This window comes from Bufo gargarizans, chromosome 3 (genome assembly GCF_014858855.1).
Source record: "Bufo gargarizans isolate SCDJY-AF-19 chromosome 3, ASM1485885v1, whole genome shotgun sequence".
Classification (NCBI taxonomy): Eukaryota; Metazoa; Chordata; class Amphibia; order Anura; family Bufonidae; genus Bufo; species Bufo gargarizans.
The window spans coordinates 323525461-323597549 of NC_058082.1; the positions used below are offsets into that span (position 1 = coordinate 323525461).

At 43.2% G+C, this 72089-nt stretch overlaps 1 protein-coding gene across 4 annotated transcripts; it reads right to left on the reverse strand.

Moving 5' to 3' along the window:
* Positions 1-17022: 17022 nt before the first annotated feature.
* ZC3H12A (zinc finger CCCH-type containing 12A) lies at positions 17023-41739 on the reverse strand. 4 transcript variants are annotated; one of them, XM_044287125.1, is made up of 7 exons: positions 41686-41739; positions 35847-37578; positions 33745-34310; positions 23954-24093; positions 23167-23401; positions 22620-22726; positions 17023-21596 (listed from the first exon to the last, which is right to left on the reverse strand). In XM_044287125.1, the coding sequence occupies exons 3-7, from the start codon at positions 34263-34265 to the stop codon at positions 20668-20670; spliced, it is 1932 nt and encodes a 643-aa protein (XP_044143060.1). In that variant the 5' UTR covers positions 34266-34310; positions 35847-37578; positions 41686-41739; the 3' UTR covers positions 17023-20667. The 4 variants fall into 4 exon arrangements, with proteins under 4 accessions (XP_044143060.1, XP_044143061.1, XP_044143063.1 ...); XM_044287126.1 differs by having other exon boundaries at positions 37471-37578; positions 41686-41710; XM_044287128.1 differs by lacking the exon at positions 35847-37578 and having other exon boundaries at positions 41686-41712.
* Between the last annotated feature and the right edge of the window lie 30350 nt (positions 41740-72089).

Below are 72089 nucleotides of genomic sequence, written 5' to 3' on the forward strand. Positions count from 1 at the left end.
AAAACAAATGGAAAAATTAAAGGTACTTTCACACTTGTGGCAGAGGATTCCGGCAGGCAGTTCCATTGCCGGACGCAAATGGATGCATTTGTGAGATGGTTCCCGGATGTGGGTCTGTCTCGAAAATGCATTGCAATACCGGATTCGTCTTTCCGGTTGTCACCCGGAAAAATGCATCTGGTATTTATTTTTTATAATTTTTAAAGGTCTGCGCATACGCAGACCGCAAAAACTGTTCAGTTTTGCTGAAACACTTGGGGCCTGATCGGCATTAATGCATTTCAATGGAAATTAATGCCGGATCCGGCATTCCGGCAAGTGTTCAGGATTTTTGGCCGGAGAGAAAACTGCAGTATGCTGCGGTATTTTCTCCAGCCAAAAAGCGTAAGAGGGACTGAACTGATGCATCCTGAACGGAATGTTCTCCATTCAGAATGGCTTAGGATGAAACTGATAATTTTTTTTCTAGTATTGAGCTCCTGTGACGGAACTCAATACCAGAAAACAAAAACGCTAGTGTGAAAGTACAATTAAAAGGAAATTTACCAGAAAGGCAAAGAATAATATTCAATACCAAAGTGAAGCAGCTTTGTCGGTGGTGAAACAAAGAAAGAATAAATGCTTAAAAAAGTCAAACTATTCTATCAAAAGCTGTTTAATAAAAAACAAGTAGATAAAGCCTTTGTTAAAGATGCCTTAAACTCTTTAGAAAACAAGCTGGGGAGAGAGGAGCATGAAAGGCTCTGGAAGGACATCTACTGTAGCTAGCAGAATTGCATGCTGTCTTTAAAGGTTTCACAAAAAACAAAACGCCAGGGTCTGATGGACTTACAGTAGAATTTTACTTAAAATTCTGGAATGTATTGAAAGGAGACCTGATGGCTATCTTCAAGGAAGCTTTAAATACAGAAGTGTTGCCAAAATCTTGGAGGAAAGGTTTAGTGACATTAATATATAAAAAAGGAGACAAATCGCAATTAGAAAATTGTAGACCAATCACACTCCTAAATACGGATTACAAAGTTATGGCCAAGTTGCTTGTGAACCTGATTAAAAAAGTAATTGGCAAAGTGATACATAAATGCCAAGTTTGTGCAGTCCAAGGTAGAGGAGTATGGGAAAATGTCAACATAATAAGAGACTGTATCTGGTATCAGAATGAGAGAAAACAAGATCTAGCCATACTATCCTTGGGCTTTTTCAAAGCATATAACAGAGTGTCATGTGAGTTTCTGTGACTGGTGCTGAAGCAAATTAACTTTCCAGATGTAATAAAACAGATATCATTGCTCTACAAAGAATCCTTCAGCAAAATTCTTATTAATGGTTTTCTGTCTGGAAAAGTCACTTTGTTTTCCGGAGTCAAGCAAGGTTGCCCCTTGTCACCCATTCTGTTTATGTCAATGTAATCAAGGGTGTCTTTATACCTGGTGGTAATGGACTTGCTGTTAAAACAGGGGCCTGCATGGATGATGTCGCAATTTTGTGTCCAACAATACCTGCATTGAGAAGATCCGTACAAATTACGGAATTATTTTGCCAAGCTTCTGCCTTTGTCTTAATAGAACAAAGTGTGATTGCTTTGCCATAGGATACTGGAGAGAAGCAAATATCCCGGATCTAAAAACTATAAAAAGAGCAGATAAAAATACTTGGAGTAATTTTTGATGACAATAACAACGGTCAAAAGAGTTGGGAGGAAGTCAAAGCAAAAGTCCAAAAGAAAGTGGAGTTTTGGAAGCTGCACAAATTACCAATAGAATGGAAAAATTTGATCATTAAATCCATAATAATCCCAATTTTATTGTACTTGAATGTAGTCTTTCCTCCAAGTGATCAGTGTCTAAAATATCTTCAGAGAGTAATCTTTTAGTTTATGTTGAGCTCGAAAATGAAGAAAGTCAACAGGGAGACAATGTATAAACAAAAAAAGCTCGGAGGCAAAGGGATACCTAATATTAAGAAACTTCTGTACCTGAATTTCTTTTTCCTGTGCTTCAGGATGATTAAAATAACTGTGAAAGTATCTAGCAGGACATTTGTTCCGGAAACGCCAATGGATACCAATTCCTTTAACAGTACCAGTGTTGCTTGTCCCACCAAGGCAATATGTATTAATTGAGAAGATTATTTGACAGTACTCCCTAGAGAATTAAGAAGGACTGTTTGGATAATGCAAAAAAAATAATACATCTGAATAATAAGGAACAAGTTATATGTTATAGGTAATGAAATTGCATGCAATACATGCATATTACATTTTTCACAATCACGAATTTGCAAATTTATGTCAAATATTTAGCTAAAAAGTTGCGAAATATCGCAAATTCTAATATTGCCTATGCTGCTCATCACTAATCTCCATACTACTTTCACAGAAGGAGAAAAATATGGCCTGCTTAGATCTAGCCCAGCGATCTCTAACTGTGTAAGACTACAGGAGAACTTTTATAACGTTATAACTAGAGTTGAGCGAACACCTGGATGTTCGGGTTCGAGAAGTTCGGCCGAACATCCCGGAAATGTTCGGGTTCGGGATCCGAACCCGATCCGAACTTCGTCCCGAACCCGAACCCCATTGAAGTCAATGGGGACCCGAACTTTTCGGCACTAAAAAGGCTGTAAAACAGCCCAGGAAAGAGCTAGAGGGCTGCAAAAGGCAGCAACATGTAGGTAAATCCCCTGCAAACAAATGTGGATAGGGAAATGAATTAAAATAAAAATTAAATAAATAAAAATTAACCAAAATCAATTGGAGAGAGGTTCCATAGCAGAGAATCTGGCTTCCCGTCACCCACCACTGGAACAGTCCATTCTCAGATATTTAGGCCCCGGCACCCAGGCAGAGGAGAGAGGTCCCGTAACAGAGAATCTGTCTTCATGTCAGCAGAGAATTAGTCTGCATGTCATAGCAGAGAATGAGGCTTCACGTCAGCCACCACTGCAACAGTCCATTGGCATATATTTAGGCCCAGCACCCAGGCAGAGGAGGGAGGTCCCGTAACAGAGAATCTGTCTTCATGTCAGCAGAGAATTAGTCTGCATGTCATAGCAGAGAATGAGGCTTCACGTCAGCCACCACTGCAACAGTCCATTGGCATATATTTAGGCCCAGCACACACACAGGCAGAGGAGAGAGGTCCCGTAACAGAGAATCTGGCTTCATGTCAGCAGAGAATCAGTCTGCATGTCATAGCAGAGAATGAGGCTTCACGTCAGCCACCACTGCAACAGTCCATTGGCATATATTTAGGCCCAGCACACACACAGGCAGAGGAGAGAGGTCCCGTAACAGAGAATCTGGCTTCATGTCAGCAGAGAATCAGTCTGCATGTCATAGCAGAGAATGAGGCTTCACGTCAGCCACCACTGCAACAGTCCATTGGCATATATTTAGGCCCAGCACCCAGGCAGAGGAGGGAGGTCCCGTAACAGAGAATCTGTCTTCATGTCAGCAGAGAATTAGTCTGCATGTCATAGCAGAGAATGAGGCTTCACGTCAGCCACCACTGCAACAGTCCATTGGCATATATTTAGGCCCAGCACACACACAGGCAGAGGAGAGAGGTCCCGTAACAGAGAATCTGGCTTCATGTCAGCAGAGAATCAGTCTGCATGTCATAGCAGAGAATGAGGCTTCACGTCAGCCACCACTGCAACAGTCCATTGGCATATATTTAGGCCCAGCACACACACAGGCAGAGGAGAGAGGTCCCGTAACAGAGAATCTGGCTTCATGTCAGCAGAGAATCAGTCTGCATGTCATAGCAGAGAATGAGGCTTCACGTCAGCCACCACTGCAACAGTCCATTGGCATATATTTAGGCCCAGCACCCAGGCAGAGGAGGGAGGTCCCGTAACAGAGAATCTGTCTTCATGTCAGCAGAGAATTAGTCTGCATGTCATAGCAGAGAATGAGGCTTCACGTCAGCCACCACTGCAACAGTCCATTGGCATATATTTAGGCCCAGCACACACAGGCAGAGGAGAGAGGTCCCGTAACAGAGAATCTGGCTTCATGTCAGCAGAGAATCAGTCTGCATGTCATAGCAGAGAATGAGGCTTCACGTCAGCCACCACTGCAACAGTCCATTGGCATATATTTAGGCCCAGCACACACACAGGCAGAGGAGAGAGGTCCCGTAACAGAGAATCTGGCTTCATGTCAGCAGAGAATCAGTCTGCATGTCATAGCAGAGAATGAGGCTTCACGTCAGCCACCACTGCAACAGTCCATTGGCATATATTTAGGCCCAGCACCCAGGCAGAGGAGGGAGGTCCCGTAACAGAGAATCTGTCTTCATGTCAGCAGAGAATTAGTCTGCATGTCATAGCAGAGAATGAGGCTTCACGTCAGCCACCACTGCAACAGTCCATTGGCATATATTTAGGCCCAGCACCCAGGCAGAGGAGGGAGGTCCCGTAACAGAGAATCTGTCTTCATGTCAGCAGAGAATTAGTCTGCATGTCATAGCAGAGAATGAGGCTTCACGTCAGCCACCACTGGAACAGTCCATTCTCAGATATTTAGGCCCCGGCACCCAGGCAGAGGAGAGAGGTCCCGTAACAGAGAATCTGTCTTCATGTCAGCAGAGAATTAGTCTGCATGTCATAGCAGAGAATGAGGCTTCACGTCAGCCACCACTGCAACAGTCCATTGGCATATATTTAGGCCCAGCACCCAGGCAGAGGAGAGAGGTCCCGTAACAGACAATCTGGCTTCATGTCAGCAGAGAATCAGTCTTCATATCATAGCAGAGAATCAGGCTTCACGTCACCCACCACTGTAAGAGTCAATTTTCATAAATTTAGGCCCAGAACCCAGGCAGAGGAGAAAGGTCCCGTAACAGACAATCTGGCTTCATGTCAGCAGAGAATCAGTCTTCATATCATAGCAGAGAATCAGGCTTCACGTCACCCACCACTGTAAGAGTCAATTTTCATAAATTTAGGCCCAGAACCCAGGCAGAGGAGAAAGGTCCCGTAACAGACAATCTGGCTTCATGTCAGCAGAGAATCAGTCTTCATATCATAGCAGAGAATCAGGCTTCACGTCACCCACCACTGTAAGAGTCAATTTTCATAAATTTAGGCCCAGAACCCAGGCAGAGGAGAAAGGTCCCGTAACAGACAATCTGGCTTCATGTCAGCAGAGAATCAGTCTTCATATCATAGCAGAGAATCAGGCTTCACGTCACCCACCACTGTAAGAGTCAATTTTCATAAATTTAGGCCCAGAACCCAGGCAGAGGAGAAAGGTCCCGTAACAGACAATCTGGCTTCATGTCAGCAGAGAATCAGTCTTCATATCATAGCAGAGAATCAGGCTTCACGTCACCCACCACTGTAAGAGTCAATTTTCATAAATTTAGGCCCAGAACCCAGGCAGAGGAGAAAGGTCCCGTAACAGACAATCTGGCTTCATGTCAGCAGAGAATCAGTCTTCATATCATAGCAGAGAATCAGGCTTCACGTCACCCACCACTGTAAGAGTCAATTTTCATAAATTTAGGCCCAGAACCCAGGCAGAGGAGAAAGGTCCCGTAACAGACAATCTGGCTTCATGTCAGCAGAGAATCAGTCTTCATATCATAGCAGAGAATCAGGCTTCACGTCACCCACCACTGTAAGAGTCAATTTTCATAAATTTAGGCCCAGAACCCAGGTAGAGGAGAAAGGTCCCGTAACAGACAATCTGGCTTCATGACAGCAGAGAATCAGTCTGCATGTCATAGCAGAGAATCAGGCTTCACGTCAGCCACCACTGCAACAGTCCATTGTCATAAATTTAGGCCCAGCACCCAGGCAGAGGAGAGAGGTCCCGTAACAGACAATCTGGCTTCATGTCAGCAGAGAATTAGTCTGCATGTCATAGCAGAGAATCAGGCTTCATGTCAGCCACCACTGCAACAGTCCATTGGCATATATTTAGGCCTAGCACACAGGCAGAGGAGAGGTTCATTCAACTTTGGGTAGCATCGCAATATAATGGTAAAATGAAAATAAAAATAGGATTGAATGAGGAAGTGCCCTGGAGTCCAATAATATATGGTTATGGGGAGGTAGTTAATGTCTAATCTGGACAAGGGACGGACAGGTCCTGTGGGATCCATGCCTGGTTCATTTTTATGAACGTCAGCTTGTCCACATTGGCTGTAGACAGGCGGCTGCGTTTGTCTGTAATGACGCCCCCTGCCGTGCTGAATACACGTTCAGACAAAACGCTGGCTGCCGGGCAGGCCAGCACCTCCAAGGCATAAAAGGCTAGCTCTGGCCACGTGGACAATTTAGAGACCCAGAAGTTGAATGGGGCCGAACCATCAGTCAGTACGTGGAGGGGTGTGCACACGTACTGTTCCACCATGTTAGTAAAATGTTGCCTCCTGCTAACACGTTGCGTATCAGGTGGTGGTGCAGTTAGCTGTGGCGTGTTGACAAAAGTTTTCCACATCTCTGCCATGCTAACCCTGCCCTCAGAGGAGCTGGCCGTGACACAGCTGCCTTGGCGACCTCTTGCTCCTCCTCTGCCTTGGCCTTGGGCTTCCACTTGTTCCCCTGTGACATTTGGGAATGCTCTCAGTAGCGCGTCTACCAACGTGCGCTTGTACTCGCGCATCTTCCTATCACGCTCCAGTGCAGGAAGTAAGGTGGGCACATTGTCTTTGTAGCGTGGATCCAGCAGGGTGGCAACCCAGTAGTCCGCACAGGTTAAAATGTGGGCAACTCTGCTGTCGTTGCGCAGGCACTGCAGCATGTAGTCGCTCATGTGTGCCAGGCTGCCCAGGGGTAAGGACAAGCTGTCCTCTGTGGGAGGCGTATCGTCATCGTCCTGCCTTTCCCCCCAGCCACGCACCAGTGATGGACCCGAGCTGCGTTGGGTGCCACCCCGCTGTGACCATGCTTCATCCTCATCCTCCTCCACCTCCTCCTCATCCTCGTCCTCCTCGTCCTCCAGTAGTGGGCCCTGGCTGGCCACATTTGTACCTGGCCTCTGCTGTTGCAAAAAACCTCCCTCTGAGTCACTTCGAAGAGACTGGCCTGAAAGTGCTAAAAATGACCCCTCTTCCTCATCCTCCTCCTCCTCCTCCTGGGCCACCTCCTGTTCCATCATCGCCCTAAGTGTTTTCTCAAGGAGACATAGAAGTGGTATTGTAACGCTGATAACGGTGTCATCGCCACTGGCCATGTTGGTGGAGTACTCGAAACAGCGCAACAGGGCACACAGGTCTCGCATGGAGGCCCAGTCATTGGTGGTGAAGTGGTGCTGTTCTGTAGTGCGACTGACCCGTGCGTGCTGCAGCTGAAACTCCACTATGGCCTGCTGCTGCTCGCACAGTCTGTCCAGCATGTGCAAGGTGGAGTTCCACCTGGTGGGCACGTCGCATATGAGGCGGTGAGCGGGAAGGCCGAAGTTACGCTGTAGCGCAGACAGGCGAGCAGCAGCAGGATGTGAACGCCGGAAGCGCGAACAGACGGCCCGCACTTTATGCAGCAGCTCTGACATGTCGGGGTAGTTGTGAATGAACTTCTGCACCACCAAATTCAGCACATGCGCCAAGCAAGGGATGTGCGTCAAATTGGCTAGTCCCAGAGCTGCAACGAGATTTCGCCCATTATCACACACCACCAGGCCGGGCTTGAGGCTCACCGGCAGCAACCACTCGTCGGTCTGTTGTTCTATACCCCGCCACAACTCCTGTGCGGTGTGGGGCCTGTCCCCCAAACATATGAGTTTCAGAATGGCCTGCTGACGTTTACCCCGGGCTGTGCTGAAGTTGGTGGTGAAGGTGTGTGGCTGACTGGATGAGCAGGTGGAAGAAGAGGAGGAGGAAGCCGAGAAGGAGGAGGTGGCAACAGGAGGCAAAGAATGTTGCCCTGCGATCCTTGGCGGCGGAAGGACGTGCGCCAAACAGCTCTCCGCCTGGGGCCCAGCTGCCACTACATTTACCCAGTGTGCAGTTAGGGAGATATAGCGTCCCTGGCCGTGCTTACTGGTCCACGTATCTGTGGTTAGGTGGACCTTGCTACAGATGGCGTTGCGCAGTGCACACTTGATTTTATCGGATACTTGGTTGTGCAGGGAAGGCACGGCTCTCTTGGAGAAGTAGTGCCGGCTGGGAACAACATACTGTGGGACAGCAAGCGACATGAGCTGTTTGAAGCTGTCTGTGTCCACCAGCCTAAATGACAGCATTTCATAGGCCAGTAGTTTAGAAATGCTGGCATTCAGGGCCAGGGATCGAGGGTGGCTAGGTGGGAATTTACGCTTTCTATCAAATGTTTGTGAGATGGAGAGCTGAACGCTGGCGTGTGACATGGTTGAGACGCTTGGTGACGGAGGTGGTGGTGGTGGTGTTGGTGGTACATCCCCTGTTTGCTGGGCGGCAGGTGCCAACGTTCCTCCAGAGGCGGAGGAAGAGGCCGAGGCGGCAGCAGCAGAATAGGCCGAGGCGGCAGCAGCAGAAGAGGTAGCAGGGGGAGCCTGAGTGACTTCCTTGGTTTTAAGGTGTTTACTCCACTGCAGTTCATGCTTTGCATGCAGGTGCCTGGTCATGCAGGTTGTGCTCAGGTTCAGAACGTTAATGCCTCGCTTCAGGCTCTGATGGCACAGCGTGCAAACCACTCGGGTCTTGTCGTCAGCACATTGTTTGAAGAAGTGCCATGCCAGGGAACTCCTTGAAGCTGCCTTTGGGGTGCTCGGTCCCAGATGGCGGCGGTCAGTAGCAGGCGGAGTCTCTTGGCGGCGGGTGTTCTGCTTTTGCCCACTGCTCCCTCTTTTGCTACGCTGTTGGCTCGGTCTCACCACTGCCTCTTCCTCCGAACTGTGAAAGTCAGTGGCACGACCTTCATTCCATGTGGGGTCTAGGACCTCATCGTCCCCTGCATCGTCTTCCACCCAGTCTTGATCCCTGACCTCCTGTTCAGTCTGCACACTGCAGAAAGACGCAGCAGTTGGCACCTGTGTTTCGTCATCATCAGAGACATGCTGAGGTGGTATTCCCATGTCCTCATCATCAGGAAACATAAGTGGTTGTGCGTCAGTGCATTCTATGTCTTTCACCGCTGGGGAAGGGCTAGGTGGATGCCCTTGGGAAACCCTGCCAGCGGAGTCTTCAAACAGCATAAGAGACTGCTGCATAACTTGAGGCTGAGACAGTTTCCCTGGTATGCATGGGGGTGATGTGACAGACTGATGGGGTTGGTTTTCAGGCGCCATCTGTGCGCTTTCTGCAGAAGACTGGGTGGGAGATAATGTGAACGTGCTGGATCCACTGTCGGCCACCCAATTGACTAATGCCTGTACCTGCTCAGGCCTTACCATCCTTAGAACGGCATTGGGCCCCACCATATATCGCTGTAAATTCTGGCGGCTACTGGGACCTGAAGTAGTTGGTACACTAGGACGTGTGGATGTGGCAGAACGGCCACGTCCTCTCCCAGCACCAGAGGGTCCACTAACACCACCACGACCATGTCCACGTCCGCGTCCCTTACTAGATGTTTTTCTCATTGTTATGGTTCACCACAACAACAAATATATTATTTGGCCCAATGTATTGTATTCAAATTCAGCGGGATATAAATTTGAGGCCTAGTATTTAGGCGCTGGGTGACCGGTATGGATTTAGTGACAGAATTAGACTTGGAAATGCACAGAAGCGTGTGTGTGTGAAGTTATTCTGAATGACCCAATGTGCACCTTGAATATTATATACCCTTTTAGGGATAGATTTCAAATAGCTCTGATATAGCAGAAACCACTAAATTATGAAATTGCTAAATTGGGAATTGTACTTCAACCCAGAACAAAAAATGTGCTTTGACGGACACTAAATATCTTGCCCAGCAACAACAGTACAACGGTGGGTAACGAGAGATTTAGAGGGAATTAAATTTGAGGCCTAGTATTTAGGCGCTGGGTCACCGGTATGGATTTAGTGACAGAATTAGACTTGGAAATACACAGTAGCGGGTGTGTGTGAAGTTATTCTGAATGACCCTATGTGCACCTTCAATATTATATACCCTTTTAGGGATAGATTTCAAATAGCTCTGATATAGCAGAAACCACTAAATTATGAAATTGCTAAATTGGGAATTGTACTTCAACCCAGAACAAAAAATGTGCTTTGACGGACACTAAATATCTTGCCCAGCAACAACAGTACAGCGGTGGGTAACGAGAGATTTAGAGGGAATTAAATTTGAGGCCTAGTATTTAGGCGCTGGGTCACCGGTATGGATTTAGTGACAGAATTAGACTTGGAAATGCACAGAAGCGTGTGTGTGAAGTTATTCTGAATGACCCAATGTGCACCTTCAATATTATATACCCTTTTTGGGATAGATTTCAAATAGCTCTGATATAGCAGGAACCACTAAATTATGAAATTGCTAAATTGGGAATTGTACTTCAACCCAGAACAAAAAATGTGCTTTGACGGACACTAAATATCTTGCCCAGCAACAACAGTACAACGGTGGGTAACGAGAGATTTAGAGGGAATTAAATTTGAGGCCTAGTATTTAGGCGCTGGGTCACCGGTATGGATTTAGTGACAGAATTAGACTTGGAAATACACAGTAGCGGGTGTGTGTGAAGTTATTCTGAATGACCCTATGTGCACCTTCAATATTATATACCCTTTTAGGGATAGATTTCAAATAGCTCTGATATAGCAGAAACCACTAAATTATGAAATTGCTAAATTGGGAATTGTACTTCAACCCAGAACAAAAAATGTGCTTTGACGGACACTAAATATCTTGCCCAGCAACAACAGTACAGCGGTGGGTAACGAGAGATTTAGAGGGAATTAAATTTGAGGCCTAGTATTTAGGCGCTGGGTCACCGGTATGGATTTAGTGACAGAATTAGACTTGGAAATGCACAGAAGCGGTGTGTGTGAAGTTATTCTGAATGACCCTAATGTGCACCTTCAATATTATATACCCTTTTTGGGATAGATTTCAAATAGCTCTGATATAGCAGGAACCACTAAATTATGAAATTGCTAAATTGGGAATTGTACTTCAACCCAGAACAAAAAATGTGCTTTGACGGGCACTAAATAACTTTCCCAGCTACAACAGGACAACGGTAACGAGAGATTTAGAGGGATTTAAATTTGAGGCCTAGTATTTAGGCGCTGGGTGACAGGTATGGGTTTAGTGACAGAATTAGACTTGGAAATACACAGTAGCGGGTGTGTGTGAAGTTATTCTGAATGACCCTATGTGCACCTTCAATATTATATACCCTTTTAGGGATAGATTTCAAATAGCTCTGATATAGCAGAAACCACTAAATTATGAAATTGCTAAATTGGGAATTGTACTTCAACCCAGAACAAAAAATGTGCTTTGACGGACACTAAATATCTTGCCCAGCAACAACAGTACACCGGTGGGTAACGAGAGATTTAGAGGGAATTAAATTTGAGGCCTAGTATTTAGGCGCTGGGTCACCGGTATGGATTTAGTGACAGAATTAGACTTGGAAATACACAGTAGCGGGTGTGTGTGAAGTTATTCTGAATGACCCTATGTGCACCTTCAATATTATATACCCTTTTTGGGATAGATTTCAAATAGCTCTGATATAGCAGGAACCACTAAATTATGAAATTGCTAAATTGGGAATTGTACTTCAACCCAGAACAAAAAATGTGCTTTGACGGGCACTAAATAACTTTCCCAGCTACAACAGGACAACGGTAACGAGAGATTTAGAGGGATTTAAATTTGAGGCCTAGTATTTAGGCGCTGGGTGACAGGTATGGGTTTAGTGACAGAATTAGACTTGGAAATACACAGTAGCGGGTGTGTGTGAAGTTATTCTGAATGACCCTATGTGCACCTTCAATATTATATACCCTTTTAGGGATAGATTTCAAATAGCTCTGATATAGCAGAAACCACTAAATTATGAAATTGCTAAATTGGGAATTGTACTTCAACCCAGAACAAAAAATGTGCTTTGACGGACACTAAATATCTTGCCCAGCAACAACAGTACAGCGGTGGGTAACGAGAGATTTAGAGGGAATTAAATTTGAGGCCTAGTATTTAGGCGCTGGGTCACCGGTATGGATTTAGTGACAGAATTAGACTTGGAAATACACAGTAGCGGGTGTGTGTGAAGTTACTCTGAATGACCCTATGTGCACCTTCAATATTATATACCCTTTTTGGGATAGATTTCAAAGAGCTCTGATATAGCAGGAACCACTAAATTATGAAATTGCTAAATTGGGAATTGTACTTTCAACCCAGAACAAGAAATGTGCTTGAACGGACACTAAATAACTCGCCCAGCTACAGCACTAGGGACAGATTTAGCTGGATATAAATTTGAGGCCTAGTATTTAGGCGCTGGGTGACAGGTATGGGTTTAGTGACAGAATTAGACTTGGAAATACACAGTAGCGGGTGTGTGTGAAGTTATTCTGAATGACCCTATGTGCACCTTCAATATTATATACCCTTTTAGGGATAGATTTCAAATAGCTCTGATATAGCAGAAACCACTAAATTATGAAATTGCTAAATTGGGAATTGTACTTCAACCCAGAACAAAAAATGTGCTTTGACGGACACTAAATATCTTGCCCAGCAACAACAGTACAGCGGTGGGTAACGAGAGATTTAGAGGGAATTAAATTTGAGGCCTAGTATTTAGGCGCTGGGTCACCGGTATGGATTTAGTGACAGAATTAGACTTGGAAATACACAGTAGCGGGTGTGTGTGAAGTTATTCTGAATGACCCTATGTGCACCTTCAATATTATATACCCTTTTTGGGATAGATTTCAAATAGCTCTGATATAGCAGGAACCACTAAATTATGAAATTGCTAAATTGGGAATTGTACTTCAACCCAGAACAAAAAATGTGCTTTGACGGGCACTAAATAACTTTCCCAGCTACAACAGGACAACGGTAACGAGAGATTTAGAGGGATTTAAATTTGAGGCCTAGTATTTAGGCGCTGGGTGACAGGTATGGGTTTAGTGACAGAATTAGACTTGGAAATACACAGTAGCGGGTGTGTGTGAAGTTATTCTGAATGACCCTATGTGCACCTTCAATATTATATACCCTTTTTGGGATAGATTTCAAATAGCTCTGATATAGCAGAAACCACTAAATTATGAAATTGCTAAATTGGGAATTGTACTTCAACCCAGAACAAAAAATGTGCTTTGACGGACACTAAATATCTTGCCCAGCAACAACAGTACACCGGTGGGTAACGAGAGATTTAGAGGGAATTAAATTTGAGGCCTAGTATTTAGGCGCTGGGTCACCGGTATGGATTTAGTGACAGAATTAGACTTGGAAATACACAGTAGCGGGTGTGTGTGAAGTTATTCTGAATGACCCTATGTGCACCTTCAATATTATATACCCTTTTTGGGATAGATTTCAAATAGCTCTGATATAGCAGGAACCACTAAATTATGAAATTGCTAAATTGGGAATTGTACTTCAACCCAGAACAAAAAATGTGCTTTGACGGGCACTAAATAACTTTCCCAGCTACAACAGGACAACGGTAACGAGAGATTTAGAGGGATTTAAATTTGAGGCCTAGTATTTAGGCGCTGGGTGACAGGTATGGGTTTAGTGACAGAATTAGACTTGGAAATACACAGTAGCGGGTGTGTGTGAAGTTATTCTGAATGACCCTATGTGCACCTTCAATATTATATACCCTTTTTGGGATAGATTTCAAATAGCTCTGATATAGCAGAAACCACTAAATTATGAAATTGCTAAATTGGGAATTGTACTTCAACCCAGAACAAAAAATGTGCTTTGACGGACACTAAATATCTTGCCCAGCAACAACAGTACAGCGGTGGGTAACGAGAGATTTAGAGGGAATTAAATTTGAGGCCTAGTATTTAGGCGCTGGGTCACCGGTATGGATTTAGTGACAGAATTAGACTTGGAAATACACAGTAGCGGGTGTGTGTGAAGTTACTCTGAATGACCCTATGTGCACCTTCAATATTATATACCCTTTTTGGGATAGATTTCAAAGAGCTCTGATATAGCAGGAACCACTAAATTATGAAATTGCTAAATTGGGAATTGTATTTCAACCCAGAACAAGAAATGTGCTTGAACGGACACTAAATAACTCGCCCAGCTACAGCACTAGGGACAGATTTAGCTGGATATAAATTTGAGGCCTAGTATTTAGGCGCTGGGTGACCGGTATGGATTTAGTGACAGAATTAGACTGGGATATGGCCAAAAAATGAACAGACTATTGCTGGTTAAATGCACTTGGTGTGACAGCTTCACCCTGATGTAGGCTTTAGCCAAAAAACAACCACACCATTGAGGGTTAAATGCACTTGGTGACAGGCGCAGCTTGCCCCTGATTTTGTATATGGCCAAAAAATGAACAGACTATTGCTGGTTAAATGCACTTGGTGTGACAGCTTCACCCTGATGTAGGCTTTAGCCAAAAAACAACCACACCATTGAGGGTTAAATGCACTTGGTGACAGGCGCAGCTTGCCCCTGATTTTGTATATGGCCAAAAAATGAACAGACTATTGCTGGTTAAATGCACTTGGTGTGACAGCTTCACCCTGATGTAGGCTTTAGCCAAAAAACAACCACACCATTGAGGGTTAAATGCACTTGGTGACAGGCGCAGCTTGCCCCTGATTTTGTATATGGCCAAAAAATGAACAGACTATTGCTGGTTAAATGCACTTGGTGTCACAGCTTCACCCTGATGTAGGCTTTAGCCAAAAAACAACCACACCATTGAGGGTTAAATGCACTTGGTCGCAGCTTGTGCTGGCGCACCACAAGACACAAAATGGCCGCCGATCACCCCAGAAAAATGAGACTGACAAACGGTCTGTGCAGCCTAAAAACAGTGAGCAATTGAGGATCAGCAGCTCAATGATCCACAGCTGCAGATCGATCAGTTAATCAAGTCCTTTGGAGGAGTTAATCTGCCTAATCTCGCCCTACTGTCGCAGCCGCAACCTCTCCCTACGCTAATCAGAGCAGAGTGACGGGCGGCGCTATGTGACTCCAGCTTAAATAGAGGCTGGGTCACATGGTGCTCTGGCCAATCACAGCCATGCCAATAGTAGGCATGGCTGTGATGGCCTCTTGGGGCAAGTAGTATGACGCTTGTTGATTGGCTGCTTTGCAGCCTTTCAAAAAGCGCCAAGAAAGCGTCACAAAAGCGCGAAGAAAGCGACGAACACCGAACCCGAACCCGGACTTTTACGAAAATGTCCGGGTTCGGGTCCGTGTCACGGACACCCCAAAATTCGGTACGAACCCGAACTATACAGTTCGAGTTCGCTCATCCCTAGTTATAACCAGATTGTATTATACTCCACAGAGACTACAAATTATTTTTCCGACCTCTGATCCTCTTTGCTGGGGATGTAACTCCTCACTAGAAACATTCATACACATTTTAGTGGGAATGCACTTCCATAAATTACTTTTGGAAGGAGATATGTACCACAATCTCATGGATATGTGGACTACATGTTCCACATTCTCCACATCTGTGTCTTTTGAACATAATGAGCCACATGGTAGGTACAACACATATCAAAAGCCTGACAACACTTTTATTGGCATCTGCTACAATTTTTTAAATTTTAATAGCTACATACTGGAAAAACACAAGCCCGCCATCGATGGATTGTTGGATCCAGAAATGCAACAATATCTATCGCATGGAACAAATTGCCGCCTGGGAGACAGGGACGTCCCAGAGGTTCTCCAAGATATGGGAACCATGGGAGCAATTTAGGAATTTCTCCCTTCATTGATCGCCACAGACCTTTATGTTTCAAAACCATCATATGTACCTCAGTTATTTCAAGCTTAGACAGGATAACTCTTATTATTGGACACTATGTTACTGGTATTTATTATTGTTATTGTTCATAACAAACATCTATATTGTTTATACCCCTGTCCCTCCCTCCTAATACCATCCATCCCCCTCCTCCCTTCCCTTTATATTTATCCTTATGTTTATACTAATTATGATGACCAATGTGATCGGATATTATAATGTATGTCAACCAATATTTTATCTTTGACCGATGTAACTCAGAAAAGAAAACAAGGAGCAGAACTTGTTGGTATATGTGACTTTTGTACATTGGCTATTTGCTGTACCCTTGTCTAAATGTACGACTGTAATGCACTAAGTGCTATTACTGCTCTAATAAAATACTATTAAACATAAAATGGGGTCATTTAGTGGTGATTTCTAAAAAGTTGTTTTGGGGAATTTTCTTGAAAATAAGAAAAATTGCTTCTAAAATTCTAAGCCTCTCATGTCCTTAAAAAATAAAATGACATTTGCAAATAAATGCTGACATAAAGTATACATATTTTGAGTGTTAATTAATAACTATTTAGTGAGGCATCACAGTTAGTGATGAGCGGCAGGGACAATATTCGAATTCGCGATATTTCGCAAATATTTGAGCGAATATTCGCCATATTTTTGCGAATTCGCGAATTTATGATCTTCAGGCATTATTTTCTTCATTGCGAAAAGTCGCATAAAATTCGCATACAAATTTTCGCATGAACTGGTATTTTTACAAAAATCGAATATTCGCAATTATGAATATATTTTGCAATATTCGAAATATTCGCGAATTCTCGAAGTACCGATATTCGCGATTAAAATTCGCAATTCGAATATTCGTGATCAACACTAATCACAGTGTGTCTTAAAAGCAGAGAAATTCAAATTGGAAAATTGCTTAATTTTCAAAATTTTCTGTAAATTTGGGATTTTTTATACATAAAGGTAAAACATATAGATACAAATTTACCTTTAACATGAAGTACAATGTGTCACGAGAATGGCTTAGAAAATTCTTAGAATGGCTAAAACATTACAAAGTTATTACCACATAAAGTGACACATGTCAGATTTGCAGAAATAGGTCAGGGAGGAGAAAAATGGCAGGGTCCTGAAGGCGCTAAATAAGCAGGACAATATTTTGTGAAAATCAATACTTTTATTCATGCAATCAGCTGTACACAAACAACTGCAGTGCCATTTCCGGGTACACAGAATGAAAACCATCCATGGGATTTCACCTTATATTATTACACAGGTTATATTACAACTAAATAATTAAGAAAGCATTTTGCTTACAATTTTTAAACATTACAGCTCATGTAATGCTTATAATCAGATATTAAAATATTTGCATTCCTGAGTGGTGAAATGGCACATAGTGCCATTTACAGAGGTTATACATATTACCAAGTTCAAGGATCAACATGGTAACCAATTAAAAAGAAAAACTAAATACGTTCTATCTAGGACACATGTAAAGAAATAACATAGTGGGCTTCATTTATCAAAACTCTCGTGTTACCTGGAACAACCAACTCTAGAGCAGCTTTGGATTTTCAAGAACAGCTTAAGAAATGAAAGCTGAGCTCTGATTGGTTTCTGGGGTCACCAAAGCAACTTCTACTAAGAAAATTGTGATAAATGAAGCCGTATGTCCACTTGACCTCGTACATGTTAGTTACAAAGATTGAACAAAAAAATAAAATAAGTAGACACATTTAGGCTACATTCACATAGCAGTGAAAAACAGATATGTGACGTACAATTTTTAATAGCTGTCACATTTCTGTTTTAAAAACAATGGACTATAGAGTTATTTGCCATATTTTAGACTCCCAGTGAATAACGGACATAAAAAATTGAACATGTTCTACTTTGTCCACTTTCACAGACCGACAGCCCCCATACAATTGAAGGGGACCGATTTTAACATCTGTTTCTCAGAAAGGCATCAGCGAAAAAAAACATCTGCTATAAACTTACCATTTCGCAGTTTTTTGTTAGACTTTTTTCACTGTTATGTGACTGTAGCCTTGTCCATATAGAACATTCATTTCTCTACCAAAACCACTTGATAAGCTTGAAGCTTTAGGGTACTTTCACACTTGCGGCAGAGGATTCCGGCAGGCAGTTCTGTTGATCCGGCAATCTGGACGCAAAAGGATGCATTTGTGAGACGGATCCGTCTCACAAATGCATTGCAATACCTGATCCGGTATTTATTTTATTCCCAGATTTAATGGTCTTCGCATGCGCGGAACAGAAAGAACGGATCTGTTTTGCCGGAAGACTTGGGGCCGGATCCGGCATTAATGCATTTCAATGGAAATTAATGCTGAATCCGGCATTTCGACAAGTGTTCAGGATTTTTGGCCGGAGAGAAAACTGCAGCATGCTGCTGTATTTTCTCCGGCCAAAAAACTTAAGAGGGACTGAACTGATGCCTCCTGATGCATACTGAACGGATAGCTCTCCATTCAGAATGCATTAGAATAAAACAGAGTTGTTTTCCATTATTGAGCCCCTACGATGGAACTCAATACCGGAAAACAAAAAGGCTAGTGTGAAAGTACCCTTAGCGTTACTGCCATCGGCAGTGATATTTTGACAATGATATTAAAGGCAAGTAGAAGGTTTCTAGATAAAGTGTCAATCCCGTCACTGGATAATAACCAACCACTGGATTTGCACTCAGGTTCTGATACAATATGTATCAACTTGTCAATTGCTCTGTGGCAATTTTTTGGGTTGTTTTCCCATGACAGGTATGTCATTATGTTTGTTATAGCTCTATATAGCTAAGTACAGTATAGACTTACATTGTGATCCACTAAAAAGGCAAGTCAAATACAAACCCTAAGTAGCATATAAGAATTAAACAAAATAGTCCCGAATTGTAAAATATTTTCTAATAGTAGCTCCTGGAAGCCATAACTCCTTCTTGTGTAATTACATCACACAAAAATCTGAGTTCAGGAGGACTTTAGAAAGCATTCCAATCCTGAACTGAATCCTGGACAGTGCATATAAATAAAAGGCACTTCTGTGTCAGACATACATATGGTCAAAGAATGGCTCTATAGTTAGAGAAACACTATATTGTAAGATAATGCAGGGATTCTCTTTTTGGTGGCGCACCCCTTAGGCCCTGTTATAAACACTGTATTCCTTTAAGGCCTCTTGTACTCGACAGTGTGTCCTCTGTGGCCGTATGGCGGCCCGCATACGACGGGTCCGCAATAAACGGGACACCGGCCGTGTGCATTCCGCTTGAATGGGTCCCCAAATCCGGAGATGCGGTGCGGAACAAAACTAGGGAACGGAAGCACTATGGAGTGCTTTTGTGGGGTTCCGTTCCCTGCTTCCGTTCCGCAAAAAGATAGAACTTTCTTTTTGCGGAACGGACGGATCGCGGACCTCATTCGAGTGCGGCTGGTCCGCAGTCGGTGCCCATGCATTGCGCATCGCAATTTGCTGTGCACACAGGCAGCACACGTTCATGTGCAAGAGGCCTAAGAAAGACCTGATGATAACACAGCCCGGTTAACTTGCTTCTGAAACATATAATGTTTCTTTTTGGCTAAAATATTTCAGTATATAAACATTTAAAACTATACAAAAAAAAATATCAGATATACCTATATACAATTTAAAAAAAAAACTCTCAAGTCACAGTTTTTGAACATATATTCTAATCAGGAATTGAAGTATTGTGTAGCCTTTCTTTTAGTAAATGAACACTGCAAAATTTGTTTTTCAGTCATTTCTTAAAAATGAGAAAATGCATGACCACCGCCATGTCTGTTTTAGTATATACTTGCACTTCCCATGAAATAATGGCTCTGGAGCATTTTGTCTTAGAACTCTGTGTTGTGCAGTTCCTCCTTTACTCTAGTGGTACATCACAAAGCTCTAAAAAAGATGGTGTAGTATTGGAGAAATATTTATTAAAATAGTCAGGAGAGATGACTGGGCTTCTTTAAAGGGGTGGTAACCTCTCATGAAGTGATGGCATATCCTAATGAGAATGGAACACGACTTTAAAGTGGATCTTCCACAATGTAAACTGAGCCACAAAATCAGTCCTGAGGACAATAATGCGTCGTTTTTTGAACAGTTATTTCAAGTACTAATAATAAACAGTGTGGGGAAGACTTATCAAAACCAGTGTAAAGGAAAACGGGTTTAGTTGTCCGTAGCAAACATAATCAGATTCCACCTTTTATTTTCCAAATGAGCTCTGAAAAATTAAAGGTTGGATCTGATTGGTTGCTATGGGCAACTAAACCAATTTACACCAGTTTTGATAAATCTCCCTCAATGGCTCTACATCCCACATTAAGGGGTTTTCCAGTAAAACTTTTTTTTTTTTTAAGTTACTACAGCATACCCCCTGAAACAGAAGATTCATACTTAACTGCTCCATTGATCCATGCTGCCTCCGCCCTCTACATCTTCTGGTCTAAGCACTGTTTACATCCGGCTGGCTATGGGCAATGATTGACTTCAGCAGTAATGTGACCACAAGCAGCATTTCATGACTGAAGACAGTCATTGGCTGGAGAGGTGCATGTGACCATGTCCATAGCCATTCTGATGTAAACAGTTTTGGGCTTGTAAGATGGAGAGTGTGGAGGCAGTGTGGAGGACCGAAACAGCGTGGAGCTGGTATGTATGAGTCTTCTGTTTCAGGGGCCATGCTGTGTGAACTGCTGTGTGAAATCATTTTTAACAGAAAAGCCTTTTAATCATTAGGCTTCTTTTCAAATATCTGGTTACTTTCACAACCCATTTTGAGTCTTGTAATTCACTATTTCTGCTGCAAGACTTTGTGGATCCAGCAAATTTGGAAACATGCTCATCACAGAATCTACTAATGAGGGCTGGAAGATGGCACACAGTTTGTTGCGCATGCTCAATCTCTCTGCGTAATGATCTGAGTTTTGCCATTTTTGATAATCATTTCTAGAAGGTGGAGCCGGGCTGTATAATTGATAGTTAGGCTGATGTCTCCTGGAAGAATGAAGAATGGGTCCTGGATCTGACCAAAACTCTAGTGAGTGGGTAGGCCGGGGTGTATATTCATTTGGTACACTATGGGCTGTGGTAGACTTCTCAGCCATTTCTCTTTCATATGTTTGGTGTGATGCATTTTGGGAAGACCATGGAGAAGATGGACCATATGGGTAAAAGGAGGTTGCATGGCAACCATGTGGAACCAATTTCTGAGAACTATAGTGTTTAAGCGGATCACTGTCCAAATTCTTTGTATGCTGACAGCATGGCATCCGATGATTACTGTTGCAGTAATCATGAGAATGGTCACAGAAACTGTTTGAAACACTTGTCCATAGTTCCACACCAGAGTCATAAGAGATTTGATTATGGGAGTCCTTTGGGCAGACAGCATGAGGATACCATTCAGATGTTCCATTCCATTGATTTAATTTACTCTTGTCTGATGTCTTAGCTTTCTGAGAAGATCCGGTTCTCTCTAAAGGAGGTTTCTGCATAAAAGTAGAGTCTGTATCCACTGTAGATATCTCAGCAACTGACACTTTTCTCATCTTTTTGTCTTCTAAATAAGAATTGTTCTTAGTAGGTGACAACCTTGCATTTTCACGCAGTTCATCAGCAACCGAACGTTGTGTTTGGTTTATTCTCTCTGGATGATAAAACTTACATTTCATTCCATAGGTGCATTTTTTACCTGCAGTCAAAGTTTTAAACTTATGTTAGTTGATATATCAATAAATGAATTTCAACACAGACCTGTTAATATATTTGAACTTTAGACAACACATAAACAGAAATGTTCTGTTAATTTGATGCCTAGCAAATTACTAGTTCAGTATAGTTCATTATTAAAGGCATTATCCGGTCAGCAAAAAAATGATTCCCCAGAGCCTCCTGTGGCATGTTGACACAATCCACGTATCATGTGACGAAAAGATGGGCAAGTTACAGCTCAGCCCTGTTTGTGTCTGGGACATCATCAGGTACCTCAGCTAAAGTGGTCATTATGACCACCTCATGCAGTTACATGAACACTTTAATCCTCTGACATTAAGTAGGTGTTTGTTAGGGAGGTGATGGCAGTGGTGCAGGGAAGCCAGGAGGAGGATGCTAGGAAGATCATGCAGGTCCCACCTCCAAACCAGGAAGTTTGATATTGTATGGTACAGTTAATAATGATGAAATGAATGGTATCAGTGTGTCCCAAGTTAACCCATCATTAATTCCAAATGTATAGAAACTGTGCATTAAATAGATCTAAACTACTGTTTCATTGTAAATTACATGATAGCCCTGGCTCTCAAAATAATTATGGGATTAAAGAGCATTTTAAAGGGGCCTTTAGGAGTTCAGAATCAGATCCATGTGAGTCCTACTATTGGCACCCCAGACAATTTGCTGTTTGAAGGGGGCTGTGGGGCTCGTGCTTAATTGTTTACATAGGCCCATCTAACTATACACTGGTGCAGTGTATTGCAGCTTTGTTCAATTATGTAAGCATTGTAGCCCCTTCAAACAGCTGATCGGCAGGGTGCTGAAAGTTGGACCCCACCAATGTGATATTGATGACCTATCCTGACCTATTCAGTGACTGGTTACATGATTTATTTAGCTGTAGCAGTCCAGTAAATATGTAATCTGCTGGTACAGAGGTACTCGTTGGGTTTGAAAAGTCAAGATATTTGCTGGTAGAGAGAAAAAGAGAATTGTTCATTACCATAAGGACACTGTACTTTTTTGTTTTCTGGTCCAATAGGCCGTTTTCTCAGGAAATCGTCCAGATTTGGTCCTTTTCGACCCATAGGATCATCCGGAGGCATAAATCTGATTAAAAGACATAATCCATTAAAATGAGTAGGCAACGTGTTTTCAAAAATATGAGCAATTTAAACAATATGCACATAACTTAAACTATATTTAACTAGCATATAAAATACAAATGATGTGAAATCAAGATAGACCAAGCTTGAGTTATTGTTTGTGACTAAATCAAACTGGTATTACAAGTTATCATTCCTGCAGACATCCCTACTGAGGCTACTGACTGGTCTGCAGTGGTAACAGGCATGTAATTAGCACGTTACAGTATGTCATACCACTGGTCCGACGGCAACCAGAAGTGATTGGAGCCATACCATTAGAGCTGGGATATGCTGACAAGATGAGTGTTTTTATTTTAATTGTTAACATTAATTTCTAACTTTTTTGTCAGTCTCGGTAAACCCCTTTAGAATATTTGATAACTATCCAACAACTCCACTTACAGGTCGTTAACAAAGGAGTACATGAGAAGCCGCTCTTCTATGAACTTCTTCCATTCTGGCTTTTCACTCTGGAGATCTCTGTAGGTATCATTTGAAACGATAACTCCATCACTTTTGTAGGCCAACTTGACAATAAATCTATCATCATAGCACACCAGCCGCTTCCCACCAACTCTCCGAGAAGGAGTGAAAACCAAAATCTTCTTCTTCTCAAGATCAGTTAAAATGTGTTGATCTGAAGAAAACAATGATGGTTTGAGAGTTAGTAATTTCATTTTAGTTGAACTAAATGTATCAGAAGGTACATGCCTTTTAAAAAATGTGTTGCTAATTGGGATGTCCTAAAGTCAGAAAATATAATCTACACCTGCTTATAGAGTTATCCCAAAATGTGCTCAATTTTCTTGCTTTCATTTCAATGAATCTATGTAAAAGATGCTTACCATGCCCTCTTTTGATAAACCTTGCCCACTTTTATCAGCACTTTTCAAAACTGGATATGACAAAGGTCTCACATTTTAGCTTAAAAATGGCTTGTGCCACCAGTTTACTAGTGCACATTGAATGATTAATGTGGGCCTTTGGGTGCAGTCACAGGTTAGCAGAACCCTACGAACATTACAGCAACAGGGACACTACACATCACCTATGAATCAATGTACATGTCACTGGCTAGGCATAGACTAATAATATCATAAGAATATACCAGTTTGAGACCATGGCTGTTGGAATAGTCTTGGAACACTTCTTCTATACAGTCATTTAGGTGTAACTTATTTGTACCTACCAGTAATGGGCATTTCAGGCCTAGGCTGTTCCTTTCTGAATGATGGTACAAAGACTGTAACATCTGTATGGCCTCTTTCCAGGAAAAAATTGACAGCAAGCAATATTCCACGACAGGAGAATACATCTTTATTTCCATGGCTATAGAAGGGAAAAATATTTATGTAATTCATGTAATTTTTAGCAATAGACAAAAACATATATAGAAAAAGGCTAACTCTAAAGAAGGTGAAGAAGCAATGAAGAACAATGCAGAAATGAAAATGAAAAAGTTACCGTGCTAGCTTTCTGGATACGGGTTGTTGATCCAAGAAGTTATTCTTATTGCCTGATTAGCATCACAAAGTAATTTTTCCTCTTTTTTTGCCTTCCTCTGGATCAATTTGCAGGATAACAGGCTGAACAGGATGGATGGATGGATGTCTTTTATCAGCCTCACAAACTGTGTTACTATGTTACCATGCAAATTGGTGCACAAAAGCCGTGTGGAGTGAGGTGACAAAATATGGAAACCCAGTATTGGTAAAACAACTATAAATTGCTCCAGGTTGTAGATGTTTTCCTAAACTAAACATGAGAAATAATTGTGCATCTCTATATCTTCTAGATGTCTTTATTGGCACAAATACATAAACTGCAATGTGCCTGACCACTGAGAACTATGGACAGCTGTTCCATCAAAGGTCACTGACCAGGAAATCAATATGAATAAAAATAACCTTCTTCTCATATTACAGGTAACCTTCAACATGTTATTAAAGAGTATTTGTGAAGGACAATTTCCTGGTTGCACGATCACCAAGTTTTAGCTATTAACTATTTTCCATCATGGATCAATCAACCATGCTGTACAGAGTCTTAGAACATGATGCACAAAACATGAGATTGTAATAGCATTCAAGAAAGGATCACAACTTGTACACATATGTACAAACCGGATTCCAAAAAAGTTGGGACACTAAACAAATTGTGAATAAAAACTGAATTGTAATAGAACGTAGATGACAGATCAAATGTTTAATCCGAGTAAATGTATCATTTTAAAGGAAAAATACGTTGATTCAAATTTTCACGGTGTCAACAAATCCCCAAAAAGTTGGGACAAGTAGCAATAAGAGGCTGGAAAAAGTAAATTTGAGCATAACGAAGAGCTGGAAGACCAATTAACACTAATTAGGTCAATTGGCAATATGATTGGGTATAAAAAGAGCTTCTCAGAGTGGCAGTGTCTCTCAGAAGCCAAGATGGGTAGAGGATCACCAATTCAAACAATGTTGCGCAGAAAGATAGTGGAGCAATATCAGAAAGGTGTTACCCAGCGAAAAATTGCAAAGACTTTGCATCTATCATCATCAACTGTGCATAACATCATCCGAAGATTCAGAGAATCTGGAACAATCTCTGTGCGTAAGGGTCAAGGCCGTAAAACTATACTGGATGCCCGTGATCTCCGGGCCCTGAAACGACACTGCACCACAAACAGGAATTATTTTTCAACAAGATAATGCCAGACCACATTCTGCATCAATCACAACATCATGGCTGCGTAGGAGAAGGATCCGGGCACTGAAATGGCCAGTCTGCAGTCCAGATCTTTCACCTATAGAGAACATTTGGCGCATCATAAAGAGGAAGGTGCAACAAAGAAGGCCCAAGACGATTGAACAGTTAGAGACCTGTATTAGACAAGAATGGGAGAGCATTCCTATTTCTAAACTTGAGAAACTGGTATCCTCGGTCCCCAGACGTCTGTTGAGTGTTGTAAGAAGAAGGGGAGATGCCACACAGTGGTGAAAATGGCCTTGTCCCAACTTTTTGGGGATTTGTTGACACCATGAAATTCTGATTCAACATATTTTTCCCTTAAAATGGTACATTTTCTGAGTTTAAACTTTTGTTCCGTGATTTATGTTCTATTCTGAATAAAATATTAGAAGTTGGCACCTCCACATCATTGCATTCAGTTTTTATTCACGATTTGTATAGTGTCCCAACTTTTTTGGAATCTGGTTTGTATTCAAACAGCTTTAAATCTATCTATCTATCTACTGTATCTCTCACAATCTTTTAAACTACTATCTGTTTAATCTGCCCCATGTCGCATTATTGATACATTTCATGTCCTTGTTATATTCACCTATCACAAGATTATTAATTTGGCTGTTATACGAAGAATGGTGTTAAGGCCTCCTGCACACGACCGTTTTTTTCCCCCCGTTTACTGGCTGTTTTTTGCATTCCGTATACGGTACCATTAATTTCACTGGTTCCGCAAAAATAACAGAATGTACTCCGTATGCATTCCGTTTCCGTATATATTTTCCGTTCCGTTGAAAGATAGAACATGTCCTATTATTGCCCGCAAATCACGTTCCGTGGCTCCATTCAATTCAATGGGTCCGCAAAAAAACTGAACACATACGGAAATGCATCCGTATGTCTTCCGTATCTGTTCCGTTTTTTGCAGAACCGTCTATTGAAAATGTTATGCCCAGCCCAATTTTTTCTATGTAATTACTGTATATGCCATACGGAAAAACGGAAACACAACGTAAACAAAAAAACAGAACAACGGATCAGTAAAAAACGGACCGCAAAACAATGAAAAAGCCATACGGTCATGTGCAGGAGGCCTAAGGTGGAGGATTCTGGATAATGGGCAAACTGGATGAGATAAAAAGCCTACACTGCAGTACTGTAAGGCTGCATTCACACGTCCGTGGTGTGTTGCGGGTCCGCAACACACCAGCCCGTCACCCCCATAGAAATGCCTATTCTTGTCCGCAAGCTGCGGACAAGAATAGGACATGCTCTATCTTTTTGCGGAGTTGCGGACCTAAAGATCGGGGCCGCGCACCGCAAATGCGGATGCGGACAGCACATTGTGTGCTGTCCGCATCCATTCCGTCCCGGACGTGTGAATGGAGCCTTACATAACATTCTGACATCTAAACCTGAAGTGGAGATGATTTACGTTGTACTAAGAGTAATAATTTCGGATTTCACCATGCCATACTGCTGCAGCGTGTATGGTTTCTTGTAGATTCCATTCTTTATAATAGGAAATCTACAGTAAAGACGTAAGTTTCCAATCACACTTAGTCATTAAAGAATAGTCCCAAGATGAACTAGGATAGATGATAAGCTTCTGACTGGTGAGGGTTTCGCTGCTAGTACCACCACCAATCACAAGAATGTGGACCCTTTGCACCCCTTACGAATGAAACGGTGGTCAAGCATGCATGCTGCTGGTTGATTCATCTCTATGGGACCGATGAAGAGAGCCGAGCAATATAGCCAGAATCTATTTGGCCATCCTATAGAGATAAATGGAGTAGCAGTGTGCATGCTCGTCTACCACTCCATAAATAAGTGGAAGGGTAACCCCCATGATGATCATGAGGGTGACAGCAGACAGATTCCCCCACCTTTATATCTTGGGACAACCTCTTTAAGAAAACTTTTAGACTAGAACATGTTAGGCAAGAGAAGATGCTGGGAGTATTGTAGCACTTAACATATTCAAATCACCATAGTCCTGTAAAGATTCTGATGTGTTATGTTCTAAAAGGTCTGGAGATTGCAGAAACTAGTGCTTCAAACATTTCCACTACAGTACAGTGTTTTTTAACTTTAGTGCAAAAGAACAAGGTCAGCATAAGCTTCAGGACTTAGAGACAAAACTAAATATTGTCTTTTAAAACCACAACACATAACTGACTGTTCTGATCTCTAATCCTACAAAAGCCTACTTAAAGGGACAATCCAGGACTAAAACAGATTGAAAAAACATGTTGGGAAAGCGGGAAAGAAACACAAACAAAAAACAATATATACCTGTTCAATCCCTAGGTCCTCCATCACAGATGCCCCAGTAGTCCCCCCCCCCCTCGGTCTTTATTTACTTTGCTGCAGTGATAATGTTCCCTACTTGCACATTAATGTGGTCTAGCTAGAGCGCTGAGGCCAGGGATTGGCTGCAGCGGTCAAATGGTTGTACGTGAAGTCTTCAAGTAAGCAAAGACCGGCATAAATCACTGGAGGGGTAGCACTAGAGTGCTGATGAATTTTACTAGCTGAGTGTTTGTTTGCTTTTCCCACATTTCCTGCTTAAACACCTCCTTTGGAAAGTGGAAAAAAAAAATTACCTACATATAAAAGCAATAATAGGATAGGCTTGTAGACAAACCAGTTAAGGCACTCCATGAACCATTTTTTTTTTTTTTTTAGTACATGGTGAAAATTACCTAGTAGTCCAAAGAAAAAAAAATCTATAAAATTAGATACTAGTAAAAACGAGGTGCATTGGCGGCCTTGGTTCTAAGATTTGTTCAGTCCTGTATTATAACATGATGTAGGGCACCACAACACTCTCTATCAGCGGCACATTGATATTATGTAGGCAAGTCACATTATTATGGTGAAATAAACTAAATTCAAGTCAATGGGTCAAAATGCAATGCCTAACGCAACCGTAGCACTTTTTCTGGAAAAAAAAAATGAACTCTTTTTTTTTAATGTCATACAACCCTTTTAAGCTAAAGAACTTATAAATCAAATCGCAACAGGAACATACAAGGTTATATGCAGAGCATGAGATCTGATGATGGCCCTTTAATATCAACCACAACCTCAAAACTGGAAACATCAATACAATGGGATATGTCTTCATACAAGCAGTCTTTAGGTGTAGTTCCTGCTTGAGCTTTACGATATGTGTAGTATTTACCCAAGGCTAAAAGGTGTTACTGTCTCAGATGAGAGACTCTGAATTTGCAAATGCAAAGAAAATTCCCAGAAGGAGGAAAGAGTGAGGAGATTTACATACAATACATTTGCATAAGACCAGTAGTGAGCTGTTCAGGCAGGCAGGTCTCTGGGCATGTGAATCATTAAGGAACAATGTAGCAGAGTCACTATACAGGAAGCAGCAGAGTGGAAATTCCCTCTAGTCCACCTGACACCACTAGATTAAACCTTGCACTTTGTTCCGCAGTATCAAACACTTTTCTTTGACTGGTTACAATAAACAATGTCCTTGTATCCAAGCAAAATATTTTGTCTACTTTTCCCTACTTCCCTACAGGGGTTCTGCAGTTTTTTTTAAACTGATGATTTATCCTCTGGATAGCATCGGACCCCCGCCGATCAGATGCATCATGCTGATGATCTATCCAGAGGAAAGTTAAAAAAAAAACTGTAGACCCCCTTTAAGGTTTGTTCCTGGTATTGATGATGGGAACTGCTGTTCAGATTATAGTTACTTACAGATGTAGCAATCTTAGCATCTTTGGACTTAGCAAACTTTAGCATGAGATGTCATATGGACATATCAGAGGTATTGATTGGCAGTGATCCAAGTGCTGAGACCCCCACTGATTGCTAGAAGGAGGAGAAAGAAGCCCTCACGAAGAGCGCTTTCTCCTCACTACAGGAGACAGACTTAATAGAGAGTCTATGAGTCCATTTCCTGCAGCGACAGAGAGCGCGATCAGTGGGGGTCTCAGCATGAGGACCTCCACTGATCAAAACCTTTGATAAGTCTCTATGACATATTTAAAGAACAGGAGCACTTTAAGTGTGAAGTTATTATTGGCTAAAAATTGGCTATATCTGTGTCTTCTATAGCAGCGGTCCCCATCCACTGAGCCGCGGCCCAGTACCGGCCTATGGGCCAGCTGGTACTGGTCCCCGGGGAGCACTGGGGAAGGGAACTATTGGTTCCTGTGCCCCGCAATTTAGCCTCATAGGCTGAAGGCAACTAGGCCTGTGGTATATGAGGCAGTGCTAACGTGCAGGAGGTTGCCACCAGAAACCACTACTGAAGGGGGCACTACCTAAAAACCACTTTGAGATATGAGATTGAATTAGATAGAAAGATAGATAAATTATATATATATATATATATATATATATTTATATCCCCACAAGGGTTTGATGTTTCTTCTTTATTTTGTGCCTTCTTCCTTGATGTCCTCTATCTGTACAATGGTCTGCCAGGATTGTATATCTCCTCCTAAGCCTACGAGGGTATACTTATCAGCTGATATATCTTGCATTGCACATGCTATTTACAACATGCCCATTTTTCTTGAGAATACAGAATGATCAGACAATCCACAAACTGAAAGTACAGCTTTATCTGGTGCAAAATCTGTTGTATCAAGGAGAAGATTTGTGTCACTTTTAAATATGGGTCAAGGGGTATGCATCTTCTACGTTTACAATTCTCTGAAATAGGTTTCAAAACTCAGCTAACAAAACCCCTTAGAACACAGGAAATGAATCAGCACAGCGCAGCTTGCAACGAAAAAAGCAGAGCCTTCCATAGAATTCACTCAGCCACAAAAAGCAGATGAAGGCAGAATATTAACTGTCCTCACTTCCTTGCTTAGATGAGTAAATCGGTGACGGTTACTTATCAGTACACTGCTCACATGCATTCAAGTAATGAAACTATATTAGGGCCAGGCTGAATGGCTACAAACAAATGTATCCCTTTGATTCAATAGGAATGTGTGGGGAAAGCCTTGACTGTATTAAATAGAATCTGTCACCATGAAAATGCATTATGATAGAGCAGGAGGAGCTGAGCAGATTGATATATAGTTCTATGGGAAAAGATTCAGTTTAACTTATAGTTTATTAATTTAAATCTCTGCGCTTTCAGTGCTTAGGAGTCATGTGGGCGGTTCTACTCTGTATACTAAAGGAGTAAGCTGTCAGTTACTGATAGGACCGCCCACATGACTCCTCCTAAGCCCAGAATGAGCAGAGATTTAAATGAAAAAAAATTACAGGTGTAACCAAATCTTTTCCTATAAAACTCTATATCAGTCTGCTCCGCTCCTCCTGCTCTATAACATGCTGCTTACAGATTGCATTAAATTTTTACAACTACAGGATCCTTTTAAGCACATTTTTTCCATATTATTGTCATTAGAGATGAGCGAAGTTCTCAAAAATTTAATTCGGCTGCTTTGCCAAATTTTACAATGGCTAATTACTTTGTGACAAAGTGCATTTCATTGTTAATAGCAGGTACAAGGACAGGGAGCCGTGAGTGCGCTGCCGCCCATCATTAAACCTCTCAGATGCTTCTTTCATCACTGATTGCGGCATCTGAGATGAATATTAAGGCCTTTCAGGGGTTGATAAAAAAAATAATAATAATAATAATTTACATCATACTTACCTTATCCATTTGAGTGGGAAGAGGTAGCCCCAGCCATCTTGATGACATCATCACGTCGACCGGCGTGGTCATGTCATATGTCACCGCACACGAGATTTTGTGCCGGATCTGTCACCCCACTAAACGCATTATTTTTTTTGTAAATATAATCCCTGCTATGAGCTGTGCGCTATGATTGGCCAGCGCTGCAGCAAGGGACAACCCTAATACAAAAACTCCTCCCAGTACAACAAAGGGAGCTGCAGACACCGGAGCCTATACCGGACAAATGGAGCGGTGCCCAGACAGACTAGTAAGTGCAGGGGGACCCCTGGGCGCCGCTCTGCCCACTGATATAGTTAGATTTTAGTTTTTAAACTAGTGAAAGGTCCTCTTTAAGCAAGATGGCTGTGGCAGCCTCTTTGTGTGCAAATGGATGAGGTAAGTATGTTTTTTTTTTACTGCAATATTAGGGAAAATCTATCAGTTTCCACAAAGCACTAGGATATTCGGCTTTGCGGCAAATCAAAATTTTCCTGAAATTCGGATCGAAGTCCACTTTGTGAACTTTGATTCGGTCAACACTAAGGGGTCATGCACATGACCATATGTATTTTACAGTCTGCTAAAAACAGATCCGCAAAAAATACGGATGATGTCCGTGTGCATTCTGCATTTTGCGGTACCGAACAGCTGGCCCCTAATAGAATAGTACTATCCTTGTTCTATTTTTTTGCGGAACGGACATACGGAAACGGAATGCACACTGAGTAACTTCCGTTTTTTTGGTGGACCTATTAAGATGAATGGATCTGCATACGGTCAAAATGGAACGACATGGAAAGAAAATATGTCCGTGTGCATGAGCCCTAATAGTATTATTTAATGTCATGACATAAAAGATCTATACCACATGGGTGTTACTATAATGAAAGAGAATGATAATATAAATGACAAAACCATGCATAGTATTTTGCACGCCTGCCAATAGGAGGCACAGTAGAAGCCTGCACACTTGTCAGGCAAGATAGCTTTGGAGCTGCTCGGATCGCTGCCTAGTAGCCATAGATTTGGCTTCTTTTCAGGTTACACAAGCGACCATGTAAAATGCCAAATACACTGTCATATTAGTACCAGACTGTAAACAATGTGACTCTTGTACACTGATACTGACTAAACAATGCTCCTGTATAGTAAATAATACCTAATGGAATGTAATATGATGATGAGGAGGTGCAAGCGGACTTCTGGAATAAGTATAACTCCTACCCTCCCATTATCAAGATCAATGTGCTGTATTGATAATAAACAATGCATGGGCGTTCATCATCACTGCTTCTGTTTGAATAAAGTCTTCATTCTTCCTCTGAATTTTTATAAGGAAATGAAGGAGAGGATGTGATACGCTAGTGACAGCCAACCAGGCTTAAAGGGGTTTTCCAAGATTTTTATACTGATGACCGTTCCTCTGGATAGGTCATCAGTATCTGATGGGTGGGGGTCTGACGCCTGGGACCGCTGCCGATCAGCAGAGCTCGCAGTAGCGCAGCTGCCTTCTCTCTGCTTTTACTAGGCCAGTGACATCACTTTCATCATGGCCTAGGAGCAATACCAAGCACAGCTGCTATACAGTGTATGGCGGTGGACTTGGTGGGCTGCGAGAAGGCAGCGGTGCTCACAGGAGTCAGACACAATAGCTGTTGTCAGACCCCCACTGATCAGATACTGATGACCTATCCTGAGAATAGGTCATCAGTAAAAAAAAATCTAGAAAAAATCTTTTAAAACGGTGGCTAACAAAGAATACTTATGAATGTATAATCATTGGGGGTTTCACAGCTGTAATAGCCTAATGATCATGTGAACAGGGGTCGCTAAGTCTGTGCAGATAGAGCAGTAGTGCGTAGGCGTGACCTCCACTCCACTCACTTCTATGGGATTGCACTCAGCTATTTCTATCAGTTCCATAGAATTGAATTGACGCAGAGGACTGGGGACTCGTGTTCTCATGATCAATGGAGATCCCAGTGGCCGGACCTTCATCAACTGTCCTGATCTATCCTTAGGATACGTCATCAATATCCGATTGGTGGATGTCTGACTCCTGGCAGCCATCTCACAGCACAGTGCCATACATTTATCAGCTGTGCTCAGTATTTCAGCCCAGGTCCATTCACTTGAACAGAACTGAACTGCACATAGGCCGTGTAACCAATGAATGTGATGTCACTGACCTAGGCAGAGGCAGCAGCACTCACCGGAGCACTCTTTAGACAGCTTATTGGCTGGGGCTGCTGGGAGTCTGCCCCCCCACTGATCAGATATTGATTACCCATTCTGAGGATGGGTCATTAAAGGGGTTGTCTGAGACTTTTAAACTGATGGATAGGGTGTCAGTATCTGATCAGTGAATTTCCAACACCTGGGAGCCTCACCTATCAGCTGTTTTCTGGGGTACAAAAGCAACAATATTTTGCACAAGCAACATTTTCTGCTGTTCATGCCATTTTTTTTTATTTAAAAAGTATGCAGGTTTGGGGGAGGAGGAGGGCTTCATCTGCCCGACATTTTCACAATAATTTACATCAGAAAACTGGAGTAAAGGAAAAATAACAAACCTCATTGCCACATTGCTTCCATCAATCACAATTGGTCGCAAGTTGTTACTATTGTCTTCTGTTAAAGATGTGGTTGGCCGCGTGCGTGTGCCTCCTGGTGGGACTAAAACAGCATCACTTGACTCCTCTGGCACTGCTTCCTTTTCTGGGTTGCCTCCATGTTTTACCAGCTCTCCCAATACAGTATTTATATCTGCTTCCATGCCAAGATTCTGCAGTACGGCATAGGTTTCTACTGTGGAATAGCCTAGTTTTCTGAAGAAGTCCATTTTCATCTGCATTTCGGACTGGTCAATAAGGTCAGGTGAACTGGACTTTTCTACTGACCAGTCACCTCTTGTACCTTTGAGAGATTTCCCTTTGGGTGCAACATGGTTTAGGCTTGGAAATCCTGAATCAAACAAGTCCCCATATTTGACTGCGCTGTCACTCTTCAAATGCTCATTCTCATTTAATATTTTGAGCTCACTCCAACTTGGAAGATCCAGACAATGACTGAGATCATAAGGAAGGCTATCCATTCTGAAGTTCTCAGTCTAGTATGCTTCAATGGCCTCCAGCTTTATCTGCAAGCAGAAAGTAAATCATTAACTTAGGTTAACTTCTATTAACTTCACCTTTCAAACCTCACTTCCTTGATTATAAAAGCTAAATAATTTTCCACTAAGGCTAGTTTCACACTAGAGGCTGGCAACTCCGGCAGCCTGTTCCGGCGGGTGAACACCCTGTCGGATCCGTCCTGCTGCTAGTTCACGCGTACCCACGGACTGCCGCTCCGTCCCCATTGACTATAATGAGGACGGGGGCGGAGTTCTGGCAGCAGCACAGCAGCGCACGCCGAGAGCCAGATGGACTCAAAGTACTCCATGCAGTATTTTTAGTCCGGCTGCCTCTTGGCGTGCGCTGCCGCTGGAACTCCGCCCCCGACCCCATTACAGTCAATGGGGACAGAGCAGCAGTCCGGAGGTCCATGTAAACTAGCGGCAGGACGGATCCGACTGGCTGTTCGCCCGCCGGAACAGCCTGCCGGAGTCCCCTGCCACTAGTGTGAAAGTAACCTAAGGCTATTGATAAAGCAAATATGTTAAACAAATAGGTTAGAATTATAAAATATATAGCGATTTAATATTTCTGTGCTACAGAAATTATTATATAAAATCAATTTACAGTGCTTAGTCAAAAGTTATTATTGTACATTCCTGAACTTAAAGAGGTTCCACAGTTCACTTAAAGGGAATCCCAGATAGATATGGCAGAAAATGGCATTAGTGGCAGTCTAATGCCTTATTCACACAGGCGGTGTTCGGTCAGTGACTTCCATCAGTGATTTTGAGCCAAAACCAGTTGTGGCTCTAAACACAGAGCAGGTGCAGATCATTCCATAATATAAATATATATATATATATATATATATATATATATATATATATATATAATTAAAAACAAGAGACATCATAGTTATTGTGGGTAGTGGAAAAATAAAATAAAATGTTACTCTAAACTTTAACTTTCAGATTCATATACGTGTGGTTAGACTTCTGCTTTTTATCTGGATTATTATACTCAATAATAGTTATGAGATAAATAATGAGAAGTAGGATGTTAAGCAAGTTCAGATGAAGATTGGGCAATCTTCCTATAAGTGAGATCAGTTCACCATTCTTCATACGTCAGTATGCGAGTATTTCACCGAAAACCCCAGACCTGGTCATGAACCTTTTAAATGTTTTAACTACTGAAGGCAATGGTACACTAGTACCTTGTGCTGACATCTTTATCAGTAAAGCTGAAGGCTTTGCAGCATTATCTAAGCAGCAGCATAAGCTATGTATTAGTGACTATATAAAAGTATATGGCAAGGCTATAGTAACAATAATAAACAAGCTAAACAAGAAGAGAATGAGAAACAGCATATATAATGTATACAGTAGGAACATACTATCTATATATACACATAAATATGTTCCAAATGGATATATGATAGGGGCTAGACAAGAAGATTAGTGAATCAGAGGGTGAAAAAAGAAAACTTTTCTGGTGATCAGGCGTATTATTGATGCAAGTTAGTAGAATGTATATGGGGCAGAATCTCTATAGCTTACCAGGAGAAGACGCACAAACTAAATAGAAGAGTTGCTAAAGCCGAGAGCATGAGACTTGCAGTGCAGGCCTGGCTGTGACATTTCTTCTCTGTGTTTTTATGTAACAGGAAGCTAGTGTACAGTCAGTCGGGCGTGTACATGTGCGTGGTAATGACATAGCTACATCCGGAGATTTAAAGATACATTCACTCAATTGTATGCATCAGGGAATTAGAGGAGATGTCAAACATCTCTGGATGCTGTAGTAGTGTGTCTGAATCTGAGATGCTAAATACTAAAGATTTATTTTCTACAGCTATATATTAGGGTTAGAAAAGCAGAGCTGAAACATTATGCAAAAGGTAGACCGTCACATAAACCACCGTTACACCCATTATGCTAGATGATTGTGTAGAGGACAGTTGCTTCATTATAGCTTTACTATACTTGGTAAACCTACCCCATATAGACATATATTTTTAATTTCCTTGTTCCCTTCAATGGATAGATTTAGTGAAATACATGTGGAAAAGTAGAAAAGGACACGCATAGGACATTTTCCATCTGTTATTGACCAATGTTGTAGTTCATTAGTACATTTATTAAACTTTATACAAAAGTTGTCTGGTTGCTTTGTTTTTAAGGGTCAGAATTCTATAAAAAAAAAAAAGTCATGCATCACCAGCCCTATGGTGATTCAGTCCTAATGCTTCCTAGGTCCCCACTGATCTCTATCTACATCATGGTTCCATCCTGGACCAACCTCAACCAGTGAGTGGACAACCTGTGTAGAGAGGGATCCAGAAGTAGAGACCGGTGGGGAAGTTTTTTTATGCTGAATTTTATTAAAACAACCCATTTTAGCTGGGCTGGGGTGGCGTACTGTGTGAGCTACATCTTAAAAAAGGGAATATCTTCACCAATTTACTAAAATTCTTCACAATTTTACTGGTATTTTTTATTTTTACCATGCAGTAAACTTTGTACTCTTCATATTGCTTTGAAAGACTGGCACACACCAAAGAGGAAAGTGCAGTGACCAGCAGGGACAGAGCTGGGAGGAGGGGAGTGTTAGTTGTGGCATGATAGGAGTGGTGGCTAACATTGGCTGGACATTCTAGGGGCTCTGGTCTGTTGGTGATTGGGTTGCCCTTGATGCTAGACTGATGGGTGCAAGCACAAGGGCAGGTGCAAAGGCCTGTGGATGGATGATGGAGTCAATAACCAGGCCCATTGGCCCTTACTGAGCTGATGATGGGAGTAGTAGTAGTACAAATAGCAATAGGCACAGTTCCAAAGTATATTACAGTGTAGTCTTTTCCCAATAGCTGTGTATATGTACAAACAATGATGGTTGTAATCCTCCCTAATTCTCACTCCAAGTTCATTTTGCAATCTTAACCACAGGTGTGACATTCTGTTCTCATTAACTCTTTCTGCGGTTCCCAGGCTGTGGAGTGCAGATCTTAGATCCGGATGGGTAGTCCATCTCAACGTGTGGTGGGCACAGAAGCAATGTTCCCGTTTCACAAACATTAGTCTTATTGCCATAAGCGTGCAGTATCTTACTGTCTGAATGGCCTTGAAATGTGGTCGGAACTATTTGTTGCCCATACTTAGTGTACAAGAAAAATAAGTACTTAACTCTGTAGCATGAGGTTAACTCTTCTTAGTATTAAAACCACCCTTTGTAGTGATCCTCTGAGTCACTGCTCATGCCAGTCTTGGGGTATATTCACACGTGCAGTTCATGCTGTTTGTGAAGCCAAAATCAGGTGTCAGTCATATAAAGAGGAAATATAAAGGACAGATACTATCAATCTAAAACAGATAGGGAACATCTGAAAAAATAAGCATAACCTACTTAAAACCTGCATGTGCATAGTTGCCAACAGTCCCAAAACTGCACGGATTTTCAGAGACAGTCTCGGGCCAAAAATGAGCAGGGTTTATGGAAGTGCACTCATAAGTGGGTTGTCGTGGGATGATTTGTCCATTCTCATTACATATCTTGAATCTATCCACTACAATGTTGGTAAATATCCATGTATGAATATACCCTTAAAGTAAATCTCCTCCATTAAGAGGCAGGGGTTACTGTATACCTCAGTAGTAGCATCTGGATGTCCAAGGGATACATATACATACATACATAGTGATCAGTGACTAAATACAACACATAAAATTACATTCAGTCATAGAAAGCAAATAGTTAAAAAGACATTTTTCTCAGAACAATTTTCACACTAGCAAACCTCTAGCATGTACACTGTCCATTCCTATGGGCAGACCCTGAGCTTCCAGCTGGATCTGAGGTTCCTCTTTCAGATGCCACCTTTCTGCCCCACGTTTCCTCTGGAATGTCCATACATTCCATATAGAGTTGACTGAGTTGAATGAACATGTTCCTTTAGCAGATGCTGTCAGCTTACAGCACCATACCTGTTGCAGACTGTCTACAACTGGGAAGACCTCAGATAATTAAAGGGGGGTTTCCCATGAAAAGTATTCCGCATTATTCAAACCAGAACTTGTCTGACTACTTTTGTAACTGCATGTACGGTAAATTTAGAGTTTTCAATCACATTTATATGTATAGCGCTACTGGCTGTTTTCTCTTTTTTAATTTCTCTGTTAGATGGTTGCACAGTGCTTGGTTCTATCCTTCCACTGTGACCAGCCATATCTACTGTTAGAAGCTTTGACTGTTACAGGGAGAGAGCTGCAGCAGGAAGGACACACTCCCTGATATGGAGAGAACTGCAGCTGAGAAAGGATAACACCCCCTTAGCTGTTATAGGAAGAAAGATGCAGCAAAAAGGACATTTCCGGGAAAGGACAGCCAGGTTTAAATACATCTAGCAGAACAATTAGAGCAATAAATGAGATGAAGCTCTGGTTCCATGAGAGGTACAGGGCTGGTTCTAGCTTTGTTAGAAAGAGATTGTCATGTACTATAGGATGCCTGATTTTCATTTTTACATTGATTATGGGAAAACCCCTCTAACTTAAGGGAAATGCATAGAGAGAGAAAGAGAGAGAGAGAGAGAGAGAGAGAGAACTCCTGTAGGTATTGCATGGACAAGCCAGACGGCCATTCATTTCAATAGCTGCCATGCAATACTACATTTTACACAATACATAATGTCTGGCTGGCTGTGGCTTTCCCTTGCAAAATCGGCTGTTCACTAGGAGTCAGGGGCGTAGCTAATGGCTCATGGGCCCTGGTGCAAGAGTTCAGCTTGGGGCCCCCCTTCCCTCTGTGCTTTGTGGCCAAGGGCAGAAAGCACAGAGCTTTCGTGCTGCCCGAGGCAAAAATTGAAATGGCACCCCCTTGAGCCAGAGGTGTAACTTGACCAGCATGTACTTTTTATAATACTGGTGTCTTCTTATGCACCACAAGGGTCTTTGGGCCCCTCAGGCTCCTGGGCCCAGTAGTGACTGCTACCTCTACAGCCCCTATAGCTACGCCCCTTCTAGGAGTACTGAAGTGGGACCCAGGTCAATCTGCCAATTCCTCTAGCAGCCTCGGTTGGAAACATGTTGTCTATGATTGTTTTCCCTTTATTTCACCACAGTTTAAACGTTATATGAAGCTATCCATAGATTACATAATCCTCTATTTAAATTGACACCATGCAGTAATGCATTTTCACAGAACATCTTCCCTAAGAGAGGCAACATATTCCGATCCTATGTGCTGCTTGGGAACACATCATCACTGAAGACATTCATTTGTTTCAGTAGTGCATGTGACCATGTTCATACCCGGCCAGAAGTAAACAAGCCAGTAAGTGGTGTCACAGGACCCAGGGTGGAGGACCGGAGCAGTTGGGAGTAGTATGAATCTTTCCTTAGGTTATACACGCTAGGGTCCATGAATAAAAAGTTAATCATTCCCAGAAAACCCCTTTAATGCACCATCATTTAGGTCTTCTCATCACGAACGTTGATGGCATATGAATTAGATATGACCGACATTAAAATCTGATTGGTGGGGTTTTGATGATAGAGGGTGCTGTATCTATTAAAGGCTTAGCTTCTTCATTAGGATCTGAGGTCAGATACCCCTGGATGAGACATGGATGACTTATCTATTCAAAGTGCCTTCAAAGTTATTGGAGGAATAAGCCTTGTGATAAAATTGGAAATTAGTTTTGTGAGCACCCATTTTCATATTCACAATGTGATCTTCTCAGAGCACCTATATTCCTTCATATTTAACATCACATAAATCATCACTTTTGTTCTAGGAGACACTAAATAAATACTATGTATGAGTCAGGAAGCTCTCCATAGCATTCACATGCATTTTGTTTGACAGTTTGCATGTTGTTTGCTTAGTGATGAAGCAAGGTGGGACATGTACTCTGAACCTAAGCTTTGACAGGAGTTCGCAAGTTGTCAATCGATCACAAACCTCACCCTGCACTGTACGGAACCATAATCTCCAACACATAACTCAAACCATATTAAGGAATGCTGCTCCACTGTTGGAACAGTCATGTATAGAGCACCAAATAGATCTGGTGCAACTTAATCCAATAAAATACAATAGGATGATCAGTTTCTTATAACAAGGCAAGGTTGTATAGCCAGTGCTAAACACCTAGTTCTACATTGTGATGGGCATCATAAAATGGGGCGCACTTGCAGTACCCCTGGGTGCATCATTCAGAAACCGTGTCAACTCACAATCATAGAGAAAATAAATTCTTATATCAAAATAAGCCCAAAGAATGGAATACATAGCATATGCCAAATGTATCACCTTTCACAAAGGCATGTGACATGTGACCTCCTTCACATGTCCGTGTCCACGAGGACAGCTGAGACAAGATGGTCAGTGGTTCATCCGTGAGGATATCAGTGAAGGACCTGTGTGTCCTTTTTTTGCTCTGTGTGTCATCTGTATGCCATAGACACTGCTAGGCTTACAATTAATTTCCAGAGCCCATCCTAGCAAAAATCTGTGAAAACCACATTACAAATTCGGATGGCATCTGTGTTGTGTCATACGCATGTGTGTGAATGATCCGTAATCACATACAAAAATTGGGCATGCTTCCGTGGAGTCCCCAAAGACCCACAGTTTGTGGAAAACCACTGATGTGAATACACACATTAAAGTCAATGGATACGTGTGGAGACCATGGACAGCACACATCCGTGATTCACTGACATGTGAAAGAGGTCTTGAAGGAGTCATACAATAAGCCATGTTTTTAAAAGAATACAACACAGACACAAAATGTTAGTTGAAATGAATGCATAGTGATGAGGAGGCATAAGGAAGAGAAATGTGTCTATTGCCTAGCTAGCTAGCCGGGCCGAATATATTGTGATTGATGTACTATTCAATATCTCCACCAGTGTCTGCGGTGTGAGTGATAAATACCATATGTCATATGAATTCATGTTTAACCCTGTACAATAGATGTTGAAAAAAGCACAATGTGCTTCTCTAATAACAAAAGGCATGGGGGGTATAATTAGTCTAAAAATGAATGTGGTATAAGTGCTCTGAGAAAGGTTTGAGTTGGTGTACCTGTGTCTTTTCGTAACTATTTACCACATGAAAAGTCTGGTTTTGCCATAAAGTACCATAGTTCTGCCACTACTGCTGGAGTTTAATAACACTGACAGTTACCAGAATAGCAATACTAATAATGACAGTATCTCAACGCCTTCACCGCCCCCTCATATATCCAGACACTGGTCAGAAGAACAGCCCTGCCAAGCTCTGCTACATAGTCACAGCACACAGACCATTATGACAGCAGGACAGACCTGACCTTTCTCACACAGGCTCCACTCTGCTGTCATTGTCACCTGAGGAGCGTAAATCATTTGTACTCACAGAGGTTCTCCGTCATTACTGTGCTTCCTCCACAGTGACAAGTCAAGCCACTTTGGAGGCTTTTATATTCTGTCACTCACACCTGACTGCTCCACCCGCTCTACACCTCACTGCTCCACCCTCTCGAAGGATTAACTATTGAGTTACTGTACACAGTGCTGGTGTGACGTGTGAAGGAAGTGTGTGCTGGCTTTTTCATTTCATTTTAAGGCCACTTGAAGTATCTTTTTCTATGTTCTGCAGTAGGTGACGGCTAGGATTAAACATGTCTGGTAGCAGAGGTGTAGCTATGAATTCAGCACAAGGGAGGGGCAAAACATATCGAAGTGGGCTCCAGAACAAAGTATAGTACATGCACAGTATACGGCACCAGCTTAAAAAAGGTTCAGTACAAATACCATTTGGAAAGTCAGGATAGACAATGCCATATAAGCTTTTACAGTGTGAAACTACAGCTCCCAGTATGGTTTGAACAGTTGTAAAAGAATGATGTGAGTTTCACAAAACAGAATGCTACCACCCATAATCAGATGACGATCATACAAATGCAAAGTGCTGGACTGCAGGGGCGATATGTGAGTAACGGTGTGCCGAATGGGTGTAGTAGTTGTACTCACTTTTGCCGTATCTCCCTGGGCCGGCCTGCTGTGGAGCACTAAATCCTCTGGAGCACTCTCTGTTGCAGGCAACACCAGTCAGATGAAAGTTGAGGTGCTCTTGATGTTAATGGGTATGCTTAAGGTGCTTTTGTGGCTGGGCACCTGTGTTCACTCGTGATGCCAGCACCGTAAGGTGCAATTAGGAGGGAGAGTTGAATGATGAGCGAGGCAGTAGTTGAATCAAACAGGAACTTTACTTGTCTTGCAATAGGTATAGCAGCTCTTTGTCATAAATACAGATGTTAACCTGTAAATCCCAATAACAGGCTCAGTGAGGTGGTGTATGTAGGTTCCAGTTCAACTTTATAGGAGTGGTTATCTTACTTGTACTTGGTTCCTAGTCTTGCTCTGGTTACTCAGCCTTTCAATAATAGTTTAGATCCTCTATTCTGCAATTCAGCAGTATTCAGTGATTCAGTAATTTAGCAACCATAGGGCAATCTAGTTCATGGCAGGCAAACTCTCTGCTCCATTCTTTTAATTTCTTAAGGACACAGGGTGTACAGGTACGTCCTGATGTCCTGGTACTTAAGGACACAGGGCGTACCTGTATGCCCTGTGTATTTCCAATCACCGCCGCGTGGTGGGCGGTGATCGGAACAAGATGCCTGCTCAAATCATTGAGAAGGCTCCTTGGTACAATGCCCAGGGGGTCCTGTGACTCCCCCATATCGGCGATCGCATCAAACAGCAGGTCAATTCAGACCTGCGGTTTGCTGCGTTTCCGGGTCATTAGGGTCTCTGGTGACCCGATAACCCGGAATAGGATGGTGATTGGTGGTGTGATAATACACGGTCACGCCACGTCTCAGGATCGCTTCTGATTGGTTGGCTGGGCAGGTGGGCGGGCGGAGCGGCAGTTTTGAATTGTCGGAGCTCCTCTCCCAGCTTATACAAGCCCGTGGAGCGGGAGAGAGAGGATCCTCCGACTGTTCTGTGAGTTTTTTTGTGCCATCAGGCACAAATCAGTGTTTTTGGGAGAGGTAGGGAGAGGTAGATTAGGCAGGGATAGTGAGGGAAAAAAATAGTTTTTTTATTGTGGTCTAGCACCTAGATCGGGTGTCTGGGGACCACAGCATTCAGCTGTGTGACCCTAGACCCCCCAGGTTAGCTGCAGCTTGCCCCCCCCCCCTTCCTTGGGGCGCAAGTGTTTTTTTTTTTTGCATGCACTGACTGTGGCCGGCACATAACCCACCCCACCGCTGATCAGCTTCGTACCGCTTCTTACACGCTTGGGGATTTTCAAATTTTTTTTTTTTTATTATTTATTTTTTCTGTTAGGTGTAGGGCAAAGTACGCAAACACCCGCCCCCACACAAATGCACACTGAATAAAATTTTCCACGCAGACACGCACACACTCCCCTATGGGCCACCGGATGTTCTCGGCCGAGGAGGCATATGCCCTGCTTGCCTCCGAATCCGAGAATCCCAGTGAGGACGAGAATGACCCCCTTTCCTCTTGTCATCCGCGTCCTCCTCATCATCAAGCAATGATGATGAGCCACCAAGGCGGTGGAGATGCCGCCAGGTGGAGCAAGGGGACCGCCATGCCAGGGACCCTGTGGCCCACACTAGTACGAGCAGCTCTGGGGCTCGTACTAGTTTTCCGGCCCACCAGATAAGTCCACCTGAGCCCCCTACCAGTGAACTTGTCTAGTGTACCTCAGAGCATTTTGAGCCTGTGATTCCTGATTTTGTTGGCCAAGCAGGAATCCAGATTCATACAGTGGGCTTCACTAAATATGACTATTTTAGTCTTTTTTTCAGTGACCACTTTGTGAATCTGATGGTGGAGCAAACAAACCTGTATGCCCAACAGTTCATTGCTCAACACCCAGGCTCCTTTTTGACTAGGGCCTGTGGTTGGACTCCGGTCAGTGCAGCCGAGATGAGGACGTTTTGGGGCCTCGTGCTACACATGGGCCTAGTCAAAAAACCCAGTGTCGGGCATTACTGGAGTGGGGACGTCCTCTACCATACCCCACTTTACAGTATGGCCATGAAATGTACCCGGTTTGAGGCCATCCAGAAATGCCTGCATTATGCAGATAATGCAGCATGTCCCCCCCCCCCGAGGTGATCCTGCCTATGACCGCCTGTACAAAATCAGGCCGGTCATCGGTCACTTCGGGGCCAAATTTTTGGAGACCTATGTACCTGGAAGGGAGGTCGCGGTTGATGAGTCTTTCGTTGCTTTCAAGGGGAGACTCATTTTCTGCCAGTATGTTCTCTCTAAGCAGGCGAGGTATGGCGTGAAGCTGTACAAACTTTGTGAGAGTACCTCAGGGTAAACTTGCAAGTTTCGTGTGTACGAGGGGCGAGATTCCCGTATTAAACCCCCAGAATGTCCCCCCACTCTAGGTGTTAGCAGGAAACTTGTGTGGGACCTTATGCACCCACTGCTAGATAAAGGTTACCACCTGTACGTGGATAACTTTTATACTAGTTGTTCCAGTCCCCGCCGCCAGATCCATGTCCGCTTGTGGGACCGTGCGGAAAAATCAATGCAGCCTCCCTACCCTTCCCCTCCAGGTACCTATCCCCAGGGGTGAGACCCGTGCCCTTACCAGTGGAAACCTGTTGCTGGTGAGATATAAGCACAAGAGGGATGTCCTTGTATTGTCCACAATTCATGGTAACGGCATCACCCCTGTCCCTGTGAGAGGTACCGTGGCAACGGTCCTCAAGCCTGATTGTATCGTCGACTACAATAGGTATATGGGAGGAGTTGGTCTCTCTGATCAAGTCCTCAAGCCATATAACGCCATGTGCAAAACCCGGGCATGGTACAAAAAAGTTGCAGTCTACTTTGCACAGGTTGCCTTGTACAACTCTTTTGTGCTGTCCCGGAGTGCTGGTAACACAGGGAAATTCCTCCATTTCTATGAGGCAGTCCTCAAGGCCCTTATCTTTTCTGACCGGGAAAGAGCAGGCCGGGGTACCTCGGGAACTGGAGGCACCCCGGACCACCAGGTGTGGTCCCCCACACTGGAAAGAAGGGACGGTCCCAAAAAAAGTGCAGAGTGCGTGATACGGAAGGACACCACCACTCAGTGTGACACAAGCCCCGATCATCCGGGCCTCTGCATTGACGGTTGCTTCAGGGAGTACCTCTTTCATGGAGTACTAAATTTATAATCCCCTTCCCCAATTTTAATTACATTTAGCCACTGACTATCGAAAAAAATAACTATGTTTCTCAGACTTGGGACACTAAAACAAAAAAAATAATGTTTTAAACAATATTATTTAGTAAAACTAAAATAAATAAATAGACATATTAGGTATTGCCACGTCTGTAAGAATCTGCTCTAAGAAAATACCCCATGACCTAACCCCTCAGATGAACATGGTCAAAAAAAAAAAACGGTGCAAAAAAAGGTATTTTTTGTCACCTTACATCACTAAAAGTGTAATAGCAAGCAACCAAAAAGTAATATGCCCCCCAAAATAGTGCTAATAAAACCGTTCACCACTCAAACCATTCACACAGTCAAAAAAATTAAATAAAAACTGTGACAAAATAGCAATTTTTTGGCACATTTTCAATTTTAATTGTTTTTTTTCCAGTAACAAAGCAAGGGTTAACAGACAAACAAAACTTAATATTTATTACCCTGATTCTGCAGTTTACAGAAACACCCCATATGTGGTCGTAAACTGCTGCATGACCAAACATAAGGGCGCATAAGGAAAGGAACGCTGCATGGTTTCTGGAAGGCAGATTTTGATGGCCTTTTTTTTGGGCACCATGTCCCATTTGAAGAACCCCTGATGTACCCCTAGAGTAGAAACTATAAAAGTGACCCCCTCTTAGAAACTACACCCCTTAAGGTAATTAAAACTGATTTTACAAACTTCATTAACCCTTTTATGTTTATGGCAAATGGAGATGAAATTTCTGAATTTCTATTTTTGGTAACCTTGCCTCACAAAAATGTAATATAGAGCAACCAAACTGCCACCTTATCCCGTAGTTTTCAAAATGGGGTCACTTTTATGGAGTTTCTACTCTAGGGGTGCCTCAAGGGGGATTTAAATGGGACATGGTGTAAATAAACCAGTCCAACAAAATCTGCCTTCCAAAAACCACACGGCGCACCTTTCCCCTCTACGCTCTACCTTGTGCCCGTACAGTAGTTTACGGCCACATCTGCAAACTACAGAATCAGGGTAATAAATATTGAGTTTTGTTTACCTGTTAACCCTTCCTTTGTTACTGGAAAAAATTGATTAAAATGGAAAATTTGCCCAAAAATCTAGTCAGAAATTTTTGCTCCATTTGCCATTAACTCTTGTGGAACACCTAAAGGGTTAGCGACGTTTGTAAAAATCAGTTTTGAATACCTTGAGGGGTGTAGTTACTATTATGTAAGCCTCACAAAGTGACTTCAGACCTGAACTGGTCCTTAAAAAGTGGGTTTTTGAAAATTTCAGAAAAATTTCAAGATTTGCTTCTAAACTTCTAAGCTTTGTAACGTCCCCCAAAAATAAAATGTCATTCCCAAAATGATCCAAACATGAAGCAGACATATGGGGAATGTAAAGTAATAACTATTTTTGTAGGTATTACTATGTATTATAGAAGTAGAGAAATTGAAACTTGGAAATTTGCTAATTTTTTGAAATTTTGGGTAAATTTGGTATTTTTTTATTAATAAAAAAGAATTTTTTTTAACTCCATTTTACCAGTGTCATGAAGTACAATATGTGGTGAAAAAACATTCTCAGAATAGCTTGGATAAGTCAAAGTGTTTTAAAATTATCACCACATAAAGTGAATTTTTTTTCTCAAATTTATTTATTTAACCGTTCTATTATGGTACTTTTATGGGTAATTACTAGAGTTGAGCGGACACTTGGATGTTCGGGTTCGACAGGTTCGGCCAAACTTGAGAAAAAAGTTCGAGTTTGAGACCCGAACTTGTCCCTGAACCCGAACCCCATTGAAGTAACCCGAACTTTTGAGCATTAAAATGTCATGGAAAATGGCTAGAGGGCTGCAAATGGCATCAAAATGTGGTTAGGGAAATGACTTTAAATAACATAAAATAGGTAAAAATAAAAAAAGTTATAATCTTGTTCTAGGAGGACGAGGTCCATATGGAGTAGGAGGTTGAGGAGGCGGTGGATGTGGCGATGTAGGTGGAAGCGATGGTGGAGGAGGTAGCCTACCCTGCTTTTTGGTTTTAAATTTTATTTTTTAAATATTAGGGTACACCCCAAAACATTGGGAAATATAACCTGTGATAACCCCCTCCTGTCATGCTAAGCACACGTTCAGAAAATACACTGGTTGCAGGGCAGGCCAGCACCTCCAAGGAGTAAAGGGCAAGCTCAGGCCATGTGCCCAATTTGGAGACCCAGAAGTTGCAGGGGCTGCCCCTATTCAGTCAGTTCGTGTAGGCGTGTGCACACTTAGTGCCCCACCATGTCGCACGTCCCCGTGATGTTCACGATCCAATTTGATATCTGCTCTATCAACTTTCGATGTTCTTTTATGCGCCTACCATGGTGATCACGGGTGGCGGGAATCAGGGTTCCAGGCCAGAGAGGGAGCATGAGAAAGAGAGACCACATCCAAGGTAGGATTCATTTTTTCAAATTTAAAATTATAGAGTTGAAATATGGGAGAAATTATTAAAGTGTAAAAGTGTGATAACTTTTCAAAGTTTAAGCATTGACTGAAAGGATGTGGCGCGCATTAATTACTGAATAATATATAACATTTTATTCCCTGTCACCTATGCATAGCAGGTGTTTATTCACGTCTAAAATTGTATAATGTCAACCCAAGAATGTAACAGAAAAATGATTGAAATTTATTAAGCTGTTAACTAGGTAGAGGAGGGGTATATTACATCCATAAATTGGTGACTTTCACCAGAATATATAACTGACAATTTTTTTATTTATTTTTACCGGTCCACTAGGTATAGCCGTGGTACTATACACCCAAAAATTGGTGAATTTCACCAGAAAATGTTAATGACAATTAATTTTTATTTTTAAACGGCCTACTAGGTATAGCAGTGGTACTATACAGCCAAAAATGTAAATGACAAAGTAGTGAAATGATATAAAAAAAAAAAAAAAAAAAGTACAAATAAAAAATAATATTTAATTTATGAGGTGGAGTTCCATATGGAGTAGGAGTTTGAGGAGGCGGTGGATGTAGCAGTGTAAGTGGAAGCAGCGGTGGAGGAGGATGAGGTAGCCAACACAGGTTTTCGGTTTTAATTTTATTTTTTAAAATTAGGGTACACTCTAAAAGAGTGTGAAATAGCCAAAATACAAGAATGAGCAATTGCGCTGCAGTATAACAATGGCTGGTTAGTGCCGGTATACATGTCTATTCTGCACAAGGTACGGACAAGTCCTGAGGGATCCATGCCTGGTTCATTTTAATGAACGTGAGCTTGTCCACATTGGCTGTGGACAGGCAGCTGCGCTTGTCTGAGATGATGCCCCCTGCCGTGCTAGACACACGTTCAGATAATACACTGGCTGCAGGGCAGGCCAGCACCTCCAAGGCGTAAAGGGCAAGCTCAGGCCATGTGCCCAATTTGGAGACCCAGAAGTTAAATGGGGCAGACCCGTCATTCAGTACGTGTAGGCGTGTGCACACATACTGCTCCACCATGTTGGTGAAATGCTGCCTCCTGCTAAGACGTTCCATATCAGCTGGTGGTGCTGGTTGTTGTGGCGTGCTGACAAAGCTTTTCCACATTTCGGCCATGCTAACCCTGCCTTCTTAGGTGCTGGCGGTGCCCCAGCTGCGTTAGTGACCTCGTCCTCTGTCTTCGCCTTGTGCTTCCATTGTGCCCCCGGTGTCTGGTGGGAATGCCACCAGCAGCACGTCTACCAGCGTGCGTTTGTACTCGCTCATCTTACGATTACGCTCCAGTGAGGGAATTAAGGATGGTACATTGTCCTTGTAATGGGGATCCAGCAGCGTGGCCACCCAGTAATCAGTACAGGTTAGAATGTGGGCAACTCGGCGGTCGTTGCAGAGACACTGCAGCATGTAATCGCTCATGTGTGCCAGGCTGCCCAGAGGCAACAAAAAGCTGTCCTCTGTGGGAGGTATATCGTCTGTGTCCTCTGTATTCCCCCATCCACGCACCAGTGATGGCCATGAGCTGGTCTGGGTGCTACCCTGCTGTGAACATGGTTCCTCCTCCTCCATCTCCCCATCCTCCACCTCGTCATCCTCCAGAACTGTGACCTGGCTGGACAATTGTGTACCTTGGGTTTGTGGGTGCAGGAACCCACCCTCTGAGCCACTTGGGAATGACTGGCCGGAAACCCTATGAAATGATCCATCTTCCTCCTCCTGTGCCACATCCTCTTCCATCATCGCCAGGAGTGTTTTTTCAAGGAGGCATAGAAGTGGGATAGTAACACTGAGAATGGCGTTATCGGCACTAGCCATGTTGGTGGAGTACTCGAAACAGCGCAACAAGGAACACAGGTCTCGCATGGAGGCCCAATCATTGGTGGTGAAGTGGTGCTGTTCCGCTGAGTGATTCACCCGTGCGTGGTGCAGCTGAAACTCCACTATCACCTGTTGCTGCTTGCACAGTCTGGCCAGCATGTGCAAAGTGGAGTTCCACCTTGTGGGCACGTTGAATTTGAGGCGGTGAGCGGGAAAGACAAAGCTACACTGCAGTGCTGACAGGCAGGGTGAGAAAGCCGAAAGCACGCACAGACGGCCTGCACTTTATGGAGAAGCTCTGAAATATCGGGGTAAGTTTTAAGGAAAAATCTCTGCACCAGCACATGCGCCAGGCAAGGGATGTGCGTCAAACCGGCTAGTCCCAGAGCTGCTACGAGATTTCGCCCATTATCCCACACCACTAGGCCAGGCTTGAGGCTGAATGGCACAAACCACTCATTGGTCTGTTGTTCAAGGCCCGTCCACAGCTTCTGCACGGTGTGGGGTTTGTCCCCAAAACAGATATGTTTTAAAACTGCCTGCTGTCGTTTACACCTGGCTGTGCTGAAGTTGGTGGTGAAGGTGTTACGCTGACCGGATGAGGAGCTAGTAGAGGATGAGGAAGCAGAGTAGGAGGAGGAGCAACAGGAGGCAAACTGAAGCGCCCTGCAATCCTCGGTGGTGGAAGGACATGCACAAAAAATGGTATCCGCGTCAGGCCCAGCCGCCACTGCATTTACTTAGTGTGCTGTTATGGAGATATAATGGCCCTGACCGTGCTTACTGGTCCACGTATCCGTAGTCAGGTGCACCTTCCCACAGATGGCGTTGCACAGTGCACACCTGATTTTGTCCCCTACTAGGTTTTGCAGGGAAAGGATGGGTCGCCTTGAAAAGTAGTGGCGGCTGGGCATGACGTACTGTGGGACAGCCACCGCCATAAGGCCTTTAAAACTATCCGTCTCCACCAGACGGAATGACAGCATTTAAAAGGCCAGTAATTTAGAAATGCTGGCATTCAGGGCTAGGAATCGCGGTTGGTAGGGGGGTACTTCCTCTTCCTCTCCAGCATTTGGGAGATGTAGAGCTGAACGCTTCCTTGAGACATTGTGCAGATGCTTGGTGACCCAGGTGTTGGTGTTGCTGGCAGATCCTCTGTTTGCGGGGTGGCAGGTGGCACTGTCACTCCAGAGGTGGATGAAGAGGCCGTGACTGCAGCAGAAGAGGAAGCAGGAGGAGCCAGAGACCTTTCTTGGTTTTTGAGGTGACTACTCCACTACAGCTCGTGCATTGCACTTAAATGCCTGGTCATGCAGGTTGTGCTCAGGTTGAGAACGTTTATGCCTCGCTTCAGGCTCTGATTGCACAGCGTGCAAACCACTCGTGTCTTGTCGTCAGCACATTGTCTGAAGAACCGCCACACCAGGGAACTCCTTGGAGCTGGCTTTGGTGTGCTCGGTCGCTTGCTGCAGTGGACAGTAGCAGGCGTACTGTCTAGGGAATGGCCGCTCCGCTTTTGCACCCTGCTCCCTCTTCTGCTGTGCTGGTGGCTCTGTGCGACCACTGCCTCTTCCTCCGATTGATTCCATGTGGGGTCGAGGACCTCATTGTCCTCCACATCATCTTCCACCCAGTCTTCACCCCTGCCTTCCTTGTCGGTCTGCACACTTTCGAAACCCCCAGTGTTTTGTCATCATCCAAGACGTGCTGTGATGGTCCTCCCATGTACTTATCTTAAAAGATAAGTGGTTGGGCATCGGTGCACTCAATCTCTTCCACTTCTGGGGCAGGGCTAGGTGGATGGCCCTGGGAAACCCTGCTAACAGAGTCATCAAAAAGCAGAAGAAACTGCTGCATGACTTGGGACTCATACTGCTTGGCTGATTTGCAAGGGGGTGAGGTGAAAGACTGATGGACATCGGCTGCAGGTGCCAACTGTGGTCTGTCAGCAGGAGACTGGGTGGGAGACAATGTGAAGGAACTGGATCCACTGTCAGCAACCCAGTCTACTATCGCCTGTTCTTGTTCAGGCCTCACCATTCGTAGACCAGCATTAGGCCCGACCAAATACCGCTGCAGGTTTTGTCGCCTACTCGCACCTGAGGAAGGGGATTCCCTTGTGCGTGTAGCTGTCACAGATCGACCACATCCTCTCCCTGCAACAGGAGCTCCACAAGCAGCACCACGACCTTGGCCACATCCCTTATTTGGCGCTCTCCACATATTTTTCAAATGTAGGATCTTGCCCTAAATGGGTGTTTAATTACACTACGTGCAGAATTATTAGGCAAATGAGTATTTTGACCACATCATCCTCTTTATGCATGTTGTCTTACTCCAAGCTGTATAGGCTTGAAAGCCTACTACCAACTAAGCATATTAGGTGATGTGCATCTCTGTAATGAGAAGGGGTGTGGTCTAATGACATCAACACCCTATATCAGGTGTGCATAATTATTAGGCAACTTCCTTTCCTTTGGCAAAATGGGTCAAAAGAAGGACTTGACAGGCTCAAAAAAGTCAAAAATAGTGAGATATCTTGCAGAGGGATGCAGCACTCTTAAAATTGCAAAGCTTCTGAAGCGTGATCATCGAACAATCAAGCGTTTCATTCAAAATAGTCAACAGGGTCGCAAGAAGCGTGTGGAAAAACCAAGGCGCAAAATAACTGCCCATGAACTGAGAAAAGTCAAGCGTGCAGCTGCCAAGATGCCACTTGCCACCAGTTTGGCCATATTTCAGAGCTGCAACATCACTGGAGTGCCCAAAAGCACAAGGTGTGCAATACTCAGAGACATGGCCAAGGTAAGAAAGGCTGAAAGACGACCACCACTGAACAAGACACACAAGCTGAAACGTCAAGACTGGGCCAAGAAATATCTCAAGACTGATTTTTCTAAGGTTTTATGGATTGAGGAAATGAGAGTGAGTCTTGATGGGCCAGATGGCTGGATTGGTAAAGGGCAGAGAGCTCCAGTCCGACTCAGACGCCAGCAAGGTGGAGGTGGAGTACTGGTTTGGGCTGGTATCATCAAAGATGAGCTTGTGGGGCCTTTTTGGGTTGAGGATGGAGTCAAGCTCAACTCCCAGTCCTACTGCCAGTTTCTGGAAGACACCTTCTTCAAGCAGTGGTACAGGAAGAAGTCTGCAAGGTAAGAAAAACATGATTTTCATGCAGGACAATGCTCCATCACACGCGTCCAAGTACTCCACAACGTGGCTGGCAAGAAAGGGTATAAAAGAAGAAAATCTAATGACATGGCCTCCTTGTTCACCTGATCTGAACCCCATTGAGAACCTGTGGTCCATCATCAAATGTGAGATTTACAAGGAGGGAAAACAGTACACCTCTCTGAACAGTGTCTGGGAGGCTGTGGTTGCTGCTGCACGCAATGTTGATGGTGAACAGATCAAAACACTGACAGAATCCATGGATGGCAGGCTTTTGAGTGTCCTTGCAAAGAAAGGTGGCTATATTGGTCACTGATTTGTTTTTGTTTTGTTTTTGAATGTCAGAAATGTATATTTGTGAATGTTGAGATGTTATATTGGTTTCACTGGTAAAAATGAATAATTGAATGGGTATATATTTGTTTTTTGTTAAGTTGCCTAATAATTATGTACAGTAATAGTCACCTGCATACACAGATATCTCCCTAAAATAGCTAAAACTAAAAACAAACTAAAAACTACTTCCAAAAATATTCAGCTTTGATATTAAAGAGTTTTTTGGGTTCATTAAGAACATGGTTGTTGTTCAATAATAAAATTAATCCTCAAAAATACAACTTGCCTAATAATTCTGCACTCCCTGTAATAGTAGAATAGAACAACAGTATGTAAAGGGTGTATCTCACACGGCCTGAACCAGACTAGACCTTAATTAAAGATTTTTTTGCCCAAAATGGCTGTATTTCAAATGCCTGAATCAAACCCCTGTATGTAAAGGGTGTATCTCTCACGGCCTGAACCAGTGTAGGCCTGAAGTAAAGATTTCTTTGCACAAAATGGTTGTATTTCAAATGGCTTTATTTCAAATGCCTGAATCAAACCCCTGTATGTAGAGGGTGTATCTCACACGGCCTGAACCAGTGTAGGCCTAAATTAAAGATCTCTTTGCACAGAATGGCTGTATTTCAAATAGCTGTATTTCAAATGCCTGAATCAAACCCCTGTATGTAGACAGTGTATCTCACACGGTCTGAACCAGTGTAGACCTGAATCAAAGATTTCTTTGACCAAAATGGCTGTATTTCAAATGCCTGAATCAAACCCCTGTATGTAGAGGGTGTATCTCACACGGCCTGAACCAGTGTAGGCCTGAATTCAATATTGGTGCACCAAATGGCGATATTTAAAATCTCTGAATCTAATCCAAATGTATTAAGGGTGTATCTCACAATGACATCTGCATCAAAGGCTCCCAACGAATTACAGGTCCTTCTAAAAAAAATTAGCATATTGTGATAAAGTTCATTATTTTCTGTAATGTACTGATAAACATTAGAATTTCATATATTTTAGATTCATTACACACAACTGAAGTAGTTCAAGCCTTTTATTGTTTTAATATTGATGATTTTGGCATACAGCTCATGAAAACCCCAAATTCCTATCTAAAAAAATTTGCATATTTCATCCGACCAATAAAAGAAAAGTGTTTTTAATACAAAAAAAGTCAACCTTCAAATAATTATGTTCAGTTATGCACTGAATACTTGGTCGGGAATCCTTTTGCAGAAATTACTGCATCAATGCGGCGTGGCATGGAGGCAATCAGCCTGTGGCACTGCTGAGGTGTTATGGAGGCCCAGGATGCTTAGATAGCGGCCTTAAGCTCATCCAGAGTGTTGGGTCTTGCGTCTCTCAACTTTCTCTTCCCAATATCCCACAGATTCTCTATGGGGTTCAGGTTAGGAGCGTTGGCAGGCCAATTGAGCACAGTAATACCATGGTCAGTAAACCATTTACCAGTGGTTTTGGCACTGTGAGCAGGTGCCAGGTCGTGCTGAAAAATGAAATCTTCATCTCCATAAAGCTTTTCAGCAGATGGAAGCATGAAGTGCTCCAAAATCTCCTGATAGCTAGCTGCATTGACCCTGCCCTTGATAAAACACAGTGGACCAACACCAGCAGCTGACATGGCACCCCAGACCATCACTGACTGTGGGTACTTGACACTGGACTTCAGACATTTTGGCATTTCCCTCTCCCCAGTCTTCCTCCAGACTCTGGCACCTTGATTTCCGAATGACATGCAAAATTTGCTTTCATCCGCTTCTGCTGCTGTTTCTGGTTCAAAAGTGGCTTGACCTGGGGAATGCGGCACCTGTAGCCCATTTCCTGCACACTCCTGTACACGGTGGCTCTGGATGTTTCTACTCCAGACTCAGTCCACTGCTTCCGCAGGTCCCCCAAGGTCTGGAATCGGTCCTTCTCCACAATCTTCCGCAGGGTCCGGTCACCTCTTCTAGTTGTGCAGCGTTTTCTGCCACACTTTTTCCTTCCCACAGACTTCCCACTGAGGTGCCTTGATACAGCACTTTGGGAACAGCCTATTCGTTCAGAAATTTCTTTCTGTGTCTTACCCTCTTGCTTGAGGCTGTCAATGATGGCCTTCTGGACAGCAGTCAGGTCGGCAGTCTTACCCATGATTGCGGTTTTGAGTAATGAACCAGGCTGGGAGTTTTTAAAAGCCTCAGGAATCTTTTGCAGGTGTTTATAGTTAATTAGTTGATTCAGATGATTAGGTTAATAGCTCGTTTAGAGAACCTTTTCACGATATGCTAATTTTTTTAGATAGGAATTTGGGGTTTTCATGAGCTGTATGCCCAAATCATCAATATTAAAACAATAAAAGGCTTGAACTACTTCAGTTGTGTGTAATGAATCTAAAATATATGAAAGTCTAATGTTTATCAGTACATTACAGAAAATAATGAACTTTATCATAATATGCTATTTTTTTTTAGAAGGACCTGTATTTTTTGCCAAAAGTGTTTGTTTAACAACTGAATTTGACAGCAGTATATAAGCCTGTAATTTCACACGTGCTGATGCTGCAAGGCCTGAAAATAGTGTTTTTTTGTCAAAAAAGTGTGTTTTTAAAACCCCAGAAAATGATGGGTGTATTTCTTGCTAAAATTGCACACTGACTAATCCAGATGTTGTAGATTGCCAAAAAAGTGTTTTTTGTGGTAACAGAATATGAAAGCTGTATATATTAAACTTGAATTTAACACTTGCAGATCAGGAAAATAGTGTTTTTTGTAAAAAAAAAAAGTGTGTTTTTAAATCCCCAGAAAATGATGGGTGTATTTCTACTTTAAATTGCACACTGACTAGTCCAGATGTTGTAGATTGCCCAAAAAATTGTGATTTGCAATGTCCCAAAAGCTCAGATGCAGTGCTGGTGCACTGAGCTTGCTTAAAATGGCCGCCACGGCCCACCCACCTAACAGAATTATAAAAGTATAATTTTTTTTTTGGTCAATGGGCTTAGGGCAGGGTAAAACGATTTCCACATAACTATTTCTATGTAGATCGCTGAGTTAGATTCTCTCCTATTCTCTCCCTGAAATCACAAGTCCAGCAGCATCCTCTCCCTACACTTGTAACAGCAGAGTGACGTGCAGTGCTATGTAACTCAAGCTTATATAGAGCCTGGGTCACATGCTGCTCTGGCCAATCACAGCCATGCCATTAGTAGGCATGGCTGTGATGGCTTCTAAGGTCAGACAGTTAACCGCTTGTTGATTGGCTGCTCTGCAGCCTTTCAAAAAGAGCCAAGAAAGCGCCGAACACCAAACCCAAACCCAAACTTTTACTGAAATGTTCGGGTTCGGGTCCGGGGTCCAAAAATCCTAAAGTTCGGTACGAACCTGAACTTTACAGTTCGGGTACGCTCAACCCTAGTAATTACCACTTTTTTTATACTACCCTTTCATATCACCTATTATCATTTATTACCTTGTTCATATTACTTTTAAAATCATGCCATCCTTAATGTGCACATTATTAATTATGATATTTTTCATTAGTCCTATTAATTATAGATATATTATGTATTCTCAATGTGTTTTATCAAATTATGTATAAGGTGTAATCATGAGCTCATGAGATTTGACCGTTATGATGTATATAAATGTTCAGCCGGCCCCATGTAAGCCTTATCATGCTCCCCCTAGCAGTTGGTTCAGTTGCCCTCACCTAACGGGGCTGCCGCGGCGCGTCTCATCTACTGCGCATGCACTGCTGTATGACATCACGTCCTGTGTTCTGTGATGATGATGCGCGCAACCCGCCTTCTCCAGACCGGGGGACGGGCACGCACATGCTGCCACTTTGGCACAGAATCATGCACCATATAATGATTGGAGTGGGACACTACGCAAGCAACTAAAGCACTGATTAGAAACAGTCAGCGGCAGAATAAACATTTGCATTTAGTGACATCTCCTGATTTCTTCTTCATCTGGTTCAAACCACCATGATGACTTCATCCAGTCATGACTCGTCTTCAGCTTCTCGCTTTACCAACACATCACACCCTATGTAATAGTCCAAACACAAAAGTGCCACAAGCATAGTTATAAATATAATAGCAGCGAACACTGTGCCCCTAATTTTGATCATAGACAAAAAAAATAATGGAGCGTTCCAGGTGCTTCCTAGTGAAGAACTGTGTTCAAATAAATGAATTGATATGATTGTGCTTACTGGAGTGAGTTGCACTAACTCAGGCACAACTCTGGAATAGACATATGGATGGGAGCGCTGTTCCAACCACTCTGGACTTCAAAAAGGGAGACAAGACAATATGATGAAATGGAGAAAATAATAATGTTTTTGGGTGCTGACTAGGGTTGAGTGAAAACCTGGAAGTTCGGGTTCGCCGGGTTCGTCCGAACTTCACTGCAAAGTTCGGGTTCAGGACCCAAACTTGACCCCAAACCCCATCGAAGTCAATGGGGACCCGAACTTTGGGGCACTAAAATGGCTCTAAAAAAGTCATAGAAAGGCATGAAGGCTGCAAAAGGAAGCAAAATAGGGGTAATAGCAGGACAATTGCCCTGCAAGCAAATGTGGATAGGGAAATGAATTAAAATAACAGAATAAAAAAAAAAGTAAAAAATAATTATCTTGAACTAGGAGGAAGAGGTCAAAGTGGAGTAGGAGGTGGTGTACGTGGCGGTGTAGGTGAAAGCGGTGGTGGAGGAGGTAGCCAACACTATTTTAGTATTTTATTTTATTTTTTTATAAATTTGGGAAGACTCCAAAACATTGGGAAATATAAAAAAAAAAAAACAAAGAGAAATTGTGCTGGAGCATAACAATGATGGCTGGGTGCAGCCGGTATACTTGTCTATCCTGCACAAGGTACGGACAAGTCCTGTGGGATCTAGCCTGGTTAATTTTAATGAACATGAGCTTGTCCACATTGGTTGTGGACAGGCGGCTGCGCTTGTCTATGATCACCTACCCTGCCATGCTGAATACACGTTCGGACAATACACTGGCTGCAGGGCAGGCCAGCACCTCCAAGGCGTAAAGGGCAAGCTCAGGCCATGTGCCCAATTTGGAGACCCAGAAGTTGAATGGGGCAGACCCATCAGTCAGTATGTTTAGGCGTGTGCACCAGTACTGTTCCACCATGTTGCTGAAATGCTGCCTCCTGCTAAGACATTCCATATCTATTGGTGGTGCTGGTTGTTGTGGCATGCTGACAAAGCTTTTCCAACATTTCGGCCATGCTAACCCTCCCTTCTGAGGTGCTAGCGGTGCCCCAGCTGCGTTGGCGACTTCTTCCTCCTCTGCCTTCGCCTTGTGCTTCCATTGAGCTCCCGGTGTCGGGTGAGAATGCCATCAGCAGTGTGTCTACTAGCGTGCACTTGTACTCGCACATCTTCCGATCACGCTCCAATGAGGAAATTAAGGATGGCACGTTGTCCTTGTAGCGAGGATCCAGCAGGGTGGCCACCCAGTAATCAGCACTGGTTAGAATGTGGGCAACTCGGCGGTCATTACGCAGGCACTGCAGCATGTAGTTGCTTATGTGTGCCAGGCTGCCCAGAGGCAATGACAAGCTGTCCTTTGTGGGAGGTGTATCGTCTGTGTCCTTTGTATCCCTCCAGCCATGCTCCAGTGATGCCCATGAGCTGGTTTGGGTGCCACCCTGCTGTAAACATGGTTCCTCCTCGTCCTCCAGAACTGTGTTCCTCCTCATCATCCTCCAGAACTGTGCTTTGGCTGGACAATAGTGTACATGGCTTCTGTTGGTGCAGGAACCACCCTCCGAGCCACTTGGGAATGACTAGCCTGATGACAGTGGAAATGATCCCTCTTCCTCCTCCTCTTCCTCCTGTCCCACATTCTCTTCTTTCCTCACCAAAAGCGCTTTTTCAAGGAGGCATAGAAGTGGGATAGTAATGCTGAGGACTGCGTCATCGGCACTGGCCATGTTGGTAGAGTACTCGAAACAGCGCAACACAGCACATCCCAATGGAGGCTCACTCGTTGGTGGTGAAGTGGTGCTCTTCCGCAGAGCGACTCACCCATGCGTGCTGCAGCTGAAACTCCATTTTCACCTGCTGCTGCTCGTACAGTCTCTCCAGCATGTGCAAGGAGGAGTTCCACCTTGTGGGCATGTCGCATATGAAGCGGTGAGCAGGAAGGCTGAAGTTATGCTGCAAGCAGCAGGGTGAGAACACCGAAAGCAGGCACAGATGGACCACACTTTCTGCAGCAGCTCTGACATATCGGGGTCATTTTTCAGGAACTTCTGCACCACCAAATTCAGCACATGCTCCAGGCAAGGGATGTGCATCAAACCGGCTAGGCCCAGAGCTGCAACGAGATTTCGCCAATTATCGCACACCACCAGGCCGGGCTTGAGGCACACTGGCACCAACCACTCATCGGTCTTTTGTTCCATGCCCGTCCACAGCTCCTGCACGGTGTGGGGTTTTTCCCCCAAACAGATGAGTTTCAAAACAGCCTGCTGTCGTTTCCCCTTGGCTGTGCTGAAGTTGGTGGTGAAGGCGTTACGCTGACAAGATGAGAAGGCAGTAGAGGATGAAGCAGAGTAGTTGTATAAGGCAACAGGAGGCAAAGAAAAATGTCCTGCAATCCTCGGTGGTGGAAGGACATGCGGTAAACTGCTATCCGCCTCAGGCACAACTGCCAACGCATTTACCCAGTGTGCAGTTAGGGAAATATAACGTCCCTGCTTACTGGTCCACGTATCGGTGGTTATGTGGACCTTGCCACAGATAGCGTTGCGCAGTGCACACCTAATTTTGTCCACCACTTGGTTGTGCAGGGCGTGGATGGCTCACCTGGAAAAGTAGTGGCGGCTGGGAACCATGTACTGTGGGACAGCCACCGCCATAAGTTTTTTAAAAGTCTCCGTCTCCACCAGATGGAATGACAGCATTTCAAAGTCCAGGAATTCTGAAATGCTGGCATTTAGCATCAGGGATCGCGGATAGGTAGGGGGGTACTTCCTCTTTCTCTCCAGTGTTTGGGAAATGGACAGCTGAAAGCTTCCATGGGACATTGTGGAGATGCTTGGCGATGGTGACGGATATGGCGTTGCTGCCACATCCTCTGTTTGTGGGGTGGCAGGTGCCACTGTCACTCCAGAGGGGAAGGAAGAGGTCGAGACTGCAGCAGAAAAGGGACCAGGAGGAGCCTGAGATCTTTCGTGGTTTTTCAGGTGTTTACTCCACTGCAGCTCGTGATTTTCATTTAGATGCCTGGTCATGCAGGTGGTGCTCAGGTTTAGAACATTTATGCCTCGCTTCAGGTTCTGATTGCACAGCGTGCAAACCACTCACGCTTTGTCATCAGCACATTGTCTGAAGAAATACCACGCCAGGGAACTCTTTGGAGCTGGCTTTAGTGTGCTCAGTCCCTGGGTGTGGCGGGCAGTAGCAGGCTTACTGGCTAGGGGACGGCCACTCTGATTTTGCACCCTGCTCCCTCTTTTGCTGTGCATGACCTTGATTCTATGTGGGGTCTATGACCTCATCATCCTCCACATCATCTTCCAATCACTCTTCACCCCTGCCCTCCTTGCCGGTCTGCACACTGTAGAAAGCCGCAGCAGTTTACAACTGTGTTTCGTCATCATCCGAGATGTGCTGCGATGGAGCAGGACTATGTGGATGGCCCTCGGAAACCCTGCCAGCAGAGTCATCAAAAAGCAGAAGAGACTGCTGCATGACTTGGGGCTCAGACTACTTGGCTGATTTGCAAGGGGGTGAGGTGAAAGACTGATGGACATCGGCTGCAGGTGCTAACTCTGATCTTTCAGCAGGAGACTGGGTGGGAGACAATGTGAAGGAACTGGAGGCACTGTCAGCCACCCAATCTTCTACTGCCTGTACTTGTTCTGGCCTCACCATTCGTACGCCGGTATTCAGGCCTACAAAATAACGCTGAACGTTCTGTCGCCGCACCTGAGGAAGGTGTTTCATTTGGGGGTGTAGCTGTCACAGATGGACCATGTTCTCTCCCTGCAACAGGAGCTCCACCAACCCCAGCAGCACCACGACCAGGGCCACGTCCCTCATTTGATGCTCTCCTCATTCTTTGAGGTCACTCACTGAACTAACAGACAGATTAACTATATTATTTTCCCTGTCACATATGCAGTGCAGGTGTACTTCACGCAAAAAGTGGGTATATGACATGCACCTAACTAACAGACGGATTAGCTATATCAATTTACCTGTCACATATGCAGTGCAGGTGTACTTCACGCAATAAATGGGTACGTGACGTGCACCTAACTGACAGACGGATTAACTATATTATTTTCCCTGTCACGTATGCAGTGCAGGTGTACTTCACGCATCAAATGGGTATATGATGTGCACCTAACAGACGGATTAACTATATTACTTTCCCTGTCACGTATGCAGTGCAGGTGTACTTCACACCTTATTTGGTTATATGATGTGCACCTAACTAAAGGACGGATTAACGATATCAATTTCCCTGCCACGTATGCACTGCAGGTGTACTTCATGCAATAAATGGGTATAAGACGTGCACCTAACTAACAGACGAATTACCATATATACTCGAGTATAAGATGAGTTTTTTGGCACATATTTTTGTGCTCAAAAAGCCCCCTCGTCTTATACTCGAGTCTAGGTCTGTATTATGGCAACTTACATTGCCATAATACAGACCATGACATGTTGGGGGCCGGAGAAGCTGTTACTTACCTTTACAGCTGCTCCGGTCAGCTCCCAGTACGTCCGCGCGGCACCTCTGTTAAGCTCCCAGTGTAAATCTCGCGAGACACGCGGGCCGCGAGATTTACACTAGGAGCAGACCGCGAGATTTACACCGGCAGTAAGTACCGGCCCCTGCACAGCCTCCCCTCCCCCTGGACAGCCCCCCCTCCCCCTAGACATCCCCCCCTCCCCCTGGACAGCCCCCCCTCCCTGGCCAAGTATGAAGTAGGGAGGGGGGGGATCAAAAAAATAATAATAAACAACCTGATAAATATAAAAAAATATAAATAAAATGCCCAGTTGATGGGAGTCTCTCCCACTCATACTCTGCAGCCTTTGTGGGTGGTCCAATGACTGTTGATATCACCGCTCTTCTTTTCTCCTGCACCCCGGCCATAACACAGCGCATGCAGTAACACTGCATGTATAGTATGAGCCCCAACACAGGCTGCTCTATGCAAACATAGTTGGCATTCTTTTTCAAAGTCTTTTTTTTTTATCCTGTTAGGAAATTTACCAGTAGCTGCTGCATTTCCCACCCTAGTCTTATACTTGAGTCAATAATTTTTTCCATTTTTTTGGGGTAAAATTAGGGGCCTCGGCTTATATTCGGGTCGGCTTATACTCGAGTATATACGGTAACTATTATATTTGTATGTCAGGGGTACAAAGTACAATGTTGAAATGCACCCCCAAAAAAAACCAATCGCTATAGGTCACCGAAAGTATTAACAGCCAGATTTATGATTATCTTTCTGTGTCAGGGGTGAAAAGATGGTGTATTGCACCCACAAAAAAAAAAAAAAAAAATCGCACTAACGCTGTCCCTCACTTAAGCTACCTGCTTTCTGTCCCTTCACTACTAAGAGCTGAAGGGCAGGGCTACACGTGATCCAGCTTATATAGAGGCTCGGTCACAAGATGCATCGGATTGCAATATGGAATTTGAATTTGGATTGTAAACTTTGTAGTTTGCAATTGGTGGAACTGTAAGTAAACACACATATAACTAGCTCAGTATACAGTTCTAATCACTATATTAACAGTAGGAACATACCTATTTTGGCCTCTTTGCTTCCGTAAAACACAGCTCTTAGTGGAGTGAATGTCTGTTCAGCTTCTCTCTGTGGTGAATAATAATTTCTAGCAGCTCCTGCTAGTGAGTTTCCCACACAGGCTGTGTGTGAGGCTGGCTGTGATTGGCCAAGACTCCTGCTGTGTGTGAGGCTGGCTGTGATTAGTCTAGACTCCTGCCCAGCAACAACAGTCTAACTCTATGCTTTCTGATGTTTCTGCTGTGTCATTGAGCTTACCTCACATCCATATAATGAATCTTAAAGGCATATTATCTTTTCTGCCCCTGTGATCACAATATATATAACAGTTATATGACATCCAAGCATGAAGTCACTGTAAATAACTCTGCCCTTGTCTTTAACATACAAAGATAAGAACTTTATTAAGGTTATTAGGCAGGTCTAGCTGTATAAACATATAAGCTATATTAGCAACCTAGGACAGGTCTTAGTTGGCCAGCTACACTCCCACTAAAATTACCTATAATTCTATGTTCTTAGTGGTAGGACTTGAACATGATTTTGAGGAATTTTCCATCAGGTTCTCAACTTCCAAGTGTCTTTTATCACTCTCAAGTAGAACAACTAACTTCTGTATAGAACATTCCAACTTGAGCGGAGTAGTGAGACGTTTTGCTTTCTTGTCAAGTTTTGAGTCTCCTATTTGTAACACCAGTCTTCTTACTAGTTTGTCTTCATCCTTTTGAACTTCTAGAACTTTGGCCAATTTCCATTAACTTCTAGGTAAATCTTCTTCTTTCACTAACACTATGTAACCAACATTTCTTCTGGGTGTTTGCCATTTACTTCTTAGCATAAGATTGGCTAGGTACTCTTTTCTCCATCTATTCCAAAACTGATCTGAGATATTGAACTCTTCGCCATCTCCTTTTAGCATATAAATCCTCTTTGGTGAACTTGCCAGGTGGTGGCTGTAAGTAATCAGACTTAAGGTGAAGTAGATGGTTGGGAGTTATAGGGTCCAACGTTGGATCGTTGATGTTATCAACTGTAAGTGGACGACCGTTAACAATAGACATTACTTCATAGAATAGGGTTCTAAGTGAAGCATCATCTATTCTTCCGGTGTTCCTTTTCAACACTGAACTTAGCACATTTCTTACAGTTTTGTCTTTTCCAAACACCTCCGGTATGGCTTGCATGTGGAGCTTGCAAGTGAAAATCACACTGTTTTTCTAACAAATACTCAGTTACTTTTTCTTTATCAATCTCTTTTAGAGCTTTCTTCAATTCAATCTTTGCTCCAAAAAAATTAGATCCTTGGTCAGATCTAAGCTCTGTGACAGTACCTCTAATGGCTATGAAACATCTCAAGGCGTTGATAAATGCGTCAGTTGACATATCCTCTGACATTTCCAGGTTAATTGCTCTGGAGCTCAGACATGTAAATATTTGTCCATATATCTTGTACTCCTTGCGGTTCTGTTTGGTGATGAATGGGCCAAAACAATCCATTCCGCTATAAAGAAATGGTGGTGATGGGTTTACCCGATCTGCCAGTAAATCTGCCATTCTTTGTTCTTCGGTAGGTCTTTGTGCCTTTCTGAAGACTACACATTTACTTATATACTTTGTTATAACTTTGCTTCCTTTCACTATCCAGTAACCACCTTCTCTCAAACAGCTTTGGGTAAAGCTTCTTCCTTGATGCAAGGATTTCTTGTGGTAGTAATCAATAATCAATCTTGTGAAGGTAGAACTTTTGGGTAGAATTGCTGGATGCTTCACTCTGCTAGGTAACAATGTATTTTCCAGTCTCTCTCCCACGTTCAGTATACTATCCTGCAGAACAAGAATAAGCTTGTACAATGGGTGGTTGTTTGGAAGCCTTTTAGGTTCTTGACTAAGTGTCTTCAATTCTTACTGTAGAATCTCTGTTGAATGAATCTTATGATTGTTTCTTCAGCTTTCATTCTTTCCTCCATTCTTTCGCTTTGCCAAATGTTGAATTTGAGCTACTACATTTATGAAAATCTGGCTAGTCTTTCAATATGTCATCTTAGGATATATTTCCACTGGACCGGGGGTCGAGTGGAGGGGTGGACCGTAGGCGCAAAAACGCAACCAGAGTATTTTTAGAAACCAATGGTTTTTTTATTATTGTTATAGTGACAACGCGTTTCGGGGTTCTGCGGACCCCTTTTTCAAGTCTAAAAAAACACATATACACAAAATTACACACATTGAAGTGATCACATGATTCATGAGGACGTGACTGGATAAAAGGATACATGAATACGTAAATGCAGGGCAGTTAATGCTGTAAGGAGTTGGTAAATAGAGGTTGAGAGCTAGGTATGACTTGTAAAAACAGGACATTAATAAAAAAATATATACGTATAAAACAAAATAAAATGTATATGTGTATATAAAAATATATATACGCACACATGCACACACATACAGACGTGGACAAAATTGTTGGTACCCTTTGGTCAATGAAAGAAAAAGTCACAATGGTCACAGAAATAACTTTAATCTGACAAAAGTAATAATAAATTAAAATTCTATAAATGTTAACCAATGAAAGTCAGACATTGTTTTTCAACCATGCTTCAACAGAATTATGTAAAGAAATAAACTCATGAAACAGGCATGGACAAAAATGATGGTACCCCTAGAAAACACAGAACATAATGTGACCAAAGGGACATGTTAATTCAAGGTGTGTCCACTAATTAGCATCACAGGTGTCTACAACCTTGTAATCAGCCATTGGGCCTATATATATGGCTCCAGGTAATCACTGTGTTGTTTGGTGATATGGTGTGTACCACACTCGACATGGACCAGAGGAAGCAAAGGAAAGAGCTGTCTCAAGAGATCAGAAAGAAAATTATAGACAAGCATGTTAAAGGTAAAGGCTATAAGACCATCTCCAAGCAACTAGATGTTCCTGTGAGTACAGTTGCACATATTATTCATAAGTTTAAGATCCATGGGACTGTAGCCAACCTCCCTGGACGTGGCCGCAGGAGGAAAATTGATGACAAATCTAAGAGACGGATAATCCGAATGGTAACAAAAGAGCCTAGAAAGACTTCTAAAGAGATTCAAGGTGAACTTCATGCTCAAGGAACATCAGTGTCAGATCAGCACCATCCGTCGTTGTTTGAGCCAAAGTGGACTACATGGGAGACGACCAAGGAGGACACCATTGTTGAAAACGAATCATAAAAAAGCAAGACTGGAATATGCCAAACTACATGTTGACAAGCCACAAAGCTTCTGGGAGAATGTCCTGTGGACAGATGAGACAAAAATCGAAGTTTTTGCCAAGGCACATCAGCTGTATGTTCACAGACGAAAAAATGAAGCATATCAAGAAAAGAACACTGTCCCTACTGTGAAACATGGAGGAGGCTCTGTTATGTTCTGGGGCTGCTTTGCTGCGTCTGGCACAGGGTGTCTTGAATCTGTGCAGGGTACAATGAAATCTCAAGACTATCAAGGAATTCTAGAGAGAAATGTACTAGCCAGTGTCAGAAAGCTTGGTCTCAGTCGCAGGTCATGGGTCTTGCAACAGGACAATGACCCAAAACACACCGCTAAAAACACCCAAGAATGGCTAAGAGGAAAAAATTGGACTATTCTAAAGTGGCCTTCTATGAGCCCTGACCTCAATCCTATTGAGCATCTTTGGAAGGAGCTGAAACATGCAGTCTGGAAAAGGCACCCTTCAAACCGGACACAACTGGAGCAGTTTGCTCATGAGGAGTGGGCCAAAATACCTGCTGAGAGGTGCAGATGTCTCATTGACAGTTACAGGAAGCGTTTGATTGCAGTGATTGCCTCAAAAGGTTGCGCAACAAAATATTAAGTTAGGGGTACCATCATTTTTGTCCATGCCTGTTTCATGAGTTTATTTTTTTACATAATTCTGTTGAAGCATGGTTGAAAAACAATGTCTGACTTTCATTGGTTAACATTTATAGAATTTTAATTTATTATTACTTTTGTCAGATTAAAGTTATTTCTGTGACCATTGTGACTTTTTCTTTCATTGACCAAAGGGTACCAACAATTTTGTCCACGTCTGTATACAAGTATATAAGTATAAAAATCTGCACCCACACATATAATTCTAGGCTGGTAGTATTAGTAATTAGTGGTGGTTTTAGTGATTTTGATGAGAGCTGAGGACTAGGTGGCATGAAAGGGTTAAAGTAAAAAGCATGAACTGTGGTGTGGTGTATTTACTGGGAGCTGAGGGCCAGTAGTATGAAGGGGTTAAGGTACTAGGCAAGAACTAGGGGTGTGGTGGTCATGATGAGAGCTGAGGGCAAATGGCATGAAGGGGTTAACGTCCAGGGGGATGCGAGCGGAGGGGGGGGTAGGTGCTGGTGGTCTTACCGGTGGGTGGAAGCTGCTGGTGGAGAGAGCGCTGCTTCTAGCTCCTGGCACGTGTGGCGTCTGGAGGCTGAATGTTATGGTGCGAACGCTGGGCCGGCTATAAGGGGGCGGAATGGGCGGGGCTAATGCCGGTTTTGGCGGGAAGCGATGGCGGGACCGCCCTAAGGGGGCGGAGCTAGTAGAGGGGGGGGGGGGAAGGTGGAAGTGATGGTGGATGGGGAAGGTGTCTAGGGTCTGAGATGATGCTGGGGATGGGGGGGGGGCCTGAGGCTATCGCTGGCTGGGGTATAAGCTTGGAATGAGGGGTGAAGAGGGGGGGGGGAGGCTGGGGCTATCGGATGCTGGGATAGAGGTTGGGAACGAGAAGTGCGAGCAAAGGGAAGGAATGAGAATGAAATTTTGGTGGGCGTGATGTGATTGGATGACGGGATATGGTGAATATGGATACGAGGGTGAAAAGGTGTAATAGGACAGTGGTCCAGTAGTATGTAGAATTAGAAGCATTTGTTTTCCAGGCTTTCGTTGAGGCCGTAAGGTTCCAATGTTTGGAGTTTGTATATCCAAAACATTTCTCTCCGTTGTAAAGTTCTGAACCTGTCAGAACAACCGTCGGAGATGTGTTCAATGGGCGTGATGGTTAGCTTGGTGGGGTCCTTGTCGTGGGTGGCCATGAAGTGTCTGGACACACTGTGTTGGAGATATCCTTGCTTGATCTTCCATCTGTGGTTGTTTAGGCGTTCTCTGAGGGTTTGGGTGGTGCGACCTACGTATTGCTGTCCGCAGGCGCATTCTAGGAGGTAGATCACAAAACTTGAGGCGCAATTCATGAGGCTTTTGATAGTGAATTCTTCTCCTGTGGTGTTACTCCTGAAGATAGTCACACGATTATTGATGTTATCGCAACACTTACATAGTTTATGGCTGCATTTGAAGCTCCCTTTAGGGTTAGGGAACCATTCGGATGTGGTCAAGGTAGCGCGTTTTATTCTTTTTAATTTACTTGGGGCTAGTGCATTCTTTAGTGTGCGGGCCCTCCTGAAAGTGAAGTGGGGCTTGGGGGGAATGGCTTCTTTTAGATAGGGGTCGGCCTTCAGGATATGCCAGTGTTTGGTTATGATGTTCCTCAGTGTTCCATGGTTGGGATTGAAGGTGGTGATAAAAGAGGATTTGCAGTTTGTACGGTCTAACATTGTATTTTCCTTCTTTTTTGTTGTGAGGCACTCCTCTTGGCTCTGTTCGTTTGCTCGCCTGAAGGCCCCTTCGATTATGCCTCTTGGGTAATTTTTGTTCTGGAACCTAGAACGTATAGTCTGGCTTTGCGTGATAAAATCATTAGTGGAGGAGCAATTCCTCCTAATCCGTTTGAATTGACTAAAAGGAATGTTCTGTTTCCATTTTTTGTAGTGTGCGCTCTTGTAATCTAGGTAGCTGTTACCATCCACTTTCTTGAAAAAGGTTTTTGTCAGTATTCTATTGCTTTCGGAATACAAAACCAGGTCCAGGTATTCGATTGAGGTCTTTGAGCTTGTGAAAGTAAAACTGAGGTTCCAAGTGTTATTATTTAGATAGGACACAAATGTCTGGGCTTCTTCTTCGCTCCCCTTCCAAATAAAGATCAGGTCATCGATGTACCTTTTGTAGAGCACAATCGATTCCGTCCAGGTGTGATTGTCGCTGAGAAATACCTCTTCGAATCGACCCATGTAGAGATTGGCGAAGCTTGGCGCGAATCGCGTCCCCATCGCGGTCCCTTTTCGTTGTTTGTAGATTTTACCCTCAAACTCAAAGACATTGTGTGTCAGGATAAATCGGATTGCATCAAGGATGAATTGTTTGTGTCTTGGAGTCAGTTGGTCATCCGTTTGCAAAAAGTGGTCCGTTGCACTGATGCCCGCTTCATGTGGTATATTTGAATAAAGTGCCGCCACATCCAGAGTAAGCCACCTATATGATGGGTCCCAGTTTATTTCTTTCAGGAGTGCGATCAGCTGTGTTGAATCTCTCAGATGGGAGCTGAGGCCGGTGACGTGTTTTTGTAAAAAAATATCTACATAATGTGAGAGGTTGCTAGTTAGTGAGTTGATTCCGGAAATTATGGGCCTGCCTGGTGGGTTTTTTTCATTTTTATGTACCTTTGGTAGGTGGTAAAAAATTGCTGTGTTCGGGTGGTCGATGGTGATATATTCTTTTTCTTTTTTGGTCAAAATCTTGTCGATCTCTGCTTCCTTTAGGAGTATCAAGAGGTTTCTCCTATCCTCATTCAGTGGATTGGTGTGGAGGGGCTCGTAGTAAGCGGGGTCGTCAAGGATCCTCTTAGCCTCTGTAATATAGTCAACCCTCTTTTGGAGGACGATTCCTCCCCCTTTATCGGCACTTCTGATCACTAAGGTGTCGTCCTTAGCGAGTCGTCCTTAGTTTTTTTATTAATGTCCTGTTTTTACAAGTCATACCTAGCTCTCAACCTCTATTTACCAACTCCTTACAGCATTAACTGCCCTGCATTTACGTATTCATGTATCCTTTTATCCAGTCACGTCCTCATGAATCATGTGATCACTTCAATGTGTGTAATTTTGTGTATATGTGTTTTTTTAGACTTGAAAAAGGGGTCCGCAGAACCCCGAAACGCGTTGTCACTATAACAATAATAAAAAACCCATTGGTTTCTAAAAATACTCTGGTTGCGTTTTTGCGCCTACGGTCCACCCCTCCACTCGACCCCCGGTCCAGTGGAAATATATCCTATTAATCGACCCAGACGACGGCTTGGCCCCCGCCAAAGGGGAACGCGGACGGAATCGGCAGCATCAACCAGTGAGACAATCAGTAATCAGTCCTATCCACCTCCAGTCCAGTTGCACCAAATAATAGGTGCATCAACAACAGGTGAGCAATACCACTCTTCCTGTTGCTCCGGAGGCTCGATTCTTAACTTATTTACCCTATGAGCGCCTTTTTCTCTCCTTGGCCATTATCTACAATATGTCATCTTGACACTTGGCAGCAGTGCTCAATGTTTGTACAACTTTTACTGGGCATGATTTCCTTTTCACAAAGGAACTCTGGGCCTGTTAACCAATTAGAATTTTTCAATTCTGTTACATTCAGGCTTCTTGAAGCATGATCTGCTGGGTTATGCTTTGTGTCAATGTGATGTTAATGTTCTGGATTTGTTATTTCCCAAATTTTCTCAACTCTGTTGGTGACAAAGATATGGAATCTTCATGTTTCGTTGTTTATGTATCCCAGGACAACTTGTGAGTCTGTCCAAAAAATTTCTTCATCTATTTTCAACTCCAAATCTTCTCTCAAAAACTTGCTTACTGATGCCAAAATAACAGCTGTTGTCAGTTCAAGTGTTGGTATTGTCTGAATACTGGTAGGTGCAACTCTGGCCTTTCCCATAACCAGGGCACACTGCATATTTTCTTCTCCTATCACTCTGATGTAGGAGCACTGACCATAACCATAATTACTGGCATCTGAAAAGTGATGAAGTTCTATTTTCTTGTACTTTCCAAAATCATGAGGTACAAAACATCTGGGGTATCCGAACTTCTCTTAAGTTTTGCAAGTCTCTTATCCAACTCTCCCACCTTGGCCTCAAATTTTCAGGTATGGACTCGTCCCATCCCAACTTCTGTCTGCATAATTCTTGTAGTATTTCCCAATGGATCAGATATAGAAGCCACTGCAGAAATAATGGTGTGTCTAGTTGCAACTTTCTCTTCAATAGATACTTCAAAGAAGAACTTGTCATTCTCTACATTAAATCCCAATCCAAGTACGTTCTGAACTGTAAGATAATAATAATTGAGATATACATTCTTCATTCTTGCTGCACGTTCAGAGTCACTGATGGATTCCAGTACCTATCTGTTTGAGATAAATTTATGAAGGCGCAGGTTTCCTCTTGCGCATAACTCTTGGCTTTGTTTCACTAGTTATATTGCAGATTCTGTGGACTCTAGACTTATGAGACCATCATCTACATAAAAGTTTTTCTTCAGAAAATTTGCTGCTGATGGGTAATCCTTTTCATTCTGTTTGGCCAGGTACTTCATACCCTAATTGGCGTAACCTGGACACGATGCTGCTCCAAACAAATGTACTTTCATTCTGTATTCTGCTGGCTCTGTATCTGTATCTCTATCCTCCCACCATAGAAACCTCAGAAAGTCTCTATCTTCATTTTTACATAAAACTGGTGGAACATCTTTTCAACGTCACTAGGGTTGAGCGAACGCGAACTGTAAAGTTCGGGTTCGTTCCGAACTTTAAGTTTTTTTGTACCTGGACCCGAACCTGAACATTTTCGGTGATTTAATTGCGCTTGTTGAAAGGCTGCAGGGCTAGTGTGCCCTTAGAAGCCATCACAGCCATGCCTACTAATGGCATGGCTGTGATTGGCCAAGTGCAGCATGTGACCCAGCCTCTATATAAGGTGGAGTCACATAGCACCGAACGTCACTCTGTTCTTACTAGTTGTAGGGATAGGATGCTGCTGCTGTGAGGGAGAGATTAGGAAAGACTCTAATCTGTACTTGGTGTGAAGTCAGCGATCTACAGCGTTTTTTGTTTTGGGGGTGCAATGCAACATTTTTGTA

What these genes read in the sequence shown, in the direction of transcription:
- ZC3H12A (XM_044287125.1), bottom strand. Translation starts at nt 34,265, where the DNA reads ATGGATAGCCTTCCTTATGATCTCAGTCATTGTCTGGATCTTCCAAGT. An exon ending in GGAAGCAATGTGGCAATGAG is followed by an intron (nt 24,094 to 33,744) that starts GTTTGTTATTTT and finishes TCCCTTCTATAG; the next exon opens with CCATGGAAATAAAGATGTAT. An exon ending in GCCTGAAATGCCCATTACTG is followed by an intron (nt 23,402 to 23,953) that starts GTAGGTACAAAT and finishes TGTTTTCTTCAG; the next exon opens with ATCAACACATTTTAACTGAT.